This window comes from Nicotiana tabacum, chromosome 14 (genome assembly GCF_000715075.1).
Source record: "Nicotiana tabacum cultivar K326 chromosome 14, ASM71507v2, whole genome shotgun sequence".
Lineage (NCBI taxonomy): Eukaryota > Viridiplantae > Streptophyta > Magnoliopsida > Solanales > Solanaceae > Nicotiana > Nicotiana tabacum.
Genome location: NC_134093.1, coordinates 35,100,495 through 35,172,583, shown reverse-complemented (window position 1 = coordinate 35,172,583; position 72,089 = coordinate 35,100,495). Strand labels below are relative to the sequence as shown.

At 39.0% G+C, this 72,089-nt stretch overlaps 2 protein-coding genes across 5 annotated transcripts; both read left to right on the top strand.

Moving 5' to 3' along the window:
• The first annotated feature begins 41,129 nt into the window (after positions 1-41,129).
• Positions 41,130-64,211, top strand: LOC107805901 (isoleucine--tRNA ligase, chloroplastic/mitochondrial). Of its 4 annotated transcripts, none has more exons than XR_012698614.1 (23): positions 41,132-41,333; positions 42,097-42,295; positions 42,440-42,594; positions 42,672-42,773; positions 45,018-45,087; positions 46,050-46,162; positions 46,283-46,351; positions 46,615-46,722; positions 48,056-48,203; positions 49,456-49,687; positions 50,883-51,169; positions 51,298-51,434; positions 51,525-51,672; positions 51,846-51,977; positions 53,284-53,412; positions 53,984-54,111; positions 54,195-54,359; positions 54,661-54,786; positions 58,772-58,845; positions 61,597-61,647; positions 62,077-62,326; positions 63,015-63,194; positions 63,661-64,211. XR_012698614.1 is itself a non-coding variant. In XM_075229486.1 (22 exons), exons 1-22 carry the CDS (start codon positions 41,274-41,276, stop codon positions 63,940-63,942), a joined length of 3,294 nt encoding a protein of 1,097 aa, XP_075085587.1. In that variant the 5' UTR covers positions 41,130-41,273; the 3' UTR covers positions 63,943-64,211. The 4 variants fall into 4 exon arrangements, 2 of the variants coding, with proteins under 2 accessions (XP_075085587.1, XP_075085588.1); XR_012698613.1 differs by having other exon boundaries at positions 59,121-61,647; XM_075229486.1 differs by lacking the exon at positions 61,597-61,647 and having other exon boundaries at positions 41,130-41,333.
• A 2,004-nt stretch (positions 64,212-66,215) lies between these two features.
• Positions 66,216-69,300, top strand: LOC107780614 (putative inactive poly [ADP-ribose] polymerase SRO5). Its single transcript, XM_075230371.1, has 3 exons — positions 66,216-66,443; positions 67,739-68,724; positions 68,969-69,300. Exons 2-3 carry the CDS (start codon positions 67,747-67,749, stop codon positions 69,002-69,004), a joined length of 1,014 nt encoding a protein of 337 aa, XP_075086472.1. The 5' UTR covers positions 66,216-66,443; positions 67,739-67,746; the 3' UTR covers positions 69,005-69,300.
• Positions 69,301-72,089: the final 2,789 nt, after the last annotated feature.

Genomic DNA, 72,089 nt, shown 5'->3' with positions numbered 1-72,089 from the left:
GGAGATCCGTCCCATGTTTTGGATTTCAGCACGATTCAGTAGGAGGGTGATATGACTTATGAAGTGGAGCCGGTGTCTATTTTGGATCGGCAGGTTCGAAGGTTGAGGTAAAAGGATATAAATTCAGTGAAGGTGCAATGGAGAGGTCAGCCTGTGGAGGAGGCCACCTGGGAGACCGAGCGGGAGATGTGGAGCAGATATCCACGCCTATTCGAGACTCCAGGTATGTTTCTAGACCCATTCGAGGACGAACGGATGTTTAAGAGGGGGAGGATATAACGACCCGATCGGTCGTTTCGAGAGTTATAGCCCCGTTTTCCCCATTTCTACTCTTTTTGTGTTGTTCATCTATATTATGTAATATCGGGTCAGTTGGTTCGGGACCGAAGTGGTTTCAGAGTGAATTGAGACACCTAGTCTCTTAAGTAGAAACTTAAGTTGGAAAAGTCAACCGGATGTTGACCTATGTGTAAACGATCTCGGATTTGAATTCTGATGGTTCCGTTAGCTCCGTTAGGTTATTTTGTACTTAGGAGTGCATCCGGAATGTGATTTGGAGGTCCGTGGTAGAATTAGGCTTGAATTGGTGAAATTAGAAATTTGGCGATTTCGGTCGGCAGTGGAAAATTTGATATCGGGGTCGGAATGGAATTCTAGAAGTTGGAGTAGGTTCGTAGTGTCATTTGTGACGTGTGTGCAAAATTTGAGGTCATTCGGACGTGATTTGGTTGGTTTCGGCATCGGTTGCCGAATTTGGAAATTTAGAAGTTCTTAGACTTGAATCCGAGGGTAATTTGGTGTTTGGTTGTTGTTTTGAGTGATTCTAAGGTTCGACTAAGTTTGTATGTTGATATATGACTTGTTGGTATTTTTGGTTGAGGTCCCGAGGGCCTCAGGGTGATTCCGGGTGGTTAACGGATTTGTCAAAGTTGGAAAATGTAGCTGAAGCTGCTGCTACTGCTATTTTTGCACCTGCGGAAGAAAGCCTCATAGGTGCGAGGCCGCTGGTGCGCGTGGGGAGTGCGCAGGTGCGGGCGATGTTGGGCTAGGCAGGTTGTGTAGGTGTGAGTTGGAGGTCGCATCTGCGAGCCCGCAGGTGCGAAACCTGGGGCGCAGATGCGAAAATGGGAAATGCTGGGCAGGTTTCGCAGAAGCGGAGCAAACGCGCAGGTGTGCCTTCGCAGGTGCGACGGGTTTGCCGCAGATGCAGAGCCCAGGCGGATAAGTGAGTTGCGCAGGTGCGGCTCCTTGGACCGCAGGTGCGGTCGCGCGGGTGCAAGTAAACGGCCGCATGTGCGAGAAGCCTGGGCAGAGGGTACATATTGCACACTTCGCGAATTTTGGTGCATTCTTCACCATTTCTATTCGGCTTTTGGGAGATATTTGAAGAGGGAATCAAGGGGGTTTCGTTGAGGTAAGTTACTTGAGCCCTAATGCTTGTATATATGGTGATTTTCCGTTGTTTAATCATTGTAATTAGTGAAAATGAGGGGTTAGGGCTTGAAATTTTTGGAGAATAATTTAAGGATTTGAAGGACCAAACGATGTCGAATTTTGATGAATTTGGTATGGTTAGACTCGTGAGTGAATGAGCTTTCTAGTTTTGTAAATTTTGTCGGATTTCGAGACGTGGGCCCGGGGGCGATTTTGAGCAAATTTCGGATTTTGGTCTAATTTTGTAGCTTTTTTGTGAAATTCATTCCATTAGCGTATATTGATGGAATTGTACTGATTGTGGATAGATTTGGAGCATTTGGAGGCCGAGTCCAGAGGCAAGAGCATTGCGGGGTAGAGATTTAATCGGTTTGAGGTAAGTAACGATTGTAAATCTAGTCTTGAGGGTACGAAACCCCGGATTTTTGTATCATTCTACTATTTTTAGTGACGCACATGCTAGGTGACAAGTGTGTGGGCGTGCACTGTTGGGGATTGTGACTTGGTCCATCCCATAGCAACTGTAAAGTTGCATACTTTGTTGAAACTATATGATACTTATATGTTTTAGAAAGAGTTTTTTGTAAATTAGGCTGAATGCCAGGTTTGGGCCTTGCGCCAATGCTGTTTGGACCCTTAGGGGCTTTTTCTTACTATCCTCTCATTGTCTTCGATTGAAAATCTATAACTTAGTTTTATGACTCTATTTTGATGCATATAAATGTTTGGGCCGAGTGCCCTGTTTTACTGAAATGCCCGAGTGGCTTGAGAGGTTTATGACTGAGTGAGGCCGAGGGCCTGATATGTGAGGATGAGATTGGATCGGGGCTGCCCGCTTGCAGCATACTTTATTATTATAGCACGTGAGTTGTCCGTGCAACACGTGAGTTGTCCGTGTAGATTATAGCGCTTGGGCTGAAGGAGCCCCTCCGGAGTCTGTACACACCCCTAGTGAGCGCAGGTACCTTCTGAGTGCGAGTGCCGAGTGCTGAGTGACTGGGAGGTATGCCCGAGTGGCACGAGTGACTGTGAGGTTTGCCCGAAGGGCTGTTTATGATTTCATCATTTTTGCTCACCTTTTCATTTTCCTCTGTTTTAAAACTGTTGAAAAATATCTTTAAATGATTTTTACTAGAACTGGGTTTAAACGAGATGTTTTGATTCAAATCCTGATTTTAAAAAGTATGTGGTATGTTACTGAAATTTTCTGATATGAACATTATATGCTTTATTGCTCGTCACTACTGCCCAGTCTTTATTTATTGTTGTTACTTACAGAGTTGGCGTACTCACGTTACTCCCTGCACCTTGTGTGCAGATTCAGGTGTAGCTGGACACGGTAGCGGTTATTGATTGTTCTGGTTGCAGATTTTCTTGGAGATAGCAAGGTAGGTGTTTGACGATCGCAGCCCCTGCTCTTCTCCCTCTTATCTTCCTCTAGTTGTATTTAGCTATTTTCCAGGCTGAGTTAGCCTTGATATTGTTAGACAGATTGTAGTAGATGCTCATGACTACTGACACCCCAATGTCGGGCTTTTCCTTCTGCACTTTTATTTTGATTTGAACTCCCTTACGAAGGTTTTTATGTTAAATAACATTGAAATTATCTTTGAAATAAAAATATCGGTTTGTTTTTGAAATGAGTCCGCTTGCCTAGTTCCACGATAGGGGCCATCACGACAGGGGTTAGTTTGGGTCGTGACACGAGTAGGGCATGAGATTGGTGACCTCGCATTTGCGAGGAATGAGTTTTGTCACGATCCAAAATCCACTAAAGGTCGTGATGGCGCCTAACGTTGCCGTCAGGCAAGCCAACGGTGATTGATCGACTTAATTACTCATTTTATTACTTTTGAAATCATGATCTTCATTAATTAAGTAGTATAAATAGAATATATATGGTAAAATGTTAATAATTACGTGGACGACAATAATGAATAACCAGTAGGAACCCCCAAAATCCGGTGTCACAAGTGCATGAGCACTAACTAAGAAATATAATAAAATAAAACATGTGTCTGGAATACAAGTTAGACAGAAAAATATAAATAACTCTGATGGAGACTCTGCAGGCTGCGAATCGTAACATGAAATATAGCTCACGGTAAAGTCCCTCCAATAGCCGCGCCTCTGTGCCCAAAAGACTACCAGACATATATGTACCTGCATAATAAGTGTTGTTAGGGGTTTTCATGGTTCGGTTTGGGTCGGTTTTTTCCTAAAAAGAAAATAAACCAAGTAAGTCATTTTTTCAAATATTGGAACCAAACCAAACCAATTGAGTCGGTTTTATATCTATTCTGTTTTTGTCGGTTTTTCATTTTTTCGGTTATTTATCGAGTTTTTTTCTTAAATATGAGACATACACAACCAAACGCATATTTCGGCGACTACATTTTTAACGTAACACTATCAAATCAATTGATCTTTGATAAATCTATTATTTTCAAGATATATTGATGATAATTGAATCAAGTGGTGATAAATAATTTAAGTACTCAATTAAAAAATTGATTATTTTTAACGTGAAATAAATTCTTCTACTTAGTAAAAGAAAACTATCAATCAAACTTGAATGTAAAGGCAAAGAATTAGATTATTATAATGGCAAAGAACTAGACTAAAAATATAATGACTAATATGTACCATAAAACTTTAGAAACTTTATATAAAAATATACATATATACTATGTATAATAATAAATTTAAATAGCTATTTTTATAGTCGGTTTGGTTCGATTTTTTCGGTTATTTTTTTATTAAAACCAAAACCAAACCAAATTTGATATGTTTTTAAAATTTAAAACCAAAACCAAACCAAACCTAAAAGGTATCGGGTTTTTTGATCGGTTTTGTTCGGTTTTCGGTTTGATTCGGTTTTTCGGGTTTTTATGAACATCCCTAAGTGCAATAAGCGTAGTATGAGTACGTAAATTAACGCGTACCCAGTAAGTATCTAGCCTAACTCCAGAGAAGTAGTGATGATGGGTTGACATCGACACTTACTAATGGTCCAATAAGACAGATACAATAGAAGTAAACGGATGTGAGCCAGAGTAAATAAACGAAATAATAAGTATAAATACGTAGTAAAATTCTCCTCTCAGCAATAACTCAATCTCTCAGCTAGTAGTTAGCTCCTCAATGGGAGTATATATATAATGGACCTCACCAGATGGGTCGTCATAGTTCAAATCAGGAAAACTCCCAAATGTACTGGCCTTTTGTCAATTGTTACACACGATTTTATAAGAGTATTTTATAGAAATGCTGAGGCGTACGGCCCGATCCCATCATAATATGTGCAATGCCGAGGGTCGAATGGCACGAACAATAGATACATCTATTATATTGCCGAGGCGAACGGCCCTCTCCCATGAGAGTGTGGTACATAATCCTGCCGAGGCGAATGACCCGATCCCATCATAATGTGCGCACTGCCGAATGTCGAACGACACGAACCATAGATGTATCTATTATACTATTGGGGCGAACGGCCTGATCCCATTAGAATAAGAAGCTTTAACGGGTCCTTGACCCCACTCACGAATAGATGTGTGAGTTGTAAACTTTTAAGGGAAACCTTTCGATGAAAACGCATAACGCGGAAGAAATTCGTAAGAGGAGTACAATATTATATCGCGGCTAATCATGAAGCCCGTCGAATCTCTACAATAGCAAGTCTATCACTCTACAAAAGTCTAGTCTCAAGTCGCAACGTAAAATAAAGGAATTTAATAGGCAAGAGACAACTCAAGTAGTACAGTTATAGCATGGCGGGAACTTAAGTCTACCCGGACATAACATGAATCTAGCTACGTACGGACTCTCGTCACCTCGTGCGTACGTAGCCCCCACAATAAGTAGCACATATCAAATACATCACCTAGGGGTGGTTTTCCCCTCACAGAGTTAGACAAGAGACTTACCTCGCTCTGAAGTTCCATAACCGGCTCCAACGCCACTTAAACACCTCAAACCGAACACACGCCCAATTCCGAATCGTCATACGAACCTATAGGAACCTTAAAATCCTGATTCCGAGGTCGTTTACTCAAAAGTCAAACCTTAGCCAATTCTTCCAACTTAAAGCTGTAGAAATTAGAATTTTCTTTCCAAATCAACTCCGAACTTCCTGAAATTCGATTCCGACCACACGTACAAGTCATAAATCATGAAGTGAAGCTACCCAAGCCTCAAACCGCCGAACGACGTGCTAGAGATCAAAACGACCGGTCAGGTCGTTACATTCTCCTCCACTTAAACATACGTTCGTTCTCGAACGTGCTGAGAACTGTTCCGGAGTTATCCAAAATCATTGTTTAATACTTTGTGCACTACCCATGCTACCACAATCCAGTTGAGCACATTAGCTCGAGCCAGACTGAAGATCCTCCCTATAACCTTAGCTAACAAGCTTTAGAACCAAATTCCAACATCCGGAATTTCCCATAAGGCCTAATTCTAACATACGAACACCGCATCAATCACTAGACATTGTACCCAACATAGCCATGCTCCTCTACTAAAATCACACCATGTACCAAATAATTCACTTGGCCATAATAACATCCTCCGGCCACAATAGCTAGCATTTCACGAATCCAGTGCCCGCAACGCCCCTCATAACACATATATGCCTGACTTCAATCCTCACAATACTGCCATGACAGAAGAGATGTGTAGAAACTCATAACCACCTACCGAATCAACAAAACATGGAGTCTCTCCTCCTGACAAGAACCATTACCTCACTCTGAATTGAATAATGATATTGGCTCTTTAATATACCTCATATAAACCTTATTGCACTGATTTCAGGTCCGATAAACTCGTCTTACCCAGTACATGCTACTTGGGCAATAAGCCAGCTCAAACACTGACCCAAATCTCATATGATTCCATCAATGCGCCGACAAGCTACAACTTGAATATGACGCATATAGGAGAACGAACTCTAGAAAAAGAACTACCCGGCCCGCGTAACGAATAAAATGGCCGAAGAGATGCTATGAACTGATCTTAGAGAAAGAGAAACAATTACACAAATAAGTATAGGAGACTGTACTCAACATCTCACTGTTGCGGCGTGCAACTCGATCCACACGTGATACCATTGCGGTGTGCAACCCGATCCAAACATAATACCGTTACGGCGTGCAACCCGATCCAAACAATGTACCCGTGGCGGCGTGCCACCCGATCCATACATAACAATAAATAAGGGCATACCTATCAAGCCATAATGCTTATACCTACAAAATACCGAATATCGTCCACAAGCACGCCAAGTGCAAAAATACAACTCTAGGGAACTGATCATTGCCACAATCATGCCGATTCAACCATCACTAACCGACCCAACTTCTTCCAATTTACTCTAGACTTGCCTTATAAATAATAATGGCTCCATTCAAAAATGTAACGAACCAAATCCGCACTCATCCCGAGTGACCCGCGTCACGGGACCACATCGTCTCAATACTCATGAACCATCTCATACTTTCCTTATGCGCACAATAGCATCTCCAACTGGTACACCCACTCTGCAAGACCTTCCGCGAATCTGAAGCTATTTCTTTCTTTCCTCCAATAATGCACCGCATACTCGATGATAACATAGAACATTCCAAGTCCCATTCGTAACCCACTGCGAAAACTCGATCCTTAACCACACAACGAACCTGAAATCCTTAGGCACTACACTTTAATTCTTGAACCCACTAGGACCGTTGTTGAGAGTCACCCACTCTGACCTGGTCCCGAATATAACCAAACTCCAACGCTCTGCCAGCACATGAACACCCTCTCAAAGAAGCAATCGGCCAAATTATTTTCCTTGTACATCACATTCCCAAGAAGCATAAACCCTGAGTCTTCCCAAAATTGCACATGAATCGATGAGGCGAAATATAGCACACATTCATCAAGTCCTTTGCTCGAATCACCCCTAATGTTTTCTTTTCTTAGTCATAAATAATCCACTAACGCACTGATAACCAGGAGTTGCACTAGCAGACAACTACACGATTCAATCGTAGACGGTAGGCTCCCCCACTTATCTTTAAGCTACTATCACATAATGTAGAACCCACAAAGATTCCTCCTTCTCAATTACCATGATCTCACACTACCAACCCGCCAAATCCCTCGTAGTATTTTGCTAAGCTTTTCATGACCATTCTGAATCATCAGCCACAATCACATATTCGACCTCTTACCAGGTAGCAAGTAGAATTCTTCGTAGAAGCTTCATCAACATCACGCAATCGCTAACCTGCTCACAAGAGATAACCCACCTATGGAATTCCATGCCGACATCTTCCAACGGCACTACATTAGGTACAACTAATACGAGTTCAATAAACCCTCCTGAGCCCATGCTCGTCCACCAGCTGTACAATTCTGTTCCTCCCCCATTGACATCAACTAAAAGTCCAACAATACCTTACAAACTCAAAGTCATGTTGCATCCGAAACGATAATCAAATCTTCACACCGCTCTTCATTTCAGGCAAACTTCTTTCTGCCATATTCACTCTTTCTCGGTACAGTAACCACCATTCCAAATATAATCCGTGGACCTAGTCACTTTCCACCATGCCTTCCAAATCGCTCTAATCTTCCTCAAGGTATGTGGCTATCCTACCACAGAATACATATGCTACTCTGCCACTCCCACTTCGGTCAAACCATCTCCTTTAAGAATCTTCACACCGCTTTTCATACTTGGACTACTAGTAATTTGCCTCAAATCAAATCTATACCTGTAGCACCAAAACTAATGAATTGCTACCAACTCTAAACCTCCTAGAATATCATCTTTCTCGAGCCATTAATATTAGAAATACCAATTCGATTCTGAACCGCTACACATCGCTCTATCTCTGACAACCGCTTCTCATGCACCATTTTACTACACCCTGCCCCGAAGGCAAAATCAAAAAAGACCATAACACCGTTCTCCTAACAGTCCTGTAGCCTCTCAAATATAAGTACAGACATCTCCGTACCGATCCGAAAGACTCTACTAGAAATGCTCATGACTCGTGAGACCCAAGTGAACCTAATGCTCTGATACCAAGTTGTCACGACCCGAAATCCACTAAAGGTCGTGATGGCGCCTAATGTCGCCGTCAAGCAAGCCAACAGTGATTGATCGACTTAATTACTCATTTTACTACTTTTGAAATCATGATCTTCATTAATTAAGTAGTATAAAATAGAATATACAGGGTAAAGTGTTAATTATTACGTGGACGACAATAACAAACAACCAGTAGGAGCCCCCAAAACTTGGTGTCACAAGTGCCTGAGCATTAACTAAGAAATATAATAAAATAAAACATATATTTGTAATACAATTTAGATAGGAAAATATAAATAACTCGGATGGAGACTCTGCAGGCTGCGGATCGTAACATAAAATGCAGCTCACGGTAAAGTTCCGCAATAGCCGTGCCTCTGCGGCCAAAAGACCACCAAACATATATGTATGTGTCCAATAAGTGCAGCAAGCGTAGCATGAGTACGTAAATCAATGCATACCCAGTAAGTATCTAGCCTAACCCCATAGAAGTAGTGACGATGGGTCGACATCGATACTTACTAGTGGTCCAATAAGACAAATACAATAAAGTAAACAGATGTGAGCCAGAGTAAATAAACGAAACAACAAGTATAAATACGTAGTAAAATTCTCCTCTCAGCAATAACTCAAGCTCTCAGCTAGTGGTTACCCCCTCAATTGGAGTATATATATAATGGACCTCACCAGATGGGTCGTCACAGTTCAAATCAGGAAAACTCCAAGATGTACTAGCCTCTTGTCAATTATTACGCACGATTTTATAAGAGTATTTTATAGAAATGCTGAGGCGTACGACCCGATCCCATCATAATTGTGCACTGCCGAGGGTCGAACGGCACGAATCATAGATACATCTATTATATTGCCGAGGCAAACAGCTCGCTCCCATGAGAGTGTGGTACATAATCCTACCGAGGTGAACGACCCGATCCCATCATAATGTCGCACTGTCGAGGGTCAAACGACACGAACCATAGATGTATCTATTATACTGTCGAGGCAAACGAACCGATCCCATTAGAATAAGAAGCTTTAATGGGTCCTTCACCCCACTCACGAATAGATGTGTGAGTTATAAATTTTTAAGGGAAACGTTTCGATGAAAATGCATAACGCGGAAAAATATCGTAAGAGGAGTACAATATTATATCGCGACTAATCATGAAGCTCGTCGAATCTCTAAAATAGCAAGTCTATCACTCTACACAAGTTTGGTCTCAAGTCGCAACGTAATATAGAGGAATATAATAGGCAAGAGACAACTCAAGTAGTACAGTTATAGCATGGCAGAAACTTAAGTCTACCCGGACATAACATGAATCTAGCTATGTACTAACTCTCGTCACCTCGTGCGTACGTAGTCCCCGTAACAAGTAGCACATATCAAATACACCACTTAGGGGCGGTTTCTCCATCACAGAGTTAGACAGGAGACTTACTTCACTCCGAAGTTCCATAATCAGCTCCAACGCCACTCAAAACACCTCAAACCGAACAGATGCCCAAGTCCGAAATCGTCATACGAACCAAATGAAACCTTCAAATCCCGATTCTGAGGTCGTTTACTCAAAAGTCAAAAATTAACTAATTCTTCCAACTTAAAGCTTCCAAAATTAGAATTTTCTTTCCAAATCAACTCCGAACTTCTAGAAATTCGATTCCGACCACATGTACAAGTCATAAAGTATGAAGTGAAGCTACCCAAGGCCTCAAACCGCCGAACTACGCGCTAGAGCTCAAAATTACCGATCGGGTCGTTACACGTTCGCTTTTGCGAACTGTTATAGGTCGCTTTTGCGAAGATAGTGGACGCATTTGCGATTACAGGCGACTTAAGTCAGCATTGCATTTGCAAAGCTTTTGGCGCATTTGCGACATCTGGGCTTTTGATGCACAGTTCTCATTTGCGACATGTGCTTCGCTTTTGTGGTGTTCGCAATTGCGACATTTGCAGCTGGGTAAAAGATGGAAAAATGGAACTTAGCTCATTTTACACCATATCTCAACCCTAAACACTCTAGAGGTGAATTTTCAAGGATTGTTTCTTCCCAAAATCATTGGTAAGCAACTCTAATCCACTTTTTTTTTAATTCCCCATTACTTTTCATGAGATTTCAACATCAAATTTAGGAATTTTATGGTTTAAATTTGGAATTTGGGTAGGAATTGGGAATTTTGTAAATTTAAAATTTAGACCTCAAATTGAGGTTAGTTTTTGAAATAAATCACATAACCGGGCTCGGGGCGAATGGATAATCGGGTTTTGACCAAGCAAGCCCGGTGTTGATTTTTTTTTTTTTAAATGATCAAAATTGAACCCTTTTTTTTTTATTAATGGGTAGTTTCTAAAGCTTATTTTAAATCATTTGATTGATAATTTGCTAGATTTGGTTGGTTTGGAGACTTGTTCAAAAGGCAAGGTCGTGGTTGATTGATTGCTTTGTTCGCGTAGTGAGGTAAGTATTGTGTTTAACCTTGATTTGAGGGAATTAGGACTTGTTGAATTATTTGTTATGTGAATTATGCAGGATTGAGATATTTATTTTCATATCTTTATTTATTCCATGTTATCTCTTGTTATATACTTCAACTGTTACATGTTTTTACCTGACATCTATGATATACTTGTTGCTTGTTATATAATTGTTACTTGCCTTAATTTGTTCATTCCTCACACAATTTATGCTTATTTGCTACATCTTTCTACTTGCCTTCATTGTATATGTTAATTGTCACATGTTTTACCTGCTTTTATTGTTCTTATATTATTTGATGTACTCTATTATGTTGTTTTGCTTAGGTGATTTGTTTAACTGTTCTGTACTGGTGAATTGGTAAAGTTTGAGATTCCGAGATGTTGGATATTCTTCGATTATTTTGTGGTTCTTTACTGTTCTGTAGATTCACCTTCTTTATGTTGATGTTTTGTAAATATTATTGTTGAATTATTTATGTTGATGATTTGAAATTGTTTGGGGATCGGGTTGCACGTCACAACGGAATTAAATGGTATTGAAATGATATGAAGGAATAAGGACGGATTCTGATATGAATAAATGATGATATGATGGGATCGGGTTACACGCCGCAACGGAATTGTTATGTTGTAATTGCTTGAAATTGTAGAGTTATCCTCGATTTTGTGATGTGAGACTTGAGACTTTGTGATTCTGGGGCTCTCTGGCAGTTGACATTCGAGTCCATTTGTATGAGTTTATTGCTTTATTTCTATTCCTATTTTTCTATTATTATTATTATTATTATTATTATTTCGTACAGGTTATTTGTAAGTAACTTGCCATAGCCTCGTCACTACTTCATCGAGGTTAGACTCGGCACTTACAGAGTACATGGGGTCGGTTGTACTCATGCTATACTTCTGCACTTCTTGTGCAGATACCGATGTTGGTCGCAGCGGTGCATATCGAGACTGCTCAAATTCTACTATTTTTGGATTATTGAAGTATAACTGCACGACGTCCACATCTCTGAAGTCCCTTTTCCACTCTGTATTTACTGTTTATTTAGTTTCAAACAACTATATTTTGTTCAGACCTTATTTGTAGTACTCTAGATGCTCAGGTATTCATGCACTCTCGCAGATGGTGAGAACACGCACATCATCTACAATCGGGCAGGATCCAGAGCCCCATGTTGTAGCCACTACCAGGGGTAGGGGCCGAGGCAGAGGTAGAGCTCAACCTAGAGCACGTGCGGCAGCACCCATTGCGGAGCCTCTGATGGATCATGAGGAGGAGATCCCAGTCCAGACGGCATCGGTCGGGCCCGATCAGGTCCCATAGGGATTCATTGCTACTCCCGTACTTCAGAATGCTCTAGTCCACTTAATTGGACTCATGGAGAGTGTGGATCAGGCTAGAGTATTTCTTATGACACTAGCTGTCTCTCAGGCTGGGGGAGGAGCACAGACTCCCGCCACTCACACTTCGGAGCAGATGGCTCCCACGTATCAGACTATAGTGGTTTCAGCAGTTGGGGTAGTTTAGCCCGTTATTGATGCACAGCCCAGGGAAAGGCCCATGATGTCTTCTGAGAGATTGATGAGGTTGTATAAGTTTACCAAGCTCTTTCCTATTCACTTTGGCGGTACACCTTATGGGGACCCATAAGACTATTTGGACCACTGCCATGAGTTGTCCCACAACATGGGTATTGTAGAGTCCAATGTAGTCGACTTTGTAGTGTTCCATATGACCAGTTATGCCAAGAGGTGGTGGCAGGATTATGTGCAGAGCAGACTGGCCGGTTTACCTCCACTTATTTGGGATCAATTTTCACAGCTATTTCTGGAGAAGTTCATTCCTTTCACTTTGATAGAGGAGTACCGCAGATAGTTTGAGCGACTTCAACATGGTGGCATGACTGATACCTAGAACGAGACCATATTTGTGAATTTAGCCCGCCATGCAGCAATTTTGATTACCACAAATAGGGAGAGGGTGAGGAGATGTATTGATGGTCTTACTTTTGGTATCAGGCTACAGGTGGCCAAGGAGACGGGGGTGATATTTCTTTTCAGAGGGCCGTAGAGATTGCTAGATAGATCAAGATAATTCGTAGTCAGGGTAGAGAGATGGTGTCTGAGAAGAGGCCTTGTCATTTTTGTGGTTTCAGTGGTGCCTCATCTGGAGGCAAAGGTTCTTTCGGTAGATGCCATCCTCCTAGGCCGATTCAGTTAGCTCTTTAGTTAGACCATGATGTTTTGGGCAGTCATGGTTCTTATGGGTCTCGTCCTGAGCAGCCATCATTCAATATGCCTTCAACTCTTATTAGTGCATCACCGCTACAGAGTTACTACAGTGGTTATCATGCTATTATGCCAGCACTGGTTGCTCCACTGCCCATACAGCCAGCTAGAGGTGGGGGTCAGGCAGCTAGAGGTAGAGGTCAGGCCATTAGAGATGGAGGCCAGCCATCTAGAGATCGTCCACGAGGCGGAGGTCAGAGTGGTAGGGCCCAGCCTTATTTTTATGTATTTCAAGCTAGACCTGAGGTAGAGTCATCTGACACCGTCATCACTAGTATTTTCCCCATTTGCCATAGGGATGCCTCAGTTTTATTTGATCCAGACTATACTTATTCATACGTGTAATTCTACTTTGCTTCATATCTAGTTATTCCTCGTGATTCTTTGAGTTCTCATGTCTATGTCTCCACGCCTTTGGGAGATTCTATTGTAGTAAATCGTGTTTATCGCTCGTGTGTGGTTTCTATCAGGAGCTTTGAGACTAGGTTATACCTTCTACTTATTGATATGGTAGACTTTGATGTTATCTTGGGTATGGATTGGCTGTCACCTTATATTCCGTCATGTTGGACTATCACGCCAAGATGGTGACCTTAGCCATGCCGGAGTTGCTCCGATTAGAATGGGGAGGGGGGGATTCTGGTCATTCTACCAACAGGGTTATTTCTTATGTGAAGGCTCGGCGTATGGTCGAGAACGGGTGTCTAGCAGATTTGGCATATATCCGCGATCCTAGTACGAAGGTTCCTTCCATAGATTCAGTACTAGTTGTGCGCGAGTTTCCATAGGTGTTTCTTTCAAATTTGCCGGGGATGCCACCTAATAGAGATATCAACTTCTGTATTGACTTGGCTCCGGGCACTCAACCCATTTCTATTTCACCATACCGTATGGCCCCAACTGAGTTAAAGGAACTGAAGGAGCAGTTGTAGGATTTGTTTGATAAGGGATTCATTAGACCTAGTGTCTCGCCCTGGGGTGAACTAGTGTTGTTCATGAAGAAGAAGGATGGTTCGATGAGGATGTGTATAGATTATCGGCATTTGAACAAGGTCAATATCTAGAACAAGTATCTATTGCCGAGGATAGATGACTTATTTGATTAGCTTCAGGGTGGCAAAGTGTTTTGGAAGATCGATATGAGATCTGGCTAACATCAATTGAAGATTAGGCCATCGGATGTCCCTAAGACAGCTTTTCGGACTCAGTATGGTCAGTATGAGTTCCTAGTGATGTCGTTTGGCTTGACAAATGCCCCAGAAGCATTTATGGATTTGATGAACCGGGTGTTCAAGCCCTATTTGGATTCTTTTGTGATCATATTCAATTATGATATTTTGGTCTACTCCCGCAGTCGAGAGGATCATGAGCAACATCTTCGGATCGTATTTCAAACTCTGAGAGATATTCACTTAGATGCCAAGTTATCGAAGTGTGAGTTTTGGTTGGACTCGGTTGCCTTTTTGAGCCATGTTGTATCTTCCGAGGGCATTAAAGTGGATCCTAAGAAGATTGAGCCAGTTCAGAATTGACCTAGACCTATTTTAGCTACAAAGATTCGGAGCTTCTTGGGTTTGGTGGGTTATTATCGCCGGTTCGTGGAGGGTTTTTTATCTATCTCAGCCCCATTGACCAAGTTGACCTAGAAGGGTGCTCTTTTTAGATGGTTCGATTAATGTGAGTTGAGCTTTTAAAAGCTCAAGACTACATTGACTACAACCCCAGTGTTGGTGTTGCCTACGGGTTTGGGGTTTTACAATGTGTATTGTCATGCGTTGCATATTAGGCTTGGCACAGTGTTGACTAGGGGTGGGCATATTTCGGTTAGAACCGAAGAAACCGACCAAACCGAAAATATTTTTATTTCGGTTTCGGTTATTCAGTTTTTTCGGTCGGTTTCGATTTAAAATTTTAAAACTTCAGTTTTTGGTTCGGTTTTCGGTTATTAATTTATTTAGTTCGGTTAACCGAAAAATTGAATTATTAGCATATAGATTCTTTAAGTTATATAAAGGCTAAGCCTATAGGTAATGCATTAATACTATTAGGTCCAATCCATCAAAGACCCAACTCAATTAAGTAAGTCCATCAGCTTCCCAATCTTAAAGACTTTCACTCTATTAAAACTTCCATAGCATATATGATAGTATACCGGGAGGATTTTACACAGAGTTTTAATTTACACTATGTTTGAATTTTATGATCCATAATAGTGTGCAAAGTTTAGTCTATTTTTTTAATAAACACAGTATTTCCAAGAAGTCCAAAGTTTTGGAAAAAAATAACAAATTCGACAGTCCTATTATTACATAGAAGGAGCCCAATATGATAATGTTCAAACCGAAAACCGATTCGAAATATACCGAACCGAAATTAGAAAATCAAACTGAACCGAACTTATTTCAGTTCGGTTTCGGTTACTACTTTTACAAAACAGAAAACCAAATAACCGAACCGAATTTCTTCAAACCGAACCGAACCGACTGAACGCCCACCCCTAGTGTTGATGCAAGACGATAGGGTGATTGCCTACGTGTATCAGCAGTTGAGGGTTCATGAGATAATTACTTGGTACACGACTAAGAATTGGCAAATATTATTCATGCATTAAAGATTTAATGGCACTATTTGTAGGTGTCCCTTGTGAGGTTTATATCGACCACCGAAGCCTCCATCATCTGTTCAAGCAGAAGGACCTTAATTTGCAGTAGTGAAGACGGTTAGAGTTGCTAAAAGACTATGATATCATATTCTATATCATCCTTGGAAATGTGATGGTTGATGCCTTGAATAGAAAGGCCGAGAGTATGGGTAATTTGGCATATTTACCGATAGCAGAGAGGCCATTAGCTATAGATGTTCAAGCTTTGGCAAATCAGTTTGTGAGACTGGATGTTTCGGAGCCTAGACGGGTTCTTTCTTGCGTGGTTTCTCGGTCTTCCTTGTATGAGCGCATCAGAGAGAGCGCTAGTTAGACAACCCATATTTGCTTGTTCTTAAGAACACAATGCAGCATGGCGATACCAAGAAGGTTTCTATTAGAGATGATGGGGTGTTACGGATGCAGGGCCGGATACGTGTGCCCGATGTGGATGCGCTGCATAAGTTGATTCTTGAGGAGGCCTACAGTTCACGGTACTCTATTCATCCGGGTGCCGCTGATCTCGTCCAAGCCACACCTCTATTTGGGGTTGTGAAATGGTTGGAGCAATAATAGTACCCAACAAGGAGTCGGGGTCGATTTTTCACAGGGAGTTATGAATGGAGCTTAGGAGTATATATTCGAGTGAATGAGCTTGAATTATCTCGGATTAAACTTCCACAAAAGTTGGTTTGTTTTTAAATCTATTTTAAACTAAGAATTAAAACTAGCAAATTATAGTTGTTTGTTTTTCAAATGGTAAAAAGGCCTAGGGCTATGACCTTCACCAAGGTGTTCGCTTAATGGGTTATAAGCCTTAAAGCTTGTTTTCTTGGTCGGGGTGTATTATAGCTATCAACACTCAAGTACCCACTCAATACCTCTCGGTCAAAGAGTGATTTTACCCAATTTGGCTTTCTCAAGTCCAAATGGGTATTGAATAAAGCAGTTGATAATAAGCTCAAGTCAGGTTGTACTATCTTTAGGTTCAACCCTTTAATTGGGTTTAGCAATCTCTCGATTGACCCAATTTCTTGCTAGCTAAGTTTTCCTAGACTAAGTCTCTCTTTCTCAAGTAGAGACCAAGTCAATTAGGCATGAAATAATATTTGCAACCATTAAATCTTCAAATAAAAGCAAGAAATAGGCTAGATAATCAACACCCAACCATAAACAAGCTATAAATCAAACACCCATTAAGTTCACACCCTAGGGTTGGGTCACAACCCTAGTGAAAATCTAGCTACTCATGCAAAAATTAGGAGATGATGAAGAAGAAGTAATAATTAACCCATATTGAAGATTGAAATGATAAAACGAATATTTAAAAAGCTCAAAATGGCAAAAATAACTAAAAGAAGCAAAGTAAAGGGCTGCTGATGTCAAAAGGTACATAAGTTAACCTAAAAAAGTGAAACTATTCTATTTATACAGTGCTGGAATTTTCGGACAAAATTGCCCTTCTCGGAGGTTCTGCGGCCGCACAATTCCATGTGCGGTCCGCACTCTACTTTAGTCTTGATATGATTTAAATCTGCGGCCGCACAATTCTAAATCGCGTCCGCATCTCTCATATTCTGCGGTCCGTACTTTTCTGAGTGCAGCCGCACAGGGCTCTTCTGCGGACCGCACATTTCTGAGCGCGACAGCGTAGCTGACTTCTACGACCGCACAATAATTGTGTGGTCCGCACTTCCTTTGAGCTTGGATTGAGAATTCTCTGAACTTCCTATCTTACTTAACTTCTGCGGCCGCACATTTCATGTGCGGACCGCACTTTGCATTTGGACTCTAATAAACTTTCCTTCGCAATCTGCGGCCGCAGATGAAAATCTGCGGCCGCAGATGAAAATCTGCGGTCCGCACTTTGAGCTTTTGTGCCTGATTTTGTCCTTGAGTTCAGATCATTCCTTCTTGAGTTAGAATTCATCTTAGTGGCTTATTTTCCAATTACTCCTGCAATTAAGCATATTTCATCAGTTTTCAGGAATACAATTAAATGCTTTCGGAGTAAAATAAAAGTAAAAAGGTGCTAATAAGTAGTCAAAATCCCCACTCATCAACTCCCCCAAACTTAAGCTTTTGCTTGTCCTTAAGCAAATAAAGTAAATCCCACCTCCCCAAGTTAAGAGCTATTCTATCCAATTAAAAATGCATCAATCACACCTCAATTGGGACCAACAATTACCCACACACTCATGAGTTATTAACAAGGCAATGGATTGAACTTTTAAGCACAAATAGTTCTAATGTGATACTTGAGCATCAAGAGTTGACTTAATTCATCAAGGAAGCTCGCTCTTTCATGTAGGTCATTGTGGATCCCAAACTCCTCCTCTTCTACTCTCCGTTTTCACCTCATTTAAGAATGTAGCACTCAATTCAAAGTTTTGTGAAATGTTCGCTCATCTCTCTCAAAAGAATATCGCAAGTATGGATTTAAGTACCATAGGCTTACCCCTCATGTAAATCACCACTAATGTAAGCCCACTCGGCTTGAAATCATGTAGGGCTTTTTGGGAATGTAATGAAGGCTTTTGGACTAAAATTGGATATATTAGGATAGAAGGGGTTCATCTTTCCTTAAGTACTCCATTTTCTCTTATCGGCTCATGCTATATATTTTTTTTCATAAGGGGTTAGAGAGACTTAGAGTCACTCTTTCTTGGTCATGATATTCATTTCCTCCTTTTTTGTTTTCTCCATGCTTTGCATCATTACCATTCTTTGAAATCCCTTCAAATTTTCAACTTATTCACTTTCTTTTTGCATTTTTCTTTTTGTTCTTCTTTCTTTTTCTTGCCTTCCCCTTTCTTTATTTCTTTTCTATTTTTGTGCCTTGATACATTTTTCAAACTCCTCGTCTCTGCCACAAACTTATGTTTTAGCCAATTTTTCTCAAGAGTGTTAAGGAAAGCTCGGGTGCCAAGAGAGAGTCACTACAAAACGGGTAAAGGTTTGTAACATGGTTATCAAATGAGAAAGGTTTTAGGCTCAAATGGGTTGACTAGGTATAACAACTTTGGTGGGACATGAAAAATTTCAAGCGGGTCAAGAGAGCTTACAATCACTTCTCAAGCCAAGCAAAACTTAAAATTTTGCCTAGAAACACATTCGGGGCAAGTTCTAGACCATTCGCATGGGTACTTGGACTTGCAACAAAAATATCTCACCTTTTACACAGCTAGATTGTTAAGGAAGGATGGTGTCGAGGGCCCACAACGACCATATTCAAGATTGAAAATCACTATGGCTCGACTAAACCACTCGATGGTTGCCTAAGTCAATGCATGAGTCACAAGGTCGCTAATTATAGCTACTGTTTTCCCGGAAAACTTATTTTTAACCATAAGAACGTAGTTAAGTGTGCTGGTACCAAGTGAAGCATGCTTGACTCTTTTATTCATTACTACTACTATTCTTACCTAAACATAAAAAACGGACTCAATCCCTTAAGAAGGTTGTCACGCCATCCATCGTTAGGAAGAATCACTCAGTTCACACAAAAACTACCTTTGGAAAGAACCATGGCATTAAGAAAACCAAAGGCTTATTGACTACTAAAAACATAAAAAGAAGCTACAAAATTAAACATAGACTAATAAGAAAACAAAATAAAGGAGCTACAAAGAAAGCTACTAAAGAGATAAATGAATGTACATAATGAGAGGGGAAAAGATATAATATATACATCAATAGAGAAAGAATGAAGAATATATACATAAATAAAAGGAAAGAGGAAAATGCTATCAGTTATTACAAAACAAATGTCAAATATCCAAATATCAAATAAACTTCACCCGCCCTGAATAAAAATAAGCATTGTCCCCAATGCTTAACAAAATAAGAATAAGGAAAGGTAAGAGTAAAGAGGACTCCCTATGTGGCCTTGGACATCTTTGTGTCCATAGCAGCGTCACCGCCCTCAGACTCCTCTAACTGGATCTTATCATCCCGGCTATGGGAGTAACTAGATTGGTGAACATCTGGCACACTGCCTCAGCAGTGTCAGTAGCCATGTATGGCTCCTCATACTGGTCAGCTGGTGCTGATGGTGCGGCTGGATCTACTGGTGCTGATGGGTCTGTCCCCATCCGCATATCAAATGGGAAGGTCACCAGTTGCTGCTATCTTAGTCACCTCTATCATCAGTCTGTCAACTGATTTCTTGGACGCCTAGGATTTCTTCATTTTCTTTACCTGCTTCTCGAGCTCCTCAATCACTGTGCCATGTGCTACAAGGGTATTCATGATGGTGGTCTGGTTCTCCAAGATCTTCTTCAATGTGTCCTCCACTGTCGAAGGAATCTGGGGTGCCAAGATGGATGACTGTGCTGCAATAGCACTAGATATGTTAGTCAGCTTTGTTGTGGCAATCTACATCCAGTTGTTGAGGCTTGCCAGTATTTGGGAGAACCATAGTGCAGACAGTGGATGAGTGGGCATGGGCACCGGCTTCAAAACTGATGTGGAAGGCACTGATGCTGAAGGACTTGAAGAAAGAGGTGGAGGCATAGTTGTTGCACTATCAGAAGGATCTGCTGAAGTAGATGGCAAGCCAACTGTCCTTGCAGCTACCCCGACAGGCTCATCAGACTGGCCTGCAGTAGTAGAGGACTCACCCTTCTTCTTTGGGTTTCCACCATCCATCAACGAATACCACGAGAAAGACTTCTTCGCCCTCACCTTGGTGTCAAAATCCCTTGTTTCCACCCCCGCATCTGTGAGGTACTCAGTGATAGTGTTGGGATACGGGTAGGAGGTGTTACCTTGCTTGGGAACTAAGGACATGTTGACCGACATCACGACACCCATATTGATTGGGTACCCGGCCATGATCGAGGCGACTAGCACTGCTCGTGGGATTGGTAGATTTATTTCATTTCAGCATGGGTCTATTCTGCTACACACAAATGTCTGCCATCCATTTGCATCAAAATTCAGGGTGTTCCGCTGAATTGGAATCCCTACTCTGATCCATGGTGGTGGTGGTCCCGGAGCTGCCAGAAACTCAGCTAGCCATGGGCGAGCTGCATTGCCCATAGCCAGCTTTTCCAAGTATTGCACTGACTCCACATCCTCCAACCTTAGGTATGTGTTCAGGGTGGTTTGGTCAAACCTCACTTTCAAGTTCCTCACTTTCGTCATTTTGGTCCCCTTCTTGATGTGTGCCATATTGGCATAAAATTCCCAGACCAAGTGCTCTTTGGCATCCACTACACTTTGAGCGAACCATTTCTACTCTTTTCTTTACCGAAATTGTCTTAACACATTTGGGTTGTATCTATCCAGATCTTTCAACACAAACTGCCGCTCAAGAGTGAGCGATCTCTGTGACCACCACTCTCGGAACCTGTTGAATGCAGTCAGGCTCACAAACCTATATTCCTAAACTTCCTTCTTTTTTGACCTCTTCAGGCCTGCAACTCTGGTATCATCCTTCTCCACTGTAGTAGCTGGTGTGTCAGGAGCATGTGTAGATGAAGGCTCTAAAGCCTAATTGTTCCCTTCCAACCCCTCAGAAGTACTCTCAGAAGAGGTAGGCTCATTTCTCAGTCGGTATCTGTCCTAGGGTAGCTGTGGTTGTGATTGCACAGCAGGCTGCCTTTGCACTGAGTCTCCCTCCGATGCTTCCCTAGACGGGCATATGAACTTGATTCGGAGGGCTACGGATGTCTACCTTGGCCTGTTGTTGCCTTCTTACTGATCACTTTTTGGAGGGTGAGGGGTAAGGTGCTTTTGCCTCTACCTCTGGAAGGTTCACTCCTCCCCCTTGATGTATCACCATGACCATATGATCTAACCATATTCTGCACAAAATAGTAGTAAGAGTCAGTTCTAGTTAAGTGCAGGTAAGTAGAAAATTTGCAGAACAAAACATGTTGTAGGTTGGGGAAGTGCAGACCACACATTTTTGAGTGCGGCCGCAAATAGGGTTGTGCGGACCGCACAATTTGAAAGTGCGGCTGCAGTGATGATTCTGCGGTCCGCACAATTTTAAGTGTGGCCGCACATCTGAAGTGCAGTCCGCACAATTTTGGGTGCGACCACACATTGAAACTTCAAAAATAACAACTCTCTGAAGACAGAAAACTGCTTGATATGCGGCCGCACACACTTTTCTGCGGCCGTAGTTGAATTTCTACGGACCGCACAATTTCAAATCGGCCCGCAAAATCATTCTACACCAAATGCCCTAGCCTACTGATCTGCAGACCGCACAATTCCTTGTGCGGACATACAATTCAAAAGTTTATCGGGCAGAGTCTAGGGTTTCTACTCTTATGCACAATTTGGACATGGTAGTAGCAATTAAACTATATCAACCAAATACCCATCCCCCATATAGCAACTAGGAATTTACCCAACACAAATTACAGTCCACGTGGTCATGAATTTGACAATTGGAAATAACTAAACAAATTATCAACTAAATTAAGAAAATTGAAAAATTCTAAGGATGATTTGAACATACCAGTGATGAAGTGGTGTTAAGGAGTGATAAAAGATGATAATTTAGGAGGTGAATGAATGCTTCAGTTGAGTGCAATATTTGTGCCTTTGTTTTAATTCTCTGAGAGTGTAAAGTTGTAATAGTAAAGTTAAGGCAACTATTTATACTTAACGGGTTGACCAAAAGTTCAAGAGACGAGTGCGGCCGCAGAATTCCTTTTGTGGTCCGCACTCTTTTACCTGATGTGCATTTACCCTTTATTGATCTGCGGTCTGCAGAATTCCTTGTGCGACCACAGATTCTGGTGTGGACCGCAGATTTCCTTGTGCGGCCGCACAATGGCCATTTCTCTGACAAACAAACTTCAGAGAGTGTAATTTTTCATCTCAAGTTGTGTTGGACGCACAAGAATTGTGCGGCCGTAGATCCCTTTCTGTTGTGATGTTCAAAATTGTGCGGTCCGCACTTTTTCCATACTTAGCCAATTTTCCTGAGCACAGTCCCTGTAAAGCATAATCATTACTGCAACACACTTCAAAACCAATTAGCAAAAAATAAGACATATCTAAAGAAGAAGAAAAAGAACAAGAAAATGAAATATGAGTTGCCTCCCAAGAAGCGCCTGATTTAATATCGCAGCACGATGTAGATTACATCACTTCAAATGAATCACTGCCACCACGTGGCCATCATCAGTTTGTCCCAAATAATGCTTCACCCGGTGACCATTGACTCGGAATACCTCATCACTTTTGTTCTTCAAGTCTAATGCACCAAAAGGTGTCACACCCACAATTTCAAAGGGACCACTCCATTTGGATTTCAACTTTACGGGAAATATCTTCAATCGTGAGTTGAACAACAAAACAAGATCACCTACCTTGAATTGCCTATTTCGGATGTATTTGTCATGAAGGTGCTTTATTCTTTCTTTGTACAAGGACGAACTTACATATGCATGGTACCGAAATTGATCTAATTCATTCAAATGTATAACCCGCAAGGTGGCAGCTGCATCCCAATCAAGATTTAATTTCTTTAAAGCACACATGCCCTTGTGCTCAAGTTCCACCGGAATATGACAAGCTTTGCCAAACACCAACCGGTATGGAGACATCCCGATAGGAGTTTTGAAAGGAGTTTGATAAGCCCATAGTGCATCATCGAGCTTCTTTGACCAATCCGTCCGATTAGCATTCACTGTTTTGGACAAAATACTCTTTATCTCCCGGTTGGATACTTCCACTTGACCACTTGCTTGAGGGTGATAGGGAGTCATAACTTTATGAGCGATACCATATTTGCTAAGCAAGGTGTCAAAAGCTTTATTACAAAAATGTGACCCCCTATCGCTTATGATAGCCCGCGGAGTACCAAACCTTGTGAAAATGTTCTTCTTCAAAAATGCCACCACACTTCTTGCTTCATTGTTGGGTAGAGCAACGGCCTCAACCTATTTTGACACATAATCAACAGCTACCAAGATGTAGGTGTTTCCACAAGAACTCACAAAGGGACCCATGAAGTCAATACCCCACACGTCGAAAATATCAATCTCCAAAATGGTGGTGAAGGGCATTTCATTTTTCTTTGAGATTCCACCGACCCTTTGAAATTCATCATAATGCTTAACGAGATCACTTGCATCCTTGTAAATAGTGAGCCAATAGAAACCACAACTTAACACTTTGGCCGTCGTTCTTGCTCCACCATGGTGACCACCATATGGCGAAAAATGACAAGCCCCAAGAATTTCACATTGTTCCTCCTCCGGTACACATCTTCTAATCACTCCATCTGTATAAATCCGGAAAAGGTATGGTTCATCCCAATAATAGCCTTGACAACACCATTTGAGCTTTTTCTTTTTGTTTGAAGAGAACTCATCCAAGATGATACCACTCACAAGAAAATTTGCTAGATCCGACCATGGCACCTCTTTCAGTGAAATGGCTAAGATTTGCTCATCGGGGAATGAGTCATTGATTTCAAGGCCATCATGCGGCCACCCCTCCTTCTCCAAACGAGAAAAGTGGTCTGCCACTTGATTTTCACTTCCTTTTTGGTCTTGGATGTCTATGTCAAATTTTTGCAACAAAAGCACCCATCTCATCAATCGGGCTTTGGAATCTTTCGTGCTCATAAGTTAATGAAGTGCCGCATGATCCATGTGGACAATCACTTTTGCACCCATCAAGTACGGGCGGAACTTCTCAATGCAAACACAATGGAAATGAGCTCTTTTTCGGTCACAATGTAATTGACTTGGGCATCATTCATTGTCTTACTAGCATAGTAGACTGGATGAAAGATCATGTTGATACGTTGCCCCAAAATTGCTCCAACTGCCACATCACTAGCATCACACATGAGCTCAAAAGGAATGCTCCAATTCGGGGCGATGATAATGGGAGTAGTTGTCAACTTCAACTTGAGCAATTCGAATGCTCTCATGCAATCATCATTGAAGTGAAATTTAGCATCTTTCTCCAAAAGCTTGCACAAGGGGTTCACCACCTTAAAAAATCCTTTATGAAACACTGGTAGAACCTCGCGTGACCCAAGAAACTTCTCACGCCCTTCACGGATGTTGGAGGTGGAAGTTTAGAAATCACCTCTATTTTGTCTTATCGGCCTCTATTCCCTTCTTTGAATTATGGCGAACGACAATACCCTTCTCGACCATGAAATGGCATTTCTCCCAATTCAACACCAAGTTTGTTTCATCACACCTTGCCAAAACCTTATCCAAATTTGCCAAGAAATCATCAAAGGAATCCCCGACTACCGAAAAGTCATCCATGAAGACTTCAAGGTAGTCCTCTACCATATCCGTAAAGATCGCCATCATACACCATTAAAAAGTTGATGGTGCATTGCATAAGCCAAATGGCATCTGCTTGAAAGCGAAAGTGCCATAAAGACAAGTGAAAGTTATTTTTTCTTGATCTTCTGGGGCAATAAGGATATGATTGTAGCCTGAATATCCATCTAGAAAGCAATAGAAAGCCCCGTCGGCCAACCGATCAAGCATTTGGTCAAGAAAGGGTAGTGGGAAATGGTCTTTCCTCGTGACTTTGTTTAGCTTCTGATAGTCCATGCACACTCTCTATCCGTTCACCGTTATTGTTGGAATCAACTCGTTCTTATCATTGGTGAGCACAGTTATTCCCCCTTCTTCGGAATATATTACACCGGAGAAGTCCATGAACTGTCAGAAATGGGGTAGACAACCCCGGCATCCAACCATTTTATGATCTCCTTTTCGACCACCTCTTACATTGCTTCATTGAGTCTTCCTTGATGTTCAATGAAAGGTTTAGCATCTTCCTCCAAATTAATCTCGTGCATGCAAAATTAGAGTCAATATGCACGTTAGTCAAACAAGAGGAAATAATAACTGGTAAAGTAGAACAAGGGCCAAGTTGATACTCGCCCCAAGGTCACAGAGAGCTTTTGCAAATTTGACACTTCCAATGGTAGAAGGAATTATGAAAGCACCGGGATCTTCCAACTTTGGAGCCATCGAATGCACAATTGCACTCACTTGGTGAGTGACTTTGATAGTTTCAAAATTTATCGATATCTTCTTTGTCACCAAGTCTTTCATAAACTTAGCATATCCGGGCATTTGCTCCAAAGCTTCAACTAATGGCACATTTATAGAGAGACTCATCATCATATCAATGAACTTCTTGAATTGATTCTCACCATTTTTCTTGGCAAGCCTTTGAGGATAGGGAGGAGGTGGCTTAAGCAATGTTGCCTTAGCTTTTTGCACTACCATTTCTGGTATGTCAATCACATGATCCCTAGACGGGTTTACATCCCCTTGAGTCTCTTCCACCTTATCATCAATATCAATCTGTACTTCATCATTTGCTTGCACCATATTGTTCGGGATCTCCTCTTCTTCTACCACTTGCTCATCATCCACAAGTTGCCTTTGGCTTGAGGTAGGTGCATTCCCACCTTTTTCACTTCTTGTAGTAACGGCCATGGTATGCCCCGTAGTGTTCCCACCATTCGGGTTCACTACCGTATCACTTGGTAGTGCCCATTTAGGACGAGAATTTAAAGCTTGAGAGATTTGACCTATTTGCACTTCTAAGTTACGGATTGATGTGTTGTGTGAAGAAAGTTGGGCATCGAAATCGGCATTCTTCTCCATCATTTGCTTAAACATGTTCTCAATATGACCCATTTCATTGTTGGATGAACTAGGGCCATGAGAAGGATAAGGAGGTTGGTTGCTCGGTTGTTGGTACATCGGGGGCCTTTGAAAACCCGATCCCCAATTTCCTTGGTTGTAGTTCCACCCGCCTTGATTGTTGCCTCCCCAATTTCCCTGATTATTATTGTTTTTCCAATTCCCTTGGTTATTGCTTCCACTCCAATTGCCTTGATATTTTCCACTATTCCAATTACCTCGATTGCTAGAATTCCAATTGCCTTGATTATTCGAAGGCCTCCACTGTTGTTGACTGGGGCCTTGGTTGTTGTTTCTTTTCCTTTGAAAGTTGTTCACATATTGGACCTCTTCATCTTGATCATTGTAAGAATCGCCTTGATCAAACCCACTATCATCTTGCATAAAATTGTCCATTCTTTGTTGCACTTGTGGACTTCTTGGTCTTCTTTTATTTACCATCATATTGACTCCCTCCATAGAATTGACTTGCCTCGAGTTTTGCACTTGTTAAAGTTGAGCCTTTGCCAATTAGTTCATGGTGGTTGTCAACTCGGCTATTGCTTGCCCATGGTCATGTAACTCTTTATGAAGAAGAATCACATTTGGATCACCTTGTGGGACATTGGCTCTATATTGCCACGCCGATGAAGTATCCGCCATTTTATCCAAAACCTCACACGCCTCCGCATAAGGCGTAGTCATGAAGTTCCCACCGGCAAGTTGATTCACTACACATTGGTTGGTGGTATTAATCCCCCGATAGAAAGTTTGTTGAATCATGTTTTCCATCATATCATTGTTGGGGCACTCTTTCACCACTGTCCTATATTTTTCCCATATCTCGTGTAGTGGTTCATTAGGCTCTTGCTTGAATGCTAGAATTTCATCCCGAAGAATAGCCATGTGCCCGGGAGAGAAGTACTTTGAAATAAATTTCTCCGCAAGTTTATCCCACGTACGAATGGAATGATTTGGCAAACGTTCCATCCAATCTAAATCTTTCCCCCGTAGAGCGAAGAGAAAAAGCCTTAGCCTCAAAGCATCCTCAGAGATATTTGTTTGTTTGCATCCCCAACATGTATCAACGAACCCCTTCAAATGTTTATATGCATTTTGACCTGGTGCACCGGTGAAGAACCCTCATTGCTCAAGCAAAGTGAGAATCACATTGGTTATTTGAAAGTTACCCGCCCTAATACGGGGTGGGACTATAACACTTACATACCCTTCATTCGGCAACACCCGGTGTGGAGCCGCTCGTGGTGGAAGTGGGGGTGGAACGGGCACATTGTATTGAGGCGGTCAGCCTCGTCTATTTGCTTGAGGTTCAAGAGGGACCTCATCCATTGCATCATCATCAACGTCCACATTCCCCACGGCTATGTTTACGAACTCGTTATTTGCCATCAATGCACCTACAATACAAACACGTTTGTAACAAGGAAGGAAAAGGAGACAATTCACACACAAAAATAAATATATAGCTAAATCCGTTATTAGCTCCCTGGCAACGGCCCCAAAAATTGATCTCGTCCAAGCCACACCTCTATTTGTGGTTGTGAAACGGTCGGAGCAATAATAGTACCCAACAAGGAGTCGGGGTCGATTTTCCACAGGGAACTATGAATGGGGCTTAGGAGTATATTTTCGAGTGAATGAGCTTGAATTATCTCGGATTACATTTCCGCAAAAGTTGGTTTGTTTTTAAATCTTTTTTAAACTAAGAATGACAACTAAGAATTAAAACTAGCAAATTATAGTTGTTTGTTTTTCAGATGGTAAAAAGGCCTAGGGCTATGACCTTCACCTAGGTGTTCGCTTAATGGGTTGTAAGCCTTAAAGCTTATTTTCTTGGTCGGGGTGTATTATAGCTATCAACACTCAAGTATCCACTCAATACCTCTCGGTCAGAGAGTGATTTTGCCCAATTTGGATTTCTCAAGTCCAAATGGGTATTGAACAAAGCAGTTCATAATAAGCTCAAGTCAGGTTGTACTATCTTTAGGTTCAACCCTTTAATTGGATTTATCAATCTCTAGATTGACCCAATTTCTTGCTAGCTAAGTTTTCCTAGACTAAGTCTCTCTTTCTTAAGTAGAGACCAAGTCAATTAGGCATGAAATAATGTTTGCAACCATTAAATCTTCAAATAAAAGCAAGAAATAGGCTAGATAATCAACACCCAACCAGAAACAAGCTATAAATCAAACACCCATTAAGTTCACACCCTAGGGTTGGGTCACAACCCTAGTGAAAATCTAGCTGCTCATGCTTAAATTAGGAGATGAAGAAGAAGAAGTGATAATTAAACTCATATTGAAGATTGAAATGATAAAACTAATATTCAAAAAGCTCAAAATGGCAAAAATAACTAAAAGAAGCAAAGTAAATGGCTGCTGATGTCAAAAGGTACATTAGTTAACCTAAAAAAGTGAAACTATTCTATTTATACAGTGCTGGAATTTTCGGACAAAATTGCCCTTCTCGGAGGTTCTGCGGCCGCACAATTCCATGTGCGGTACGCACTCTGCTTCAGTCTTGACAGGATTTAAATTTGCGGCCGCACAATTCTGAATCGCAGCCGCATCTCTCATATTCTGTGGTCCGTAGTTTTCTGAGTGGGGCCGCACAGGGTTCTTCTGCGGACCGCACATTTCTGAGTGCGGACGCACGAGGCTCTTCTGCGGACCACACATTTCTGATTGCGACCGCGTAGATGACTTCTGCGATGGCACAATAATTATGCGGTCCGCACTTCCTTTGAGCTTGGAATGAGAACTCTCTGAACTTTCGATATTGCTTAACTTATGCGGCCGCACATTTCATGTGCGGACCGTACTTTGCATTTGGACTCTGATAAACTTTCCTTCGCGGTCTGCAGCCGCAGATGAAAATCTGTGGTCCGCACTTTGAGCTTTTGTGCCTGACTTTGTCCTTGAGTTCAGATCACTCCTTCTTTAGTTAGATTTTATCTTAGTGGCTCATTTTCCAATTACTCCTACAATTAAGCATATTTCATCAGTTTTAGGGAATATAATTAAACATTTTCGGACTAAAACGAAAGTAAAAAGATGCTAATAAGTAGTCAAAATTCCCACTTATCAGCCGCCAAGATGTATCAGGATCTGAGGCAACATTATTGGCGGAGAAGAATGAAGAAAGATATAGTATAATATGTGGCTCAGTGTTTGAATTGTCAGCAGGTGAAGTACGAACATCAGAGGCCGGGCGGTTTGCTTCAAAGACTTAAGATTCCCGAGTGGAAGTGGGAGCGTATTATCATGGATTTTGTTATTGGGCTCCCATGGACTTTGAAGAAATTTGACATAGTGTGGGTCATTGTGGATAGGTTGACCAAGTCGGCATATTTCATTCCGGTGGCGGCTACCTATTCTTTAGAGCAGCTGGGCCAAATCTATATCCGTGAAATTGTTCGTCTCCATGGTGTGCTGGTGCCTATTATTTCTGGGGAGCCGTGCAGCTTAAGTTAGGCACACGCGTTGAGTTGAGTACAACATTTCACCCCATATGAACGGGCAGTCATAGCGCACCATTCAGATTTTGGAGGATATGCTATGCGCATGTGTTATGGATTTCGGGTGTTCATGGGATCAATTATACTGCTTGCTAAGTTCGCCTACAACAACAACTACCAATTGAGTATTGAGAGGGCTCTTTATGAGGTTTTATATGGGAGGCGGTGTCATTCTCCAGTTGGTTGGTTTGACCCAGGAAAGGCTAGGTTGTTGGGCACTGATTTGGTTCAGGATGCCTTAGAGAAAATCAAGTTTATTCAGGATCGCCTTCATATATCCCAGTCTAGGCAGAAGAGTTACAATGATCGGAAGGTTCACGATATAGCTTATATGGTGGGAGAAAGGGTTTTGCTCAGGGTTTTACCCATGAAGGGTATGATGAGGTTCAAGAAGAAGGGCAAGTTGAGCCCTAAGTATATTGGTCCTTTTGAGATCCTTGAGAGAGTTGGTGAGGTGGCCTACAGACTTGCATTACCACCCAGATTATCGGCAGTTCACCCGGTGTTTCATGTTTTCATGCTTCCGGAACTATTATGGTGATCTGTCCCATGTATTAGATTTCAGCTCAATCCAATTGGACAAGAATTTGACTTATATTGATGGAGCCGGTGGCTATTCTAGCCCGACAGTCTGAAAGTTGAGGTCAAAGAGTTATCCTTCTGTGAGAGTGCAGTGGAGAGGTCAGCCGATTGAGGTAGCTACGTGGGAGTTCGAGTCCAATATGCGGAGTAGATACCCATACTCTTTCACTAGTCCAGGTACTTTTCTATGTCCGTTCGAGGACGAACGTTTCTTTTATAGGTGGAGAATATGACGATCCGATATGCTGTTTTGAGTACTAGCCCTTATTTCCGTGTTCTGAGACCTCTATTAGCTTCATTTGATATTTCTTGATTTGTGTGCACAATCAGTGTCTTTTTTCGCAAAGTTTTTACGTAAAATTTTGAAGAAAATATGATTTTTGGTTTTAAAAATAACTTGAGTTGACTACGGTCAACACTTTGTGTAAACGAACCCAGATCAGTGTTTTGACAATTTTGGTAGATTTTGGATTTGGACATATGCCCGAAATTGAATTCGGAGGTCCCTAGGTCGATTTAACTCATTTTGCCGAAAGTTAGCAATTTGAAAGTTTGAAAATTTCCTAGGTCATTGTGAATGGCCATAGTAGCAAGTACGATGTACATTATATTTTTTTCTATTATAGTTGTGAATGGCCATAGTAGCAAGTACGATGTCTCTTTGAGTGTCAGTGTGATAGAAAGACATGTCTTGCAAAATAGGCCACCTTGCTTTCCAAACCCCAAATGTGCGCTCTACAATATTTCTACAAGAAGAATGTAAATAGTTAAAATTTTCAATTCCTCCTCTTGGTTCTCACAATTGATATGTAGCACCGCTATGAAATTGTGCTATGTGGTATCTCGCATTATCTCCTTTGTGTAGAGCCATATATCCCTTCATGTGAGGATATCCTGCATCAACTAGATAGTACTTGTTTCCAAATAGACGTGGAAAATTGAGCTCTGATCTACGAATGACCTCACCAAATATACGACTATCATTAGCTGCTCCTTCTCACCTAGCTCGTGCAAATATAAAACACATATTGATGTCTATAACAACAAGACTATTTTGAGTTGGATAACCCTTACGCCCAATATATGGTATCTCTTGATCTTGCGGTAATCTTGCTTTAACATGTGTGCCATCAAGTGCTCCAATACAATCCTACAAACATATACATGTATAAAATTAAGTTAAGTTAGTAATAGTGAGAGAAATTGTCATGACCCAATTTTCCCTCCATTGGGTATCGTGATGACACCTAGTCTTAGGGACTAGGTAAGCCTAACATTTACTGAATAACAATAATAAATAACATCTAACAAGTTTAGAAATGGAATTCTCTATAAAATTTACAATTCCCAAAACCATTAGAAATGGAATTCTCTAATGGAAATAAATACATTAGAGGGTGGCTTCGGAGCCTGTGAACGCCCGGAAGGTGTACCTTGAAGTCTCCAGCCACACCAAGCATGAGTATCAAAACCTACTCGATCCGAAGTACCTGACTCTGCACAAAAAAATGTATAGAAGCGTAGCATGAGTACAACACGGTGGTACCCAGTAAGTATCAAGCCTAACCTCGGTAGAGTAGTGACGAGGCCAGGTCAAGATACCTACCAAAAATATAAACATGTACAGAATATAACATAAAGCTAACAAGGAAGGAGTATCAGAGTAATGCCTATAGCAGAAAGAAATCAAATTACAATCAATAATAACGATAAGGGGAACACGAATAATAACGAGAAATAACCAAGTAATTAAACAACACCATAATTGAGGTACAAATGAAGTATAATATGCTCATGTAGGGAAAATGATGTCAACTCAACCAATCAAATCGTTTCTAATATGCAATTCCAACAATTTCAATGCTCGTAATCTCATATCATAAATCACAACTTTCAAACCTTTAACACACATGGCACCTTGTGCCCACATCTTTTCATCTCACTTTGCACGGCAAAACCCACGTGATACTTGGTACATATATACATATCAAATGCTAATTAAGATGTTCCATAAATTTTATTTATACATCATAAGGTAAATTTTCAGTTTCTAGACCAGGTAGGAAATGCGTGAGAAAGATGATTTTATTTTAGAAATCATTTGAGTGAAGAAAAATAATATTTTTCAAATAAAATCACAACATCGAACAAGCTATTGAATTTAATATAGAATTTATTAAGTTAAATTATAATAACAATTCCTTTTGAAGTAAGATAAAAACCTCAGACATGTTAAGGAGATTAAGTTAAGAAATCAATTGAAATAAAATATAACAACTATTAGAAATAGTAAATACCAAAATATACTGCAAGTTTTAACTTTGAAGTCATGCGAGGTAGCATGATATTAATTCTTTTATTTTAAATCACCATATTACTAACAACTCAGCAGGGCAGGCGATAATGACTCAACGTAGTAAATTCACCTTGAAAATTAATTTACAAAAATAATAGTACTAGGAAAAAGAGTTCAGGAAATGACGGCAAGGCAGTAAGTCAATGACAATAACTCAATTCTTAGAAGACAGTGAAAACCGGAAATACAAATTCTCAGAATCTCGTACGAAGGAACTGAAGCCAATGCAATAAAACAGGGGATACAAAATACACAACTATGTTACGGCGTGCAATCCGATCCCACCATATAATATCAATATCATAATTCACCCTTATTCCACCATATCAATTCACCCTTATTTCACATGTTGCGGCATGCAACCTGATCCCACCGTACAATAATAATATCACAACAATAAACATAATATGTTGCGGCGCGCAACCCGATCCCACCATATAATATCAATATCATAATTCACCCTTATTTCACCTGTTGCGGCGTGCAACCCGATCCCACCATATAATAACAATATCACAATATAAATATCCTCCCTTATTTCACCACCTCTCTTATTTCACCTGTTGCGGCATGCAACCCGATCCCCCTTACGATAATATAAATCAATAACAACAATTCAGTAACTCCATTTACAAGAATTTCTACAATCAAGGATATCAGTGCACAACAACGAAGGAACCATATAAAACCCAGAGGAACACAACAAACTTTACAAAATCCCCAAACAGGTAAGGTACGTGATAACTAAGCATGCAATCAAAACAATTAGGACAAGTAGCAAATAAGTACACACATAGAAGAAACTCAATAATTAAGTGGTAACAAGGCAATAAGGAAGGTAATAACTTCAACTAGGGCATATAAGGCCAAATAACTAGCAAGAAGTATAGTTAGGTGCTAGTAACATCAGATAAAGCATGTAAGATTAGGCCAACAACGAGATACTACATATTATGACAATTCAATTAAAGGCAAGGGAAGACACTAAACAATCTAAACCGGTCAAACACCATATATAGATCGGGTACCCACTCGTCACCTTGCGTACACGGCTTTCACATAACAAGATAGCACAATCGACTCAATTCCTAAGGAGTAGGTTCTCCCACACAAAGTTAGACAAGACACTTACTTCAATTTGGCCAACTCAATATTCAATTTAGCTTTTCCTTTACTAATTAACCACCGTTCGGCTCAATTTAGCCAAAGACGACTAAAATACATCAAACAATGCAAAAGAAAACAATTTCAATTAACAAAGCTATGATCTTTATAGAATTTGCAAAAAGTCAACAAAAGTTAACCCCCGGGGCCCGCACCTCAGAACCCGATAAAATTTACAAAATCCAAACACCCATTCCGATACGAGTTCAACCATACAAGAATTTCTCAAATCCGACCTCAAATCGCCTTCCAAATCTCAAAAACTTAGTCTAGGAAGTTTCTACCATTTTTACCCAATTTCCAACTCAAATCATTAATTAAAGGGTGAAATCAACTATAGATTAATGAGATATAACCATAAAAGAGTTAAGAATAATTACCCACAAGTTTTCTCTGAAAATCCCTCGAAATTTTGCCTCAATCCGAGCCCTCTAGGTCCAAAACTGGAGAATGAAATCAAACCCTCGCACTTAGCCCTTTTCTGCCAAGCGATTTCGTACTTGTGGGTCAAGAATTGCACCTGCGTCACCGCACCTACGGAATTCCCATCGCAGGTGCAAAATCCACTTAAAAACTCAGTGTCCGCTTCTGCAATCAAAGGGTCGCACATGCGTGTGCGCACCTGCAGACCCATGTCCACTTCTGCGGTCTTCTTCCGCTACTGCAGATCGTTTAGCGCTTCTGCGGGCATCGCAGATGCGACACCTCCTTCGCACCTGCGACCCCAGGCAGCTCATCTCCTCTCCGCTTCTGCGATTGCCTCTCCGCACTTGCGATCCCGCACCTACGGTCTCCCCACTGCAGGTGCGAAAACACCAGAACTCAGATAGCTTCAGCAACTGCATAAGTCCAAAACTCAATCCGTTAAGCATCTGAAACACACTCGAGGCCCCCGGGACGTCAACCAAATATACCAACTAGTCCTAAATCACCATACGGACTTAGTAGAGCCCTCAAATCACATCAAACAACGCTAAAAATACGAATCACCCTCCAATTCAAACTTAATGAACTTGAAATTTTAAATTTCTATAACCGATGCAGAAACCTATCAAACGACGTCCGATTGACCTCGAATTTTGCACACAAGTCATATTCAATATTACGGACCTACTTTAACTTCAGAAATCGGATTCTGACCCCGATATCAAAAAGTCCACTACAGTCAAAATCTCCAAAAATCTGACTTTCGCCATTTCAAGCCTAAATGAGCTACAAGCCTCCAAAACATAATTCGGACACGCCCCTAAGTCCAAAATCACCTAACAGAGCTAACGGAACCGACAAAACTCCATTACGAAGTAGTCTTCACACAATTCCGACTACGATCAAAATCCTAAGGCTTAAGCTTCCGTTTTAGGGACTAAGTATCCCACATCACTCCGAATCATCCGATAATTAAATTTAACCACGCACGCAAGTCAATACACATAATATAAAGCTGCTCAGGGCCTTACGCCGCCAAACGAGACTTAAATTCTCAAAATGACCGCCCGTTACATAAATCCAATTATAAGTTTAATAAAGCATAGTTGTGTAAAGATTGTTCCTTACTTTAAAGAAAGGAAGATATCGCCTGTTACATGGCTTGTGAGCTCCTACACTATCGTTATAATTTAAATGTGGACTAATAATATCTCTTACAAGTTGACAAATGGCTTTCAAAATACTATGAAAGTGTCTATGAATAGTTTCTCCTAAGTGTTGAAAGACCTCTTGTATTAACCGGTTTCCAGCTCCATGTGCACAAGTCATCAAGAACATGCCTAACATCTCATGTATAGATATTCCACGCGTGGGTTTAAGCCCATATTTTTCAGTTAAGTCATTGGCTAGATCAAGAAACACCGACTTCCTCAATCTAAAATTTTCATAACAACGAGTCTCATTTCCTCGTAATATCTCTTGAACAAACATATTCCCCGAGCGACTAGATGTACGATAAGGTTCCTTGTATAGGTATTTTTCGTAGTACATCAAAATAAATTTACCTGTTATTTGAAATAAAGCCATCCATTCCTTCTCATATTGCTCCCTCCAAATTTTCTCTAGTTCATCTTCATTATCACCATCTGACAAATCACCTGGATAAGGATCTATCAAATCGCTAATATCTCAACTCTCCATTTAACTGGAAATAAAAATTTCGAACACAAATTAATAATTTAAAATATAACATGTGATATGCAGATTCACTAGTAGATACAAGAGAAGTTTCGCACTAAGTGCTAACAGTGTATCACTTCTGCACTCAATCTTGAACATTTTGAAGTGATAAATTAACTGATAGTGATCAAGTTGACAGGTCGAATTACACAAAAAAAAAAATTCATCAATACCAAACTGATTCCATCATACAAAAAAGATTCCATCATTCAAAAACGAAAAAAAGATATTCCATCAATACCAAACTGATTCCCAGCAAGGTAAAATCACGCATTACATTCTAATAAACACAAACTAAAAGATTCCAGTGGCATCACATTCTTACTGTTCTAATAAAAACAAACTAAAAAAATCCATTGGCATCACAACCACAATGTTCAAACATAAATTAATAAAAATATTTAAGCACATCGACACATTAGCCACTTTTCTTAAGGTACATATCATAATTAAACTCCAACCAAGACTTCTTAGCTTTATTGGTAGGCACCCTTAGAAATATTTGTCGCATGTATTTCTTAAGAAACGTATTCATAAAATAGTTATAAATTTCACTCATATCAACAATATCAGGAATCGTTTCCAACATATCAATACACTTCTCGATGGTGAACTCATATTCTGCAGGAGATGTAGCAGCGCTTTTGCTAGACATAGACATAAACTCTATCAGAGAATATATTTCCTCTTTCATTGATGTTGCACTAGATTTTTTCTTACTCTTTTTTTACTTAATTGCTAGTGCTAATACCATCAATTGATTCTCGTTTTCTTAGTGATGGCTCAGGAAACATAATAGAATCCATATTTTGTAGATCATCACTTTCATCGCTCCTTTCAACATTAAGATAAGTAAAGTGTTCTCTGTCACAACCATCAATATCATTTATTCCTTCTTTCTCGAGGTCTAATCCAATGCCAGACATTTGTTCTTGATTAGCTGCACATACTCTTTCTCGCGTAGTGACAACATCAGCAAACAGAGCATCGTAGCGAAACCATATAAGTGAAAGATCTTTGTTCCTAAATTTTCTATATCGAGCATTCTCATGTAAAAAAAATTCAAATCCACTTTAAGATAATAGATAAAATTAATAATGAAAAAAGAAATGAACGACACATAAGCAATATGAGAGATATACCTTAATTTTTTGCTCCCGCCAATCATCATCTGTCATAATTGTAATTTTCATGGCATCCCATCCTAAACTTATCTATAACCTCATCAACTGCTTAAAAAGAGTCCATTTGGCTTTTATGTAATCCCAATGATTTTTTTATTTTTTTATTATACTCTTTTCCCGTCTTCTTAGATAACTCATTAATAATATTTTTCCACCCATCTTTAGATAAGCAAGTGTTTGGTCTATTTTTTTTTTATAATCTCTTGCTCACATAACTCAATACATATAATATAATATGGATATTATCATCCCACTTGGTGGTATGATAATATCTAGAAGGGGAGCCTTGGCGTAACTGGTAAAGTTACTGCCATGTGACCAGGAGGTCACGGGTTCGAGCCGTGAAAATAGTTTATTGCAGAAATATAGGGTAAGGCTGAGTACAATAGTTCCTTGTGGTTCGGCCCTTCCCCGGTCCTCGTGCATAGTGGAATCTTAGTACACCGGGATGTCCCTTTTTTCTTATTATCATCCCACTTAGCATTATTTTGTCCCAAACTATTTTCTGGCGTGATTGAATGTAAATAATCTGAAGAAAGGAGAAACAAAAATCTAATTTACATTAAATATCTAATTTACATTATCTAAGTTAGTTTGACCATCTTTTAAGCCAATCCAAACAATCTTTTTTTCCGATTCGTTTTAAAAAATGGTAATTCCCTATATACTTATATATACATAAAATAAAAAGTAATTTGTACTACTTGTAAATAATAACTAAATATTAGTCATTTTTAAACTTTACATTATTTATATTAATAGGAGCTATAAGGCCAACATTTCATTCTTAAATCTCTAATAAATCAAAATGTTCAAGTTTTCAATTTCTGCATTATGAAAAATCTTTGAAAAAATCGTGGCAAACGACCAACGCTTGTTTTCAATATTATGTCATAACAATTTTTATAGATATTTGTCATGGTCCGCCATATCATCATGCCACGTAGGTACCACTTGGCACATATATTTGATATATGGAAAGATTACATATGAAATAGACTAGCACACATGGGAAGGTTCTAGAGAAATATAGAGATTTCTCATGAAAGACTTTGGAACCTTATGGAATTGCTAAGAAAGTCCCTAGAAGATTCTAACTATGTAAAATATTCTAGAAAAGAGACTTTTTTATAAATGGGCCTTGTGTAATAATTATTATTTATTTACTAAGCCTTGAGAGACTAGCATATAAAGGGGGCTATTCATTTGTAACTCACCAAACAAACAAATCAAGTTCACTATAATAAAGAGCTTCATTTGGCAAATTTCTCTTGTCTTTCTTATCTAACATTCCTTTAGCGATATTGAGTGTAGTATTTTAGGCTGACTTGGCATAGCAAGATCGTGAGCAAGTTGTCAAGTGCCGCACGTGCACTTAGTTCAAGACTAAAGACGTGACAACATGGTATCAGAGCAGAGGTTATGACTAAAGGAATGTTATAAAGAATACAAGAGATTGCTAGAAGGAATCTTTGTAAGGAACCATGGTTGGGATTACCAAGGGCGTGGTACTAGTAAAAGGGACAAATGTGAAGGCCCCTAAGCATAAGGAGTATGGCGGTGAACGGGACGCACGCGAGGTGGGTCACTTACTCTGGAAGATGGACAAGTACTTTGATGTAGTCAAGGAGGATGACAAAGTTGTTAAGGTACGCAACGCCTCAATGTACTTTACCGAAGTTACCGCACTATGGTGGCGTCGAAAGTGTGCTGATATGGAGAAGAGGCTATGCAAGATTGAGACGTAGAAGAAGTTCAAGTAGGAGTTGAAGAAGCAATTCTACCCAACGAATGTGTTGTACGAAGCTAAGCGGAAGCTAAGAGAGCTCCGCCAGACGACCACAATTCGGGAGTATGTGCGCGAGTTCACTACATTAATGTTGCAAATCTCGTCGTTGTCCGAGTAAGATTTCCTCTTATAGTGCATGGATGTGTTACAAAATTGGGTAAAGCATGAGTTAAGAAAATATCAAATAGACAACGTGGACGAGGCCATAGGGATAGATAAGTCGCTCGTTGACTTCAAGATGGAGCCTGCCAAGTCCAAAGAAGGTACGTCGAGAGGGGCGGGAGAGATCATGACAAGGACAACGGGAAAGACATAGTCGAGATATACAAGGGCAATGGCAAGGGACCATCCTATAACGGATAAGGGTCAAAGAGAAATGACAAGGGGCCAAAAAATGGTAGCGAGTACGTGCCTAAAAGAGGGTGCTACTTCTGTAAAGGATCACATCGGACAAGTAAATGCCAGAGTTGGGGAAGATTGAAGCAATGATCAAAAACTTTGCTCATGCACACAAGGGTGACGCAGAAGGGACTGCCTGCATTAGGGGGATGTGCCTGGAATCAAATGGAGCATGGTGGCAGCAAGAAAAGTTGGGGGACATAGTTGAAAAGGATGGCAAGTTACAAAGTGATGGAACTCTATCGGACTTAGACGATGCACCAAGCAGGCAAGTCAAGTTTACTAGCAAGGTTGGGACCACGGAGCGCATCCAAATAGGGAGTGGAAGCATGAACCCGATGCTTGAGAAGCTGCTAGACTTGGTTGAGTCATGGGGAGATTCAGGCCAAGAGCAAGGAGAGGCATCAGATGAGCGGAGGATCGAGGCCATAATTGTTAGCCGTCTAAAGTACAAACAGGGTAAGAAGAAAGGTGACCGATACCTTATGACATGGGAATGCGAACCGCTCCATAGGGCATCATGGCTAATGGATAAAGATCTCCGGCGATGCCAAGGCGAGGTGCGCGCGTACGTGTCGATGCTTTGTGCTAAGGGCGGCACAAAATTGGGTGGGGAAGAGTGTCATGGCCCGCCACATCATGCTACCACGTAGGGTGCCACCTGGCATATATTTTTGACATATGGAAAGCTTACATATGAAATAGACTAGCACACGTGGGAAGGTTCTAAAGAAATACATAGATTTCTCATGGAAGACCTTAGAACCCTATGGAATTGCTAAGAAAGTCCTTAGATGATTCTAGCTGTGTAAAATATTATAGAGAAGGGACTTACCTGTAAATAATAAGGGTCTTGTGTAATAATAATTTTTACTTACTAACCCCTAGAAGAGTAGTATATAAAGGGGGTTATTCATTTGAAACTCACCAAACAAACAAATCAAGTTCACTACAATAAAAAGCTTCATTTGGCCAATTTCTCCTGTCTTTCGTATATAACATTCCCTTAGCGATCTTGAGTGTATTATTTTAGGCTGACTTGACATAGCAAGATCGTGAGCAGGTTGTCAAGTACCGCACGTGCGTTTAGTTCAAGACTAAGGACGTGACATATTTCTATAGATGTTCTTAGAAATCACAATAAGGCATATGATGATTTTCGAGGGGTACTATTTCTTAAAATGGGATCAACGTTGTCATTTTCAGCGACTTAAGCTTTTTTATTTAATAATTATTTTAAACTGAAGTACACTATCTAATATAATATTTATGTTATTTTTTAAAATTGTGTACTCAAAGACTCGTTTCTATAAACTAGAAGGGCTAGAGGTGCAATTCTTTACAAGAAAAGTCCCAAGAGCAAAGTCACCAATACAATTTTTTGGAAATTAAGGGCCAAATCGCAAACGCTAAGACACGGGAGCTCGTTGGCTAGTTCAGTTATCCACAAAGCAGTGACACAGCTTTTCCATCTTCTGTAGTCAAAGCAGCAGAAGAAAGAAAAGCTTTGTACTTTCAAATGAACGGAAGCCACCCTTTTAATAGAGCCAAAATGGCTATGCAAACCTCTTCTTATAAGGTTATATTTATGAGTTTTCTTGATAAATTAAAGTTGCAATTTTTATGGGTTTCATTGCTTTCCCAAGTTTTTTTGTTAATAAGAGTACAATCAATGTCATTATTTGACTATTTTTTTTTAGTTCATGCAGTCAAGATTCAATTTTTATTAAGGACCAATTTAGAGTGTCACTTTATTGTGTGTATCTGCATATTGGATTATTGCTTCACTCATTTTTTCTTTTCTATGGGAAGAGTCTTGATTATTGTTTGCATGCCAGATGCTTGATAAAATGCCACTCATACATTCATTGTGTGTAATTGATTTCTTTGTATGTTGTGGCTAGGGGTGGCAAACGGGCGGGTCGGTTCGGATATGAGCGGGTCAAAAACGGGTAATTAAAAAAACGTATAAATTATCCGACTCGACCCATATTTAATACGGATAAAAACAGGTTACCCGGCGTATAATATGGATATCCATATTATCCATGACTTCTTGAATATGATCACTTTCTGGAGAAATCCTGGTCTCCCAAACTTGAGTAACCCCGATTTGAGGTTTTACAAATATAAAAGTTAAACCCATTAGTTATCCATTTGCCAAGTGTATAATATGGTTCTTATCCATATTCGATCCGTTTTAAAACAATTCATTACCCAACCCATTTTTAAATGGATAATATGGGTGGATAACTGTTTTATTTTAGTCATTTTGCCACCTCTAGTTGTGGCATCTTCATTTACGCTTCCGGTGGCTGATGTAGAGTCTTTTGTTTGCTCAGCTTTGGTCATTAAAGAGTTGCTCATCCCTCAGGGAAACCACTTCAGTTAGCCTGTTAAATTTAAGGAGCAGCTCTTCTGCTAGAGTTTTCTCTCTTATGAACATGACCCGCTACTCTACCTATTCCAATGATGATTCTTTTCCCTCCACGAAGAGGAGGTCTCGCGGACCGATAATGGCAGCCAAGAAAAGGTCTGAAGGTAGGGATTTTTATACGATATTGCTGGAAATTATGTTTTTTTGAGTATAAAAATGAGCTGAGATTATTGTAGTTACTAGTCACTACGGTCATTGCTGACAAGATGCAGCGTTGTAAGCTGACTGGCCTGCTTGATATTGTCTAGGGACTAAGCAGGAAGATGGGAAATACAAGGACACAGTTGATCTACCAAAGACTGCCTTTGGCTTGCGAGCAAATTCCACAGTCAGGGAACCTGAACTTCAGAAAATATGGGATGACAACCAGGTTTTTAAAAGAGTTGTTGAGAGGAACAGTGGGGTGAGTGCTTGAAGACTGACTTAAGTATCTCTACTAATGAGAATTGCTTTTGACTAATGTTTACAGTTTCTTGATAGGGCACCTTTGTTCTGCATGATGGACCTCCTTATGCTAATGGTGACTTACACATGGGACATGCTTTAAATAAGATCTTGAAGGACATTATTAATCGTTATAAGGTTGGCATGTAAGCTTACTCTTTCTTAGTTAGTATTATTATTTTATGTATGTGCATTGGACTAAATAGCAACATGGTTCATTGGTTCTCTTTGGTGGTTAGCCTTTGCGGTGATAGGAACATTAACATGTTGCGTGTATATGAGTAAATTCTTGATTGGCACATTAGGGTTTGAGTACCAACAGTGGCTGCTTCGGGTAGATCATATTTGATTTGCCACTTTTGGTTATAGGTGATCTGTTGAGAGCTCTGAGCCTTTAAGTTACTCGCTTTCAAGTCTTGATCTGATAACATGGAACACTTACTGCTACATAAGCTCTTTTGAGGTACTTTGAGATTCATCAATGGAAATTCTTCATTAAGTTAGATCATTTTGTGATAGTAACGACCCTCATCATTAGGATAATTCTATTCTTTTTATTATGATAAACATAAGTCCTTCATAAATATGTTGTTACTGTGTAGCTCTAGCTATAGATAAAGGGTGATTCTTCTTCAGTATCAGAAGAGAACTGCTTTATAAATCAATCAAAAAATATCTAGAGCAACCATGTTACCATCTCAAAAAAAATATCTAGAGCAACCACAGATGTTTTTTCCATGTAAATAATGAAAGCTTCAACTCTATGATTCTTTTCTTTTTATTCTTTTTTTTTATAACCGTGGTGTCTGGACCAGCTTGCGCGCACCTCGACTAATTCAACAGGGTACCTTTTTATTTTTCATAATTTTATCAAGGATAGAGTTGATTGATAGCAAAACGAGGAGACAAAGGGTAATCCCCTGTTTGTATATGTCAGAGAATGCTACACCTATCTGTCATCGGTTGTGTAAAGGTATTCAAAGGGGTTTAAATGGTCCTGTGCTACTCCACCATACCCTTAATGTTTTGGGTTGAACACTCAGATTCACATGGTATCAGAGCTAAAAGTTGGTGAACCCATTTTCCCAGCCGCTTTATCTCTTCATTTTCTATTGCTTTAGACCTCTCTCTTTCAACGCAGCCCATGGAGTTGCTTAGGGTTTCTCTCTCACACACAGTTCAGCCCAATGAGCCACTAGCATTGCTCCAAGCCAACTTATTAGCCTGTTCAGCCTAATCTGTCTCTCTCTATTCCAAGCCCACTTTATTTAGCCTCCTCTCTCTACTTAAAAAGAAAAAAGGAAAAAACATAAGAAAGAAAGAAAAATCGAATCCACGTGTAAACCCTAAAACCTGGTTACATGTGCCGGAGGGTGTTAGAGAATACTATACTCCAGCTGTAGCCTTAAGATTTTGTGTTGAATGTTCAAATTGTTTCACAGTACAGATGAATGGGTGACTTCTGTAGACAATCATATTATATTTTAGGTTTGTTCTCTACATTTTAGTATACTGCTTGTATATGGAATTTTCCGCTAAATCAATAAAATTATTTTACCTTATAAAAAATGTGTTACGACTAAGAAGAGAGAGAATGGAAAATGAAGAGAATATAGGATTATGTGATGTTAATAACATAGATCTTCTTAAATGTAAGCACCAGAAATGAAAAAGAATCATGTTGCTGACTAACAAATTGGGTATTGGAGAGATCAACCTCAGCCAGCTTCCTTATTGGAGCCTGAAAAAGACTTGTCAAGTCGAGCCACAACTAACCTGAGTGTATGTAGCTCGCAAGCCGGCTTAGTAAATTTTAACCCTCACTAGCTGAACTTTGCCTAATTTATACAGCCGCTGGTGTTGTCTGATAGTTTGTCGTAAGATTTCCTTTACTTCTCACTCATCATTACATGACTTGGGCCCACACAGGTTGAGCTCTAGTATAACATCGTCTGCTTTTATCTGCTAGATCTGGATAAGATCTTTTGCATCCATGTTGGTTAGCTTAAGCACATAACACGAGCAGGTAGGTGAGATTTGTAGTGAAAAATAACAAAAGCTATAAGGCTTTAACATGATGTTACTTCAATATTTTAGCATGTCTCAGTGCTATGCTGGCTGTAATATTGTTCAGTATGGTTTATATTGTGTTCTATGTTGCCTAAAATTTGTCACACGAACTCAAGGGAGGACTACTGTAAGTTTACAAGTGATTCACAAAGACTACTTCCCAGGCATTTCTGGTGCCTGGAACTTATCATGTCTACTTACAAATTATGCTAGAACTTAGAGTTAACTGGCTTTTACCCCTGCATGTAATTCATTTCTGTATATTAACATAAGAATTCCTGCCATATCTAATCAGTTCTTCTGTTTTATCAGCTTCTTCAAAACTTCAAAGTTCAGTATGTTCCCGGTTGGGATTGCCACGGCTTACCAATTGAGTTAAAAGGTAAACTTCGTTGCTTGTGCAGTTTCAGTCAAGTTTGTTGAATATTCCTATGCTTAAGTCTAGATTAACGGTTATACTATGTTAGCAGATGTAACCTATATTTACGGGGAATGTACTTGTCAAAGTTGGCTTTGTCCTTAAAGAAGTATCTATTTGTTAAAATTCTCTGCCACTGCGCTACTTGAGTTGTTATACTTAAGAAGCAGACATTTGTTGGCGTAAACCATTTGTGATGCAAAATACCTAGTCTGAACTTCCAAATTGGCAGACCAATTACAAATATAAGTCAGAGATGGTAGCTTGTTCTTTTGATAGAGCTTTACTTAAGGCCGTGTATCATTCTTTGGTTGACCTTTGTTGTTCTTAGCCTATTTCTCCTTTCTACTTTCGATCCTTTGATTTAACTACACTGGATTACTCAAAACTACAGATCATGTGCACTTCAGATTGGCTACTTTCCTGATCAAAACCAGTCTTTGAGACAATTTCCTTGGTCTTTTGAGATGAAATGTTACCTATTATTGGCTTGAGAGCATGCATGCTTAAGTACAACCATAATCAAATTGATTATTCCCCCTTGGTTCCTGATTAGAGAATGTGCGGCAAGCTTCTTTTTAATGAAGTAGGATCCGTTTGCATAGAGGCTAATATAGATATTATTGCTGTCTGTGGAAACTCCACATACTACATTTCTTTTTTTCCACATTTTCTCCTTCTCTCTCTCTCTCTCTTAATCAGTTCCAATGATTAGAGACTATCATTCTCATGCAACTCCACCTTATTCCTTAACTATTTGGCAAGACTTGTTTTGGAAATTTAACACTATCTCGAGTGTCTGACATGGTGGATAAAAATTATGGAATAAGGGGACCAAAACTTTAGAACATACTATTATGCTGTTCTCTTCTATCTGTGCCGCCTAATTTTTATTTTGGTGGCATGACAGCTTCTTTTAACTTCAGTGTTACAGTCATTAGACGCTGATGCCAGAAAAGAGCTTACACCGCTAAAATTGCGAAACAAGGCAGCCAAATTTGCAAAATCAACAGTGCAGAGTCAGATGGCATCATTTAAGGTTGTTTATAATTTACTACTTCCCATTCTATATTCTTTCATCATGGTCCTTCTATTCTTCCTTTCTTGTTTATTCTGTTTTATCATAATGCTAACATTTATGAGTCTGAGATGGTTGCAGCGTTATGGAGTATGGGCTGACTGGGATCAACACTATCTAACTCTTCATCCAGAATATGAGGCTGCTCAGGTATCTTCACAGCAATTCTTTTAGCTCCTTCTCTGTCTTTTGCTGAATCTCGCATAGATCTGCTCTTATTGGTAATGCTTTTGTGGGTTTGCTTTTGTACTAGATGTTTTGTGTGCCTTCTCTATTTCTGTCCTTGTTATGAAAGCTAGCACTAATGCTTTTCTCTTTGATAGGTAAACTGCGTATTTTTTTTATGTTAACAATAATTATACCGTCAAACTAGTCTTACAAAACTCCTTTCCTGCTTTATGCTTCTCTACTAGATTGAAGTATTTGGCCAGATGGCTATTCAAGGTTTTATCTACAGAGGCAGGAAGCCAGTTCATTGGAGTCCCTCATCTCAAACTGCACTTGCAGAGGCTGAACTGGAGGTATGTGGACTTCTATTGCTGCTTTCTTCGAAGATGACCTACTTTCCCTGTGATACTCTATTCCACCTGGGAGATTGGTAAAACTTGAATGATTTACAAGGCCGTGGGTTCTACTACTTTTTGACTTTGACTCGTACTTTCTGGCAGAGTGAGGGTGACAATTCATAAGTTGTCTGGGCAATAGCATAGTCTGGGTCATGATGTTGTTGTATCTCCCATTTCATTTTTTTAGAAGAGGTTTTCTGTGGTTAACATCTCCTCTCTCTCTTTGTCCTTTTTTTTTTTGATTTGATATATGCTATATCATAAATAATTTACTGGAAAGGTTGAACAGTGTAACTTTGATCTGCTAGTTATATAGTTGTATGAGTATGCACAAGGCCGGCTCTAACACTATGGTGGGTAAGGCATGTGCCTTAGGCCCCCAATTTTGAGGGGTCCCATTTTTCAGAAATAATATATATTTTATAGGTATTTAAAAAAATAATATGTAGTAGTACTTTTGTGTTTTTCATATAAATGGAAAGAAAACATTTTAGAGTAAATAAAGTAAAAATTTGACTTACTTAAAAATGATAGATGAATAAGTTTCAATTTGAGTTGATTTAATAATTCCATTTTTTACTCCTTTTCCAATGTTTCAATCTTACTCTTCATATTCCACAACCTACATATCTTCTTCCTTTCTCTTTATTCTTGCTCACCTTCTTGAATTCTTTCTCCAATATTTTTTTTCTCCAAAATTTTATTTTTCACCTTCTTTCTCCAAATATTTATTAGTTCAAGTGTTCAATAATATTTTTAAGATTCCAATAGTTCTATACTTCTATTACTTTATAAAAAATATAGTATAGTTTTCAAAATTTACAGCAAGAATTTTGAAGTAGACAAGCAACAATTAGATATTTTGCTGGGTTCGAGTCACGCTGGAGGGGAAGCGTGGAAACACTATAAATCCTCCTAATTTGGGAGGAGTAAAAAAAAAAAGACTAGATATTTTGGACTCAAAGTCTTCATTCTTCAAACTTCCTGAATCAGTAATCGAGTAATATCTTTCTAGTATTGTTTTTATTTGATATTTGGTATTTTATTAATTTTACTCCATACATATCATTTAAGTTTTTTTTAAAATTTAAATACTTAAGCCTCACATTTGACTTTGGCCTTAGGCCTCAAATGTCCTGGAGCCGCCCCTGAGTATGCATATATATATATATATATATATATATATGTGTGTGTGTGTGTGTGTGTGTGTGTGTTTCTTTCTAATTTGTATATTTATTTGTATGTATATACATGGTTTCTATCTAACATCTATGTAGTTTATATGCAGTATAATGAGGAGCATGTGTCAAAGAGCATGTACGCTATTTTCAGACTAGTTGATGTACCAGCTTCATGTGACTCATTGAAAGAATTCTTGCCCAATCTATGCTTGGCAATTTGGACGACGACTCCTTGGACAATACCAGCTAATGCTGGTAAGGTGTTTTATGGAATCATCACAATTTGTAACCCCCCCCCCCCCCCTTTTTTTTTTTTTTTCTTCCTTCTGTAAATAATCCAAATTAGGAAAGGTGTTATGTCCACTTTGCATCTTGTATAAGACTCATTGGAACTATGGCTTCAAGTTAAGTTTCCTGCTTGGACCATCAAATTTCTGTGTGAAAGATATCGTAGTTGTCACTATTGACATGAAATGGTTAAATATAAGCTGGAATATATTGTCTAGATAAGCGTGCATATTTTGGCGCTGCACAACATAGCCGGTCTATGAAAAGCTTACATGTAAGCAACCAAACACTAGAATGGTGCTGATGCAGTTATGTGCCGATAACTGTTTGTTAAGTCCCACATTGGTTGGAATGGGATGTGGTCTCTTTATATGGTTTTGGGCAATCGTTCCCTCATGAGCTGACATTTGGGGTTGAGTTAGGCCCAAGGTCCATTCCTTCACATGATATCAAAGTCAAACCCTTCGATGGCTGTTGTTGTGTTTCTCAATATTGAGCCCCTGTGTTGTGTTATCCATGCTCCAGTTTTCCAGTCCTGGGCGTTAAGGGGGTCTTAAGTCCCACATTGGTTGAGGGATTGGGTTGTGGTTTTCTTATATTATCTTAGGCAATTCTCTTTTCATAGCTATGTTTTGGGGTTGAGTTAGACCCAAGGTCCAAATCTATAAAAAAAAAAAGAGTTAGATCCAAGTTCCATTTTATCACAACTGTGTCATATCCATTGCTTAATGAGATTGAATTCTTCACTTAAATTTCCGTTGTTGCTCTGATTTTGAGGAATCTGGTTCCTGGGGGAGTATCTTTTGCCGAATTTACTGGGTTTGTGCGTGTTTTTTGTCCATCTTTATGCTGCATCCTTTTTCCATCCTTTTTGAGAGAAGCAGATTTAAGAACTAGATAAATTTGTGTCTGTGTAAGACTTAAGTAACCGATGCTTGATTTATTCTCAAGTTTCAGAAGCATTTCGGGTTTGTATGACATGCTAAAGATACTTCCCTTTTCAAGTGGAGTTCTTTTTTTGTTATAGAATTGAATTTATTGACCACAGCCTGTTGCCTCAACAAAATATAAGTGCTGCTACTCTGTTATCATGCGAAATTTTGCTAGGTTTTTCTGTAGTCAATGCTCATTAAGTCGTGGTATGGAAATTCATTTTTTCCATTTCCATTAATATATTGAGGTACAATTATTGTCTAATAATAACTGCGGGGATTTGCAGCTGTTGCAGTAAATGGTAAGCTTCAGTATGCCGTCGTTGAAGTTTGCTCAGCATCGACAGACGATTCTACATCTCCTGGGGATGGAAAGAAGAGGCTTGGAAATTTCTTGAAGGGCGATAAAAGCCTATATCTTATTGTAGCTCTGGACCTTGTATCAGCATTAGAAGCAAAATGGGGCTTGAAGCTTGCCTTGAAGAAAACAGTACTGGGTTCGGATCTTGAAAATTGCAGGTGAAGTGTTGAACTTGTATGCCTGGTTGCACAAGCTTATTATTTGTGCTGCCAAATACAATTCAAATGGTATATTTCCACTGATTTTCATGTGTTTATGCTGTCAGAATACTTGGAGTGTAAGTTCAGTGGTGAGACTTAAGGAGGGGAAGGGGAGGCGAGGCTGGACTCGTTGGTCATCCCTAGGAGAGGAAGTTTTAAGTACCTTGGGTCTATTATTCAGGGGATGAGGAGATTGATATGAAGATGTCACATATCGTATTGGCCGCGGATGGATGAAATGAAGATTCGCTTCCGGTGTTTTGTGTGACAAGAAGGTGCCACCGAAACTTAAAGGTATACACTGATTGTCAGACCGACTATGTTGTACGGGGCTGAGTGTTGGCCAGTCAAGATCGTTCATGTCCAGAAGAAGAAGGTAACAGAGATGAGGATGTTGAGATGGATGTGCGGGCACACCAGGTTAGATAGGATTAGGAATGAGGTTATTCGCGACAAAGTGGGTTTGGCCCCTATTGAGGACAAGATGCGGGAAGCGCGGCTTAGGTGGTTTGGTCGTGTGAGGAGGAGCACAGACGCCCCGATGAGGAGGTGTGAGAGGTTGACATTGGAGGGCTTACAGAGAGGTAGAGGTATGCCAAAGAAGAGGTGGGGGAGAGGTGATTAGGCAAGACATGGCGCAACTTCAGCTAACCGAGGACATGACCCTTGATAGGAAGGTATGGAGGTCGAAGGTTAGGGTAGTAGGGTAGGTAGTCTAGAGTGTTCATAACAATAGTATTGGCACGCCGTCTCGCTTTCTGTTGGTAGTAGGTTTTTATGACTAACCGTTGTTTTCTTTCGTTGTTGATCACCTTAATATCTTATTGTTTTTATTCTGCTTTTATATGGCTTTTCGGTGCTGCCCCTTCTTGTCTATATTTTTATTAATGTGGTGCTTATGCTTTCCTGAGCCGATGGTCTATTGGAAACAACCTCTCTCTCCTCACAAGGTAGGGGTAAGGTCTGCGTACACACTACCCTCCCCAGATCACACGGTGTAGGATAATGTTGGGTATGTTGTTATTGTTGTAAGTATAATCCATGTGGGTCCATAACCAAGTTGTGAATGCTGTTGTTCATGAGTTCCTCACAGTTGTTACTAGAGAGGAATTGTTCATTATTACATCAGGAACCCACTTTCAATTTTTCTCAGGTACACCCATCCTATAGATAGCCGGGAATGCCCTGTTGTCATTGGGGTTGATTACATTACAACAGAGTCAGGAACTGGATTAGTTCATACCGCACCTGGTCATGGACAGGAAGATTATGTAACAGGCTTGAAATACGGCTTGCCTATAGTTTCCCCTGTTGACGATGTTGGGAGATTTACAGAAGAAGCTGGACAATTTAGGGGGCTCGATGTGCTTGGCAATGGCAATGTTGCTGTTATTGATTACTTGGATGAACAGCTGACACTGGTCATGGTAGAGCCATACAGTAAGTGGTTACTGATTCAGTGCCTATTCCAGATGTCCACAGACTATAAGTCTCCCGTGATTCATTAAATAATGTGATATTTCTTCTGAATGTAATCCTAGTCTTTTCTTCTAATAAATGTTGTGCAGAACACAAATACCCTTACGATTGGAGAACAAAGAAGCCCACAATATTCAGGGCTACTGAACAATGGTTTGCATCAGTAGAAGGATTTCGTGATGCTGCAATGGATGCAATCAACCAAGTAACTTGGACTCCTACTCAGGTATTTGTTAATACTCTGGCTCTCAAATTCTTTAAAGATAGCAGCTGGTCCTTTAGTGGCTTTGTAACTGCATAATATAATTGTCTCCAGGCAGTAAACCGTATTTCTGCTATGACATCTGGCCGCTCGGATTGGTGTATATCACGCCAAAGGACATGGGGAGTCCCCATTCCAGTCTTTTACCACGTTGAATCAAAGGAACCACTGATGAATGAAGAAACTGTAGATCATATCAAATGTAAAGCTTTTATGTTGTGATTTCTTGTACTTCTGTGTTATGTGGATTTTAATTGGGGCGTGATAAATAACTTGTCTACTACATTGCATATGAATCTTATTAAATACTAAAATCTTTAGTTTGCATTGGGAATATGCAGATGTTCATTCTCACTTTGTATCATGATTTTGCAGCTATAATTTCGCAAAAAGGAAGCGATGCATGGTGGTACATGTCAGTGGAGGAATTACTTCCTGAGAAATATCGTGATAAAGCATCAAACTATGAAAAAGGGACTGATACGATGGATGTTTGGTTTGACTCAGGTGATATAGCTTCTTTCAGTACTCTGTACCTGTTGAACTAGCTCAACAATTCCCTTTTTGGGGATAAATGTTGATCATTGATTACTTGAAACTTTATGGTGCCATGGCTAAAATCTATATGTCTTGGTGGTTTCTCCTTTGCTTCTTGTTGTTTTTGAAAATAATTTCATCTATTCAGCAATACTAGTCAGTTTCTCCTCTTTATGATTGAGTTTCTGAAGCTGGGTTTGGTAGGACCCCATAATTAAAGTGACTAAAAACTTCTTTTCTTAAACGGGCAAATAGAATACCTTATCCTCCAAATTTCGAATTTACCTTGATCAAGGCAAGTAGTAAAATAATTGTAGCTAATTCTCAACATTATGGAATTACTTCCTGGTTCTTGCTCTCACTGAATGTGGGACACTTAACAACGACCATGCCATTCTTGGTGAAGATGGTAATTGAATCAAAGGTGACAAAGAAGAGAAGGTTCTTGAGCCGGATACAATCGAATAGAGTGTGATGAACTGTTATCACCAAGTGAGATAGTCGGAATTCTTATTAACCACTTTGCCAACAAAGCTGCCTATAATGCGAACAAATTGAATGTCCTCATTCCCTTTTTGGGTCATTTGTGATATTCCCAACTATATTGGGTGCAGGAATGGATCACCTTGCTAGATTCCATTTTCTTTTCTACCCTATAGGACTACTTCAACTAAAGCTCCAAAATGTGAACAACGTACAAGATTAAAGACAATCTTCATACCCACGATGGTTAATATTGCCGAAATAGGAAATTTTCAAAAATTGTCTATATGAGTGACAATTTTTTTTTTTTTTTGGGAAGAGCTGAGTACAATATAAACAGAACTTTGTCTGCATCCATCTTCGCTTGGAGTTTTGTTTATTATTGTCCCAGCATAGTGTGCCTTAGCTTATATCCTCTTCCTGTCCATTTATGCATGCATTTGCATTTCCCCTTACAATTCTAATAGGTTAATTCAACTGGAAACGGAGGTGAAAGTTAGGGTTCCTTATTTACAACCTAAGATGAGCGGAAATACTACAAAACTAACATTTTTCGCATTTCAGTTTTTCCTGCTGCATCAAATTTATAGTTTTTGGGTGTTCAGTATATCGTTCTTACATCCTTCTCTCTCTCTCTCTCTCTCTCTCTTTTTATTTTTTTGTGTCTTATGTGTTGTTTCCCTGATATTTTCTCTCTTCATCAATGTGCCGGTTTCACTATATTTCATGAGAAGTCCCTAATGTAAATTTTTCTTTAGCACTAGGATTATAATGTTAACCGCTGTTTACTCAGGTTCTTCATGGTCTGCGGTGCTGGACAAAAGAGATAGCCTTAATTACCCTGCAGATTTATACCTTGAGGGTACAGATCAACATCGTGGTTGGTTCCAGAGTTCCTTGCTAACTAGTATTGCCACTAAAGGTAAGGGGCATTTTGTAGTCCTCCTCTTCATCCTATGTAATATCACTTAAGGTTTAGAGAATCTTAAATCTTTATCTTATAAAAGAAAAAAAAAATCTTTTGTTAGTCTCTTTCTCCCAGGAAATATCAAGCTTGGCTACAAGAAGTAGGGAAAGAAACAGGGGTAACTTCCCGGGGAATTAGTCGACCCCCTTGACCTCCTTTTTGGGCTTTATGGCTGTTCAATGTTTCTACATCTGAAACCATAACTATAGTCCTCTACTATCTGCTATTATTCATATAGATCTCTCTCTCTCTCTCTCTGCAACTCCTACAGTGTACCATCTTATTCTCCTTAAACAGTGGTAAGTTATATTCTGGAAGAGGATAAGGGATTTGGAAAAATTCCTGGACATTGGAGACAATGAGGGATGATCCAAAAGAAGCAAAACTGTTTTTGCTGCAAAATCATTAGTAGGGGCTCTTACTACAAGGCAGTAATTAGTGGTTTCATTCTTATAGTCTAAATTTTAGATTTTGGCTCTTCGAGGTTTTGCCTTATAGTAATTCTCATCATATGTCATAATTGCAGGCATGGCACCTTATCGTGGTGTTATTACACATGGATTTGTACTGGATGAAAGGGGGTTGAAAATGAGCAAATCTTTGGGCAATGTTGTTGATCCAAGGATGGTGATTGAAGGAGGGAAAAACCACAAGGTATGTTGCCGATTTATTGCAATTAGTGTGCACTTCACACCTGCTCTTGACAAGAAATGACGTTTCTGCTGTATCTTTGACAGGAAAGTCCTCCATATAGTGCTGATGTTTTAAGGCTTTGGGTTTCAAGTGTAGATTATACCGGCGACGTGTTGATTGGACCTCAAGTCCTTCGTCAAATGTCTGACATATACCGGAAATTGCGAGGAACACTTCGATTCCTTCTAGCAAATCTCCACGATTGGAAAGTAGGTTTAACAATCTCAATCAAGGCTATTTCCAAAATAAGAATCTTCTTGCATGCTCTGATCACTTATGCAGCATCATCTTCTTTTTCTGCTAAGCTCTTTTTACTCTCTCTATCACACATAAACACCTAGAGCATGTGCAGTCCGTTTTATAGATCCCTCTTATGCTCGACTCTTGAACTGAGTATTATTTGTTACTTGTTAAAGTTGATGAGTTTATTAGTTTTCTTGAATTAGATGTTCATAACTTAACATTGGTAGTTTTGACGTGAAGTCGTTATCTGAAATTTGCTTTCTGCAGGCTGATTGTGCAGTCCCGTATAGTGATCTTCCTGTGATTGATCAGTATGCGTTATTCCAGCTTGCTAATGTTGTGAACAACATCAGAGAGAGCTATGAAGGTTATCAGTTTTTCAAAATATTTCAGGTATGTTTTCTTTAGTTGATGTTTCAAGTTCCTGAAATGTGACGACTCTAAAACTTTGCTTATACGGAAAAGGGCAATTGTTTGATTGAAGATAGTAAGAGTGCATATCATTGAAGGAAAAGAGGAGCTTCACAATTTCTTTTAACTAAAAGAGGGGGAGGATCTTAGTCATGGTATGGCTACGTACATTTCTCTCAGTTCGTCAGGAGATGAGATCTATAACCACAATTAGCAGATCAGTTGCATCGTATATGTGTGTCAACATGAGCTAAGTGGTAAGGTAGAAGTGGCACTGTAGCAGTGGAGTTTAAGGATATAAACTCCATTTCTGTCACCAGTGACAAATCAATGAAGTTTTCAGAAGATTAAAACCTGATGTACTTGTTCTAGTTTTACTTGATAGTTGGGGAAAATCTGAAGAAACTAGAAACTAAATCAGATATTCTTTATTTAAGCATATAAACCCTGTCAGTAAAAAAAAAACACCATTTCGGCACCAGTCACACCTCGAAGTCAAGGTGTTGGATCACTAGTTCTGCCCAAAGTTTCAATCTTAAATCTACGGTTCTCTAGGGGCAGTCAACTTGCTGCAGTTGTACTTGGTAATTAGGAGAACAGAAGCTAGTTGAAGAGTTCTGGCTGCTTGAATGATATTTTGGGAAAAGGATTTAGGCTTAGCACAAGAAGTATGGAGGAAAATATTTATTCAGAAGAAAAAAAGAAGGTAATACAGAAGAAAAATTTGAGGCCAATATCCAAGGTCCTTAGGATTGACGATAGGGAACATAACACATCAATTCTGTTGAATAAAATGACTAATATTCAATGAAGGCGTAAAAAGCAAAAAGCAAAAAGCAAAAATATTCCCTAAATTTCATGTAAGGATTCCATGAATTCTAACAGTGATTCATCCTCATTTATAATTCCTTTCTACACCAAAAGTAAAACAATACTATACAATAAACTTAATCTTTTGGAAAGAGTTAGCACTATCTTCAAAGCAACTTTCTTTCTGTCCAAACGATCCAACATATGCGGGCTGGTATTGAATTTCACCTGTGAAGGTGTATTTCTATGAGCGGCTGATAAAAGCCAGCAACTTGTTAGGATTCAGTTTTGTCTTGCCAACAGCGTTATCGGTGGTTATTCTGCAAAATAAAGAGGGAGTGGATGGATTCTTATCCAGTGCTAGTAAGGATCATTTCTGAAACAGAAGAGCTTTGAATAATTTTTTTTGATAATGGTAACATGTATATTAATAAATAAAACAGCACTAGGGAAGTGCCAAGCCATATTTACAAGGAAAACAAAAACCAGCTATGACAACCTAAGATTACAGTGCACCTATCAGGTCTACTAAAGATTCTGTCTCCTCTACACAACTTTCTTTACACCAGACATCATCGTCAATCCAGTAGTAATCCCACTAGTGGGGTCTGGGGAGGGTAGAGTGTACGCAGACCTTACCCCTACCCGGGGTAGAGAGGCTGTTTCCAGGAGACCCTCGGCTCAGAGACAAAAGATCTGTAACAACATAGAAACTAGACCAATAGAATCAGCACCGTAAGAGACAACAAATAAGTGGAAGGGCAATAAGTATGTCAATAATAAAATTGAAAAATAAATTATGGAAATAAAAATCGTGTGATGAATAACAACCGCTAGCAGACCTAGACCAAACTCTATCAGACTAGCTGGAAAAATGCTCAACTACCCCCTAACCTACAACCCTAATTCTCATTTCTTTACACCAGAAATGAAACAAAAGTAAACACTTATCTTGATGTTCTGTAAAGAATTGCTTCTGTCTTCAAAAGTTCTTAAATTTCTCTCCTTCCAGACTGTCACCATATGCAAGCAGGAACCAATCGCCACCATTTCTTCTGTCTCACTATACCCTCATTGTAATTCCAACACTTCAACAGATCACAAGTGTTAGTTGGCATGCTCCATTTAAGGCCCACAATATTAAGAAAGAGTTGCCACAGATGGTCAGTAAAAGGACAATGAAGAAACAAATGGCTATTAGTTTCTATAGCTGTACCACATAATAGGCATCTAGAGCATAGCTGAAAACCTCTTCTTCTCAAGTTCTCTTGGGTTAGACAAGCCTTTCTTGCAACTAACCATGAAAAGCATACCACCTTGAAAGGTGCCTTTACTTTCCAAATATACCTCCAGGGCCATTGTTCTAACTGTTGGTTTGAAGCAGCAATTAAAGTATACGCGGATTTGACCGTAAAATTCCCACTCCTGCAAAGGTTCCAACAGAGTTTATCTTCAGTTTCTCCAAGACCTTGGAATTGTTCCAAGATATTAAAGAAATCCACAACCCTCTCCAATTCCCAATCATTCAAGGCCCTTCTAAAATAAGAAGAGCTTTGAATAATTCCAATGGAAGGTGACCTAATAGCCTGGCTTGGAATGATAAGGTTAGGTTGAGGGGGATTTCTGGAAGAAACGTTCCATGATACACTAAAGGAATGTACACCTTCCAGCAACTTAGTTTATTCTGTTCTACCACAGTGAGGAAGCTCGTCATGATCAGATCTTTCTAGCTGAGAAGGTAGGCATGAGAGCAACAAATCCTTTTCGCTGGAAGTTTAATTGCAGCAGTGTCAAGGGCCTAGTGTAAAAAAGAGGGAGGATGTTTAGCTGCTATAAAGTGGCCACTATGTGTGTGTGTGTGATTGAAACATCTGATTCTACTTGTGTGATTCTACTTCAATTTCTCTTTAATCTCTATTATGTCTGTATTTAAAAAAATAGGTATAACTCTTTCGAAACTTCAAGGGATAGTGAATAAAAGGAGTTGTTTGTTTTGCATCTTTCAGGTGTGAGTTATCTTAATTCTGTGCATGAGTGATAATGTAACATCTGAATCGTACTATCGTAGTTCTGGCATCTACAGCCTCCAGTTTTCCTTGAAAAGTATTTGCTACCAGTGACAAATTGCACATTTTTTTCTCTTAGTCAGACATGGCTGATACGCTTCTAGGAGTCCAATATATTCCGAAGTTAAGTGAAATAATCACGTGATCTGATACGTCGAAGTTCAATGGAAAGACGAGCTTGTGGTGAAATTGGTTCTGGCAGTATGGAGAGGATTTCATCAGAACCTTTAAAGCTGGAATTTGTAATACAGCTAGGAGTTGCCAAGTGCATCTGTATCGCATAGAGAAATGCTACTCCCTCCGTCCCAATTTATGTGTTGGTGTTTGACTGGGCACTATGTTTAAGAGAAAAGAAAGACTTCTGAAATTTGTAGCAAAAAACAAGTCATAGATATTTGTGTGGCTTTAAATCATCTCATTAAAGGTAAACTAGAAAATTTAAAGTTAAGTTATTACTAAATATAGAAAGGTGTCATTCTTTTTTAGGACTGATTAAAAAGGAAAGAGTGTCACATAAATTCGGAGGGAGTAATATTTAATTTACTTCTAATTTGACAAAATATTGATATGGAAGGTGTTAGCTATGCTTGTGCACACAATCAACCTATTTATGCAAGTACAGTTATGATGTCTTCTCTTGGTCTTGGTGCCATCTTGTCAAATTGATGGTATTAGAAGTTAACAAAACACTTGGATGGATGGGAGGTGAGCAAAGGAGGGAGAGAAAAAAATTTGTTTCAATCCCCTCAAGTGTAATAAAGCAAAACGATATTCTTAATCAAGAATCATACTGGCATAAACTCCACGTTAAAAGGTTATTAGATCCCTAATCTGTGACACCGTGTAGTAATACTATAATGTCGATAAGAAGATTATAAAGAGCCCTTTAGTATTTTCCATGAGATGGATATATTAAATATTTTCAGTTAATTTCCGGCTTCTTGCAGTTGAAAGTTTAATTTCATGAAAATGTTTGTTTTGAGATGAATTTAATTATCAACTGATGGACAGTTCTTTTGATACTTTACTAGTTTTATCCCTTTAATGGAAGGCATCCTTTTTTGTGTAATTATTATTCATTATCCCTGCAGGTGATTCAGCGCTTTGTGATAGTTGACCTTTCAAACTTCTATCTCGATGTTGCGAAGGATCGGCTTTATGTTGGGTAATACATGTTGTATCTCTACATACTCTTCACTTTTTTATTCTCTTCCCAAGCTTGTATAGTGTTTCAAGTCCTGAGAAAATTTTAAAAAATAGTTAAAAGAATATAAAACAAAGCAAGACATAATGCTACCTTAGGCAGTGAGTACTGAATTGCTGCTATTAAAAGAGCGATATAGTAATTAATAGTTATAAGGATTGCTTTGCAGTTTTGAACCCTCTTGTATGAGGTACTTCTGATGGTGGCCTTTATTGAACCTGCAATTTGGCTTGTAGATTTATCCAGAAGTGGAATTTTGGCTCCTTATCGAACCTGCAATTTGGTTTGTAGATTTATCCAGAAGTGGAATTTTGGCTCCTTACCTAATAAACCCATTCAATTGCAATCAAAATGAGCTGTATTTGGGTACTTCTCATACAAGTTTTGGAAAGAAGAAAAAGAATCAGAAGAAAACGATACCAATAAGATCTGCTGCTGGTTGTTTCTTCGTGGGCGCCATGGTTGTGCTTGCCATTGCTGATTGTTGGCAGGTGCATTCGGACCTGGACGGCGATTGCTGGAGTTAGGATTATTACCCTGACGAGGAGGAGTTGGTGTAGTCTTTTGTGCTACAGAAGCGGTAATAGGTGTTGACAATGGCTTCTTGTCTTCCTCGTGCTTTAGGAAAAGCTCATGATCCAGAAGCTTTTCATAAAGCTCTTCATAGGAAATTGTAGAATCCCGAGCACGAATGTCAGCAGAGAGTTCGCGAAATTCAGATCCGAGTCTACTGAGTATTTTAACAATGAGTTCGGTGTTTGATACAGGGGCACCAGCAGTTGCAAGTTCATCACAGATCGATCGAACTTGATGAAGATAATCGGTGACCGGACGAGAGTCTTTAGTGAGGCGAGCCAATCTATCTCGCAAGCTGAAAATTCTTGTTTGAGATTTGTTCGCATATGCAGTATGCAAAGCATCCCAGGCAGCTTTGGCGGAGATTGCAACAGCAACAGTAGGGGCAAGTGTAGGATTAACAGAGGCCAAGATAGCATTTTGAATTAACTGATCTTGGCGATACCAGGGAACAAATGTAGGGTTATCCACATCTTGATTGTTTTGAGAGATGGTGCATGTAGGGGCAGGGATGGAGCCATCGAGATGCCCATAGAGATTGTGACCACACATAAGCATTGAAACTTGAGCTTTCCACGGGGAGAAATTGTGACTGCCAGTTAATTTTATGGGCAGTTGCGTAAGGGGATTGAATTGGACAATAGTAATGGCGTTGTTGACTCTATCAGCATTGGCCACAGAAATATTGGCGGCCATTTGAGTGGTTGGGCTAGTAAGCGGAAAAAAAATAGAGGATCGAGTCGTGGGAGTTTAGTGTCGCTCTGATACCATAAAAGATAAGAAAGTAGAAGATGAAAAATACTGCGATGTTATTTGATTGTATGGCAGACCATTTATACAGATATGTACAGCAGATGCAGCAACAAGATAAACTTGAAAAAGATAATACCTATCAGAAAAGATCCTAAATAGGAGGAGAGAGTTACAACAAATTCCTAAAGATCAGTAACTACAAAATAGAATTCTACAGTAGTAAGGAATCTTAGAGTAAGCAGTAATCATCCGTTATTACGCTAGACTGTAGATAATGGAGGCTCAAAATATGGGAGACTGTAGGGAGGGAAGGAAGGAGAAAAACTGCAGTAGAGGCGATGGGGATAAGGCACCTGTTGGGGCAGGGAGCCAGGATTGCAGGTGAGGCTACAAGGAAGGGGTAGCAGTGGATGGACATTCTTGGTCGACTGGAGTTGGAGGTAGGATTACGGAGGAGAAGCAGGGAGTTGAGGAAGGGTACGATTCGGGTTGCTTAGAGCTGCTGCTGTGGCGGACCAAATTATTCCTCAAAATTGAAATCATTTTGCTTGCTTTCTTTTCCAATGGAAGTGTCAAAAGTTGGAGTAGAAGTGTCACTTTCCATTAAGCTGAATGGAAGCCAAATTACCCTCTTTTCACAAGCGCGAAAGCTGCAAAAATTTCTGCTGCTGATATCTCGGTTAAAATGAACTTTCTTGTTTGTTTTGTTGTTAGGTTTGTGACTCTAAATCCTCTATTCGATCAAATAAATGACTGCGATTCTGAACTGAATCTTGAACGATTCATCAAAATACAGTAATCACAATTTATGGAATACCATGAAACATATCAATGTCACGTCTTGGACTCTTGTATAGATGGAGGACAATTCGTTTGGGCTCTTTGCTCCTTAGATTTGTATTCTTATCCTCATTCTGGAAGCCTAACATGTTGATTATGGGCTTTAGAAAAAGCAAGAGAACCTTGTTGTTCCAGTTTATCTTTCTCCTAGTAGGTTTTGACTCAATTTTATATGGCATGCTAACTTATTTAACAATCAAATACTTCTGTAGAATGTCTCGATAAGTACCTCAGGTTGATAAGTTTATCTTATGTGAAAAGTGAAGTTTGATGGTAGGAACATGTTTCTACTAAGAGTCTTTGTATCAAACTTGAGATCCAAGCTACTTCTCTTAGAAAGTTGGTATTCTGAGTCTTCAATTCTTGGCTTCAAGTCATCATTTCGGTGACAGGTTTCATATCCCATATATGAGTTGTTGATCTAGGGTTTTATGTCCTCTGTATATGAGTTTTGACAGATCTTCTAAAAATTGACTTCATGTGGGGATTCAGTGCCTTGCTCTTTGTTTTACATTGATGCTTCTGCTATTCTCTTTGTATTAGATATTGTAGGTGACCTTTGAATCCAGGCTTCAGCTTCTGTAGAATGTCTCGGTAAGTACCTCAGGTTGATAAGTTTATCTTATGTGAAAAGTGAAGTTTGATGGTAGGAACATGTTTCTACTAAGAGTCTTTGTATCAAACTTGAGATCCAAGCTACTTCTCTTAGAAAGTTGGTATTCTGAGTCTTCAATTCTTGGCTTCAAGTCATCATTTTCGGTGACAGGTTTCATATCCCATATATGAGTTGTTGATCTAGGGTTTTATGTCCTCTGTATATGAGTTTTGACAGATCTTCTAAAAATTGACTTCATGTGGGGATTCAGTGCCTTGCTCTTTGTTTTACATTGATGCTTCTGCTATTCTCTTTGTATTAGATATTGTAGGTGACCTTTGAATCCAGGCTTCAGCTTCTGTAGCTGAATTCATTAACAGCTCGCATTGAAAGATTAGTTAGATGCTAATGTAAATTGTTATTTTCAGGGGCAGTACAAGTTTTACAAGGAGGAGTTGTCAAACAGTCCTTGAAGCCCATTTGCTTTCAATCGGAAGGATAATTGCTCCCATCTTACCTCATTTGGCTGAGGATGTCTGGCAGCATCTTCCTTTCCAGCATACCACTGAAGATGGGCATGTTGCCAAATTCGTTTTCGAGTCAAGGTGGCCTGAACTAGATGCAGAACACCTTTCCTTTTCAGAGGAAGAAGTTGATTTTTGGGGAAAAATACTTGAGGTAACTGTTCTACATCTGAGACAAAGATGAGAAATTAATGATGACTAGGGAGTTAAACAGGGTTAGAATGCCTTGCAAATTGATGTTATTCATGTACTCATCTCCCTCAAATATAGGTTTTTTCTTCATCCCTCGTATATAGGATGACTAGGAGTTTTCAGAAAAAAAGGAAGAGTATAGGTGTAAAACATCATTGGCTTAGGACTCCTTGCAATGTGATATTTTCCTCTTATCCTTGCCCCTTAGAGTACTGGGATATTGACTAAAGCTTCTCAATTTCTATGCGAAGACATTTTGATACAGATAACGCCACATAGTTTGGCCCATTCTTTCAATCGGGTACCAGTTGTTTAAACTTAAGATTGGCCTAGTATTCCAGTCTAGCTACCAGCATCTTAAGTAAGCTCAAAGGCGGCTGATCTCTATATTTCTATGATGCACTCCATATAAGAATTCCACACCCCTTTGGTAGCTTTAATAATTTGAGGGCTGCGAAATAATAGTCTATTGCATCAGATGTCTTTTTGTTTAATAACTTAAACTATTTGTGGCATCTTTCTTTATGCCAAACAGAGCCTATTTTACTTTCTATTGAATTGCTGTTCGTTCGGAGGTTCCGTCTTTTCCTTTTCTCGGCTTATTTTATTAATCGTTATCTGATGATGGCAATTTGAACAACTATGACCAGCTAAGGACGGAAGTTAACAAAGCATTGGAAGTAGCTCGAAATGGAAAATTGATCGGCTCCAGCTTAGAGGCCAAGGTGTATCTCTACTGTTCTAATGAAAGCCTGGCTGAGAGACTAAACAAAATGTGCAAACCTACAAATGATGCAGATGCTCTAAATCGCATATTTATAACATCTCAGGTATACTGCGGTCTCGTTTCAACTATAGTTATGACTGATGCTCAAGGCTCTATAGGCCATGGTATAAATGCGTCAATTTCCATGTCTCTACGAGCACCAGCTTTTCCCCTCTTTTAGTTGCTATGTTGTTGCCGAGCTCACTTGAGCTTGAAACAAAGTAATTCAAATCCTCTTGAAAACCTACTTTGATTTGCCCCTGAAGTTCTTCAAAAAAATATTTGGTCACACTTGCAATGAGTATTGGTCATCTTTTTAGCTGAACTCTGTTTACACACTTGTGGCAATAGTTCCACTTGAATATTATGGTCTCTGTCTACGAATTCTTGGACTTCATAATCGAAATGTTGTGTTTACTTGATGAAGTTATGTTTGAGAACTTAATGCAAAAAGAGTTTCTTTGAGCACATGATTTTATGATTTTCTTGATTTGATACATTATACGAGTACGTTCTTGCACTTTCTGCAGGTGGAGATTCTCAACTCCTTGGAAGATGAAAGGATTAAAGATGTTCAGTACAACGGAGAGTACCTCATCGAAGAAGGGAACAAAATCTGGATTGGCGTATCCCGTGCAGATGGCTCAAAATGCGACAGATGCTGGAATTATTCACCTCAAGTAGGTTCATTTGCTGAGCATCCTTTGCTATGTGGCCGCTGTCACAACGTGGTTATTGGTCTACCAACTCGTGATCCTGAAGATTTAGCCAAGGTCACACAGAGTGAAGCAAAAGAGGCTATAACACAATGAAGTTAATCGGTCCAAAAATCTGGAGGTTTACAACTACTACAAGCTTCACATCCAACTGTAATTTTTGTTTCCAATTGAATCTTCAAAAGGTTTTACTTTCATTACCAAATGACCCTTCTAATGTAATTCATTAAAATAGAGAAAGAAAAACACAAATGGAGAATAGATTAATTTTTGTACATGCATTAATGAATAGATGGATAACTGGCACTTGTTTTTTCAGACCTTGTTTGATGATCCAACAATAAATTACACCATTATTTTGGACATCCCGTTAGATTTTTTTAGTGGAAAATTATTTTGGTAAACAATATTAAAACAGCTGCGATTGCAGAATTTTGGACTGTGAGAGGGAAGAAGAGAGAAACTATGGTTGAACTGATGATTGACAATATATATTTTTTGTCGAACCCCAAAATTTCACAAGTCTTAAGAGCCCGTTTGGACATACGAATTTTTTCAACTTTTTTTCGAAAATATTTCACTTTTTTTCAAAATCAGTGTTTGGCCATAAAATTTTCAATTTTCACTTGAAAATGAATTTTGGAATTTTTCGAAAATTTGAAAAACTCCAAGAAGTTGTATTTCAAAATTTTCACTCAGATCACTCACAAAACTTCAAAAACAATCCAAATTATATTTATGTCCAAACACAATTTTAATTTTCAAATACCATTTTCACTTGAATTTTTTTTCCATTTTTTTTTTTTGGAAATTTTACAATTCTTATGTCCAAATGCCACTAAAACACCCAGTGTAATTTGCAACAATTAGCTAACCATTTGAAAATCAAATTAAAATTTACCAATAACTGAGGGATTCAAAATGCAGTTATCCCTTGTTTAAATTTAGTTTTTCTTTATGGTGGTTCAAAGTTAGAAGGACGCTCAAAATTCAAGCACTAAAATTATTATTATTGTTGTTGTTATTATAAATAAGAGCTTGAATAATAAAAGTACTTTCGCGTCCATAAAGATTGAACCATTGTAAATCTCATTCAAATGTTTAATAGTAACAGTTTTTCAGCATGCCGAGTTTGGTAATACAAGGTGTTGTAAAAAAATATCAATAATATTAAAATAAAGCATTGAGTACAATTAGCAATTGTTGATGAATAAATTATGAAAATAGTGAATTACTAAAAAGAGATACTATTATTATGAAAATAATATTTCCAAACCTGGGAACAAACCCGTGTTGCTGAAGTACTAAACAGAGAACTTCTTCACGCTATTTAAATCCACATTGAGATATGTTAGATAAAATATTTGGCTTAACCCCAGTTAGCTGATATTTAATTTAAGTTTTTGACAAAACAAAGTCTGTACTTGTGCATTCCCAACCAACACATGCCAACAAGTAGTTTGACAAGGCAAGTGAAAATGGAAAAAAGTAAAGAATATGATTTCTTCTACCAGGGAAACATTTTGGATGAAGTTTTAAAAGAACTATAAAAATGTAAAAATGAAAAATGCAAAATCAAAAAAATTGTGTAATTTTCATTTTTTCATTATTATTATTTCTTGCTTCGCAACTCTCGGTTTAAAAAAAATAAAGAAAAATAGCAACTCCTAGGTAAAGTACTTGTTTTTTAAAAAGAATGTAGTAGTTTGTAGGCATCACTGTTTTTCCTTTTTTTTTTAAGTAGGATATTTAGGTTATTTAAAAATGTATTTTAGTAATTTAACATTTTAGCTAGCGTTTGACCATAGATTCCCAAATTTGTTTTGAAAAATCTGATTTGGGTAAAGTTTGGTTTGAAGATGAAAATGTGTTTGGACATCAGTTTTCAAAACATATTTCCCAAATTTATTTTGGAAAAACATGAAACATGACTTATACCCACAAGTTCTAAAAACTATTACAAATACCAATAGTATCATTATCAATAACATTCATTATATTATCGCAAACCATAGTCCTGAACATAAATAAATTTGATACAAAATTATCATTTTTATAATGAACTACATGATACACTATTAGGTGACCGAAAAGACGAAGCAACATTGTTACAAAATAATAAATGGTGGGCTCTTTTATAAAATACAAAAGTTTGGTGCAATTTAAAAAAATGTAATAGTGATATTTTGGCTGGTTTTGGGATTTGGAATTTTGCCAAAATGTAAGCAAAATCTATGACCAAACATGTGTTTGACAAATAAAATCCAAAATTATTTTGGCAAAATTTATCGACGAACGGTGCCTTAGTATCCACAATAAAAAGGGAAAACAAATGAAAAGTTTCGAAATAAAGTCAATTGCAACAAATTTTCAGAAAGCCCGCCATTTGGTTATATGACCGTTTGTGTTAGTTCAATATATATAAAGGAAATTTTGGTGAAAAGATTTGCCCCCCAATCTTCAGAAAGCCCGTAAATCTGTAGATTCTCGTTCCCGTCGACCATTCTTTTGCCGTTAAATCTCGCCGACCATTCTTTTGCCGTTAAATCTCGCCGACGCTGGAATAGAATCTGAGTTCAGTTCATCCTAATTGCCAGGTTTCTTCTACTCTCTTTCTCCTCCTCCTCCTCCTCCTCCTCCTCCTCCTCCTCCTCCTCCTCCTCCTCCTTCTTTCTGTTTGTGAAAACTGAAAATTTTGGCGAAATTATTGAGTATTTAACCAAATCTCATCATTTAATTATGTGGGTTTGCAATCTACCTTGACTTGGCGATGGGTGTTACTTGCGTTTTTGAAGTTTTCTTTTACTTGGGCTTATTTGTGCGTATAATATATTTTGAAATTATCTTGTTTTATTCGTCAATTTTTCAATTTGCGGGCTATGATGATATGGATTTAACAAGAAATTTACAATTAATAAATTCTTAATTTCTTGGAATAATGTAATCGTATATTGCTATAGAGCTAAGGAAGAAGAAGGAAATAAATGGGAATAGTAATATTTTATGGTAAGCCAATGAACATTTTATAATACTCTTTTTTATTACTCCATCCGTTCCAATTTATATGAATCTGTTTGACTGAGCACATAATTTTAAAAAAAATAAATACTTTTTGAATTTGTGGTTCTAAATAAGTCAAAAATGGGTCAAGAGTATTTGTGTGCTTATAAAAGTTTCTCATTAAGGGTAGAATTGGAAGTGCAAGATAAATTATTTTCAAATTTAGAAAGGGTTCATTCTTTTTGAAATGGACCAAAAAGTAAATAGGTTTAGGTAAACCGGAAGGGATAGAATAGAGTAGTATTCAATGAATTTAGACACATTCTAAATTTTACTTTCACTCACTGATGCGGACCAAAGCAAAATTATTTCAAGAAAAATAATTCTTACCCTCTTAAATTGAATAGCGAATTTAGTACTACTTCAGAAGTAATATGGGCAAACTTTTTCCTAATTCCTATAGGATCTCAAAATATGTCAGAAGAATTGCACGTCTAGTTTCAATTTTACTTTTATGATAAGTGCGGAGTCAAACTACAACAATAAATATACCGACACAAGTTCTGTTTCATAGCATATTTTAGAAATTTAGAAGGTTATCTATTTTAAACTTATTGTCCTACAAAAAGGAAAGGCATTCAAATTCCATGTTGGTTAGAAGTCGAGTTTTACTTCCCAAAAGAAGGAATTTTTCTTCCCTATTTCTTGTTGGATTTGCACTTACTTTCATACTATGTAAGTGTCTTATAATCCTTTATTTTGTGCAATACATGTTGTTTACTTGTTTCTTTTCCTCTTTGTCCAATAAACCTGTAGGGAGATTTAGCTCTTATATATTAGTAGTTGGAATTTATCCTTTCTTCTCTGATTTTTGTTACCCTCTTTTCACCAGAACTAACCATGGTGCCCAACAAGCTAAACGCAAAAAGGCGCAGACTTGAAGATCCAGCTGAAAGTGCAAGCTCAAGCAGCAACCCTCGTAACAAAATTGAAGTACGAAGTCCGACAACAACAGATCGAATGTGTGGGGTTTCATGCAGTAAAACTCAAGAAAGAGCTCAGTTATTTGGTAATAATGACTTGGTGCGACTCAATCAAGACCACAAGGTGTATAAAGTTGTAACAGACAAGTTTGTATCTGGTTTAGGTGCACTAGGATCATCACTTCAAGTTGAGGCAATTCATATGAATGTTCGTTCCAGCTTTGTTTCACAAACAAGGTTTCAATCTTTCCTTCTTGTTGCAAAAACCATGGAGAAAAAGTACAATGGGCATGCTAGTAAGAAGCTTGGTTGGTATGGAACTTCGAAGGAAAAAATTATTGACATAATTTCTAATGGTTTTGTTCCATTAAGTTATCGCCATGGAGTTCAATTTTCTGCTCGTGATTACCCTCTTGATTGTCTTCAAACTGCTGTTCAAGACAAGGATGGACTAAGACATTTATTGCTTTGCAAATTGGTATTGGGAAGATCGGAACTAGTAATTCCTGGTTCAGGACAGTTTCAACCAAGTTCTGAGGATCTTGATTCTGGGGTTGACAGTTTCACATCTCCAAGAACGTATATAGTTTGGAGTAGTCGCCTGAGTACACATGTCTTCCCTGAAGTCATAGTCAGTGTCAGAGTTTCTCCTCATTCAAAAGGGGTTGATGAATATCGTCCAACTCTTTCAAAGAATGTAAATTTAAGGATTTCCGTTGATGCTTTGATCACTAGATTATCAAGGATCTTGCCTTCTCATGCTATCAAGTTGATAAAAGAATATTACAATGATCGTCAAAAGGGGAAGACCACTGCGCAAGAATTTGTAAGGCAAGTGAGCCAAGTAGCAGGAAACAGTTTGTTGATTTCAATCATAAAGTCTATATCTGCTCAGGTAAATCATCACAACCTCTTCACTGAAGCAATCATTAGACATTGTCCTGTACTACTAAAAACTCGCAGTTCTTGGGATATTTGTCCCTCAAAAGTCATGGCAGTGTCAAATTGTCAATTAACTAACCACATCGTCAATTAAAGCACTAAAGGGATGCAAAGCAAGGGTGATTATCGCTTCTAGTTGCTTTTTTTCTTTTTCGATTTTAAACAGGTCACTAACTTTTATACTCTTCATTCTGCAGAGAAATTTAGCTCAACCAAGACCGAAAGAGCAATAATGATACAAGGAATATCCTGTCTTACAGTGGACTGCTGAATTCACATATTACTTTTAATAAATCTCCTTTTTTGCTTTTCTATGGCCCATTGACAGTAGTCACTTGTAAGAGTTATATTGTCGTTGATAGTTTAAAATTCTCCCATGGTTTGTCCTTGTATAAAAAGCGGTGACGTTCTTCGATCACTTGCAGTGCTACTCTAACATTGATATCTTTGAGTTTGATTACTATTTTCCGGTGTATATTCTTGAATTGCTCTTGCAACAAAAGTCCGTCAAGACTGAACCATCTTCATCTCGAGATTGTATTTTTCGATGTCCTGTCCAAAGATGGAAAGGTAATTTGAGCTCTTGGCCAGATGATCAATAACAGGGCAAAAGAAAAAAATGTCAAAGGAAATTGGCCTGCATGCCAGCGTAGAATACTCTATGTTTCCTCTGTATCTTAGTAAAATTAAGAATGGTGGGGTACTTACGAATTGCTAAAAGCTGTTATATTGAGTTTCCATTATGAAATAATCAGTCAAGCATTACCCAAGCCCAACTAGTTTGTGATCTGGTTCGACTCATGCCATATGGTGGTGTTTGTAGTAATATCGGAACTCACCATACTGTGAAGCTGTGCTCTACAGAATATAAGAATATCCCTACCCTCGAGTACTAAATGGTAGCTTCAAATTCACGAGAAATATACAGCTTTACACCTGCAAACTTAGACATTGGGAGAAAAAGAGGGAAGTTTAACCACTGATTGCAGTATCCGATAGTATGGATCCTTCAGTTCAAGTTTGCCAAATGATGTTTGGAGCATATCACCAACACTAGCTATTCAAATTGATTAATGACATGTTAGATTCTCGAGAGAATTAGCCATAATCCTGATTGGACAGGGGAAGTGATAAACATTCAGATGTTAAACGATGACATAATATAGACCTATCTGACAATGTTAAGTACATGGTTAACTCTCAGCCTTATGACATACGAACAAATGGTGCTTAATACAATACCTGAAAGTAAGGGTGGGGGGTGGGGTGTGGGGGGAGTGAATTGTCGAATTTTCTTTTTATAGCTAAGTAGTTGATTAGTTTGCTAAGTAGTTGACTGAAAGTAGAAGCTAGGTAAAAATTAAAGACAGAATGTAAAGTGCAGAAATTAAATGACACTAAGTATTTTTATACTGTTTCAGATTCAATGTAAATCCTACTACAGTCCCCTTGGGTTGCAAGAGGGTTCTCTCTTCAAAGCTCCTTGAAAACTTCGTACAAGTATGTTGGTGTTATCGCGAACACCAACTGCCTTTTGGTTCTAAGTACACTCGTTGTAACTTTGATACAATGCCTCACTAATATTTTTCTGTCTTTCTTCTCTCTACTAGTTACACAGTAAATCTCACTCAGATTACAACGCTTGCTTAGAGTAGAACAAAGAGCACAAAGTTGGTTCGATCAAAGTATACGACTCCTCTTTGTCGTTTTTTAATATATACACCTTGAGAGATCTGCTTTGATTTAATTGCGGCATATCTTGAGAGATTTACTGTCCTAAAGGAATTAATCCATGGAGTGAATCAGAGTTGATTCATTCCAAGAATAAGTGCGGAGCCTCCTTGATTTGAATCTTGATCGGCGAGGCTTTCCTTCTGCGAGCGAATCCCACTTCAGCAACCAACCTTTGATTAGTCCTTTGATTTCAGAGTTTAACAACTTTCCTTTAAGATACGTATCTTCAGTGCTTCAGTGATTATGATAGGCGGATTCTCAGCAGTCTTGGACTCCTCTAATTTTGGATCTTCCTTTCTTTTCTTCCTTCGCCTGAGTTGTCAGATCTTTGCAAATCTTTTCCTTCTTTTCCTTTACTCCTTCCTTTCTCGTCTTCCTGATGGTTTTGCTCTCGTTCTCCTTTGCTCCTGGAATGGACCTACAAATAAAGATATGTTATTTTTCATCATTGAAACTTGGATCTAATAATCTCCCCCTTTTATGATGACAAATAACAAATAAAAGCAGTTTACTTCCCAATCCATATTAGTCGACTCTTATTTTGTTATAGTCGACTCCCCCTCAACTGGACATCTTCATCGTTGGTCGTGTGATAGTTGAATCCCCCTCAACTTGGCAGCTATTCAAAAAGTTGTATCTATTCTTATTCTCCCCCTTTGTCATCAACAAAAAGCATTATATTAGCAAAAATATATTAAAACAAGCAATAGTGAACTAGTTAGTTATGCTAGGGCAGAGATAATCTTAACAGTACAACCCAAGACTTGAAAGTCAGTCCAAAACAAATAAAAAAATTGTCTTAAACATCCATTCATCCATCCACAAACTTAGCAATGCAGAAAATATTAGAGTATTGTAGATAGCCTCCTTCAAACAATCAAAGCTAGCATTCACGGTGACTGATATCCCATCGATTCGGTTATGCACTTCCTTGAAGGCTTTGGCTGCGTTCTCTGCTATCTTGAGAATCTAGACTCTTATCTTAGACACATCAGAACATGTGTCCTTTATGATTCATGAATATCTCCAATGGTTGATCGAGTATAGACTAGAAGATCCTTAATGATGGTCAACTTGTTGTCAATAGCAGTTAACTTTTTCACAAGATGAGGGTCACAAACACTGGGATGAGAAACAAACACTTTGGCTTTGGATTTAGTCTAAACAACCTTAGCTTCTCTTTCTTGCTTCTTTACCCAAGTACCCTTCACAACAATATATCCCATACGGGCAAAGGCTCTGGAGTTGTAGAATCTGGTGACCGAAACAAATGGATAGTTGAAAAGAGAGATATTATGTGCTACGAGAAGATTGGTGATAACCATACCATAGGCAAGATTTGTGGGATTATCAACACTCCCAATCATGAAGTTTATAACCCAAGATGACAAATTAACTTTGTGCTTGGTGATAAGGCAATAAACAAGAAAGGTATCCAACTGGAAGAAGGTAGAGAATGAACCAGTGCGAGGAAGAAGGGTTATAGCCATAATGTGTGCGAGAACTCGGGTTTCAAAACTACTATCGCTGGGACCTAAATGACTGGGAAGGGAATCGGTAGGTGACTCAGCTATGCAATATTTT

Coding starts and splice junctions, on each gene's coding strand:
- LOC107805901 (XM_075229486.1), top strand. CDS start 41,274: ATGAACGGAAGCCACCCTTTTAATAGAGCCAAAATGGCTATGCAAACC. Junction 41,334..42,096: donor TGCAAACCTCTTCTTATAAG/GTTATATTTATG, acceptor TTGTTTGCTCAG/CTTTGGTCATTAAAGAGTTG. Junction 62,327..63,014: donor TTTGGGGAAAAATACTTGAG/GTAACTGTTCTA, acceptor AACTATGACCAG/CTAAGGACGGAAGTTAACAA.
- LOC107780614 (XM_075230371.1), top strand. CDS start 67,747: ATGGTGCCCAACAAGCTAAACGCAAAAAGGCGCAGACTTGAAGATCCA. Junction 68,725..68,968: donor TAAAGTCTATATCTGCTCAG/GTAAATCATCAC, acceptor TTCATTCTGCAG/AGAAATTTAGCTCAACCAAG.